Source organism: Dipodomys merriami, unplaced genomic scaffold, assembly GCF_024711535.1.
Source record: "Dipodomys merriami isolate MVZ:Mamm:240054 unplaced genomic scaffold, mDipMer1.0.p SCAF_59, whole genome shotgun sequence".
Taxonomy (NCBI): Eukaryota; Metazoa; Chordata; class Mammalia; order Rodentia; family Heteromyidae; genus Dipodomys; species Dipodomys merriami.
Genome location: NW_027206168.1, coordinates 4,068,107 through 4,130,668, shown reverse-complemented (window position 1 = coordinate 4,130,668; position 62,562 = coordinate 4,068,107). Strand labels below are relative to the sequence as shown.

Here is a 62,562-nt window from a genome sequence, read left to right as displayed (position 1 = left end):
GTTATAGAAAATGTATTAGATCTTTTCTGCTCCTCCAAAGAGTACTGTTTAATGTCCTCAATCTTCAGTTCTTCTGAGGCTATATAACTAATCAGTCTTCACAGCAGATAGGACTGTGAAGCTTGTTTGTCCCATGAAGCTGTTTTCTCCTGCAGCCTTAGTCTTTCAGTGTTTATATCTTCCACATAAGTCTCTGTTTCTACAATCTTTCTCTCCCCTGAAATGAAGGACTTTCTATTAACTTGGCCAGAGATATGAATATGGTCTGTCATAATAGCATATGCCATATTGTATTGCTTTGTCAGTATTATTGAAAATCATGCATGCATTGTTAATTTCCTCTCAGGGTTAATGTGGCATCTAGGGGAATCAGTCTCTAGGAGAGAAGGATTGTGTTTATGCACTGACATTCTCTTTTGGCATATTTGACTAACCCAGGACCCATTTCTTCTTGGTTGTGGAGTATAAGCATCCATGTTGATTAAGTGTTTGAACCTTTTTCTACCTTGCTATCATGTATAAGCACATGTGCTGATCAGTCCTTCCTAGTCTGGAAGAGTTCCAATTTGCTCAGATCTAGTTGGCTCACACAGAGTTATTTGCTTTCATCTATCTACTAATGGAAATAAGCACATATCTGTTCATTATAAACAGTTGTGTATTTTGAAGAAATAAATGCATGTGCTCATATGTAGTAACACTCATTTCCTTATAAAAACTATAAAACATCAAATGTCCTAATTATTCTAATTCTAATTTTAATTCTAATACCTTCTTCTTTCTTTTTTGTTTCTTTTTGTTGGTTGTGGGGCTTGAACTCAGGGTTATGGGGCTTGAACTCAGGGCCTGGGTGCTGTCCCTGAGCTCTTTTGCTAAAGTCTACCACTCTACCAGTCCACTTACAGTTTTCTGGTGGCTAATTGGTGATAAGAGCCTTATGGGGACTTTTATGCCTGGGCTGGCTTTAAACTGTTATCCTCAGATCCCAGCCTCCTAAGTAGCTAGGATTATAGGCATGTACCACTAGTGCCTGGCTATCACTGTTTTTCTTTTAAACATTTTTATGGGGGCTGGGAATGTGGCTTAATGGTAGAGTGTTTGTCTAGCATGCACAAAGCCCTGGATTCCATTCCTCAGCACCACATAAACAGAAAAAGCCAGAAGTGGTGCTCTGTCTCAAGTGGTAAAGAGCTAGCCTTGAGCAAAAAGAAGCTCAGGGACAGTGTTCAGGCCCTGAATTCAAGCCCCAGGACTGGCAAAAAAAACAACAAAAAAAACCCCCCAACACCCAACCATTTTTTTTTTTTTTTTTTTTTGGACATGACAACTTGTACTTCTCATTGTTGCAACAGGTCCACCTGTATCCTTAAACAACTGGTTTTTCCCCATCTCCTCCATATAAGATTCTCTCTTTGTTGCTTTGAATATTCTTTTAAAGACCAAAGATGCAAATCTTTGTTTTTTGTTTTTTTGGTTTTTGCCGGTCATGGGGCCTGGACTCTGGGTCTGGGCGCTGTCCCTCAGCTCTTCAGCTCAAGTCTAGTGCTCTACCACTGGAGCCACAGCGCCACTTACGGCTTTTTCTGTTTATGTGGTGCTGAGGAATCGAACCCAGGGCCTCATGCTTGCAAGGCAAGCGCTCTACCGCTGAGCCACCTTCCCAGCCCCCCAACCATTTTTTTTGTTTTGTCTTGTTTTTTGTTGATTGTGGGGCTTGAACTCTGGGCTTGGGCACTGTCTCTGTGCTCTTCAGCTCAAGGAGAGCGCTCTACTACTTAAGCCATAGCACCACTTCCGCTTTTCTAGTGGTTTATTGGAGATAAGAGACTCACCAACTTCCCTTCCCAGGCTGGCTTTGAACTGTGATTTAGATCTCAGCCTCCTGTGTAGCTGGGATTAAAGGCGTGAGCCACCGGCGTCAGGCCCAACCATTTTTATGAATGTCATAAATTAATTATAGCAGACATCCTTGGGTGCCCACCTCTAAACTCATTAACCCAACCTTCTTGTTTCTTGGGACAGCCTCAGATGTGTTTGGATGCCCCTCCTTGTTCAGGTCACTAAAGCCCAAATCCCAGTGAGGCTATTTCCTTTCCTATTTAATGGTTTCAATCTGGTACTCAGTTTTTGCCCAAAAAGAGATAAGAAAACTGTGAATATTGTCAGAGTCAAAATACAGTCTCTGAAATGCAAATAAAGACAACCCTGAGATACCACCTTACCCCAGTCAGAATGTCCCACATCCACAAATCAGCCAATGACAAATGCTGGAGGGGATGTGGAGAATGAGGAACGCTATTACACTGCTGGTGGGAATGTACACTTATACAACCACTTTGGAAAGCAGTCTGGAGGGTCCTTAGAAAGCTAAAGATTGACCTCCCTTACGACCCAGTCATACCACTTCTAGGCATCTACCCTGAACAACAGGAACCAATATACAAGGACACGTGCATCTCCATGTTTATTGCAGCACTGTTCACAATAACTAGGATATGGAAACAACCTAGATGCCCCACCACAGATGAATGGATCCAAAAATTGTGGTATCTATACACAATGGAATATTATGCAGCCATTAGAAATGACAAAATAATGGCATTTGCAGGGAAATGGATGGAGCTAGAAGGAATCATGTTGAGCGAGGTAAGCCAAGAACGAAGAGACAAACAGTACATGGTCTCCCTGATAAGTGGATGATAAATCCAAAATGTTAGGTGATATGACAAAACTAACAGGACTTAAGAAACAAAGAACTCCCACTCATCTGGTTGAACCACTACCAAATATCCCCATGCTGCTGATCACATATATGGTATATAACATGTGAGCACCGTTATATATTACAGACTGTGATAGACAATTTGCTCCAGGAAAGTTAGAATGAACTTGTGACTTTAAATGAGCATCATTATTCCACAATACTGTGAATTTCCAGAAATTAAGTAATCACTTAATCACTATCAAAAAAAAAAAAAAAAAAAAAGAACCTCGGGGAAGGGAGGGAGGGAGGGGATGGTAGGGGGAAAACAATGGAGGGGGTAACAATGTTCAAGAGGAAGTGTACTCATTACCTCACTCATGTAACTGTAACCCTCTGTATAGTATCTTTACAATAAAAAAATTAAAAAAAATACAGTCTCTGATGTCAAATCCTATAAAGTGGAGTCAGGAAGAAGGTGGAAGAGATTCCTCAGGCACCTTTGCCTAGTAACTGTACTGTTATGAGAGATGGTGGAACAGCAACCCTCTCACTGAAGGTTATGTGACCTAGATGTCTGCCTAGCAGCTGCCTGTCAATCTTGGACTGATTGATTCCACCTTTGTAATAAATCTTTGCAGTCAAGGGATAGTTGTTTCTGGCAACTTGTGTGACCTACCTCATGTTGTCTTTAAATGTCATAGTCTTCCTTTATTTCCCTTACTCTACCTATAGATCACCATGACTTATATCACCCTGGGTACAATCCTTTGCTATGCCTGAAGAAACTGAAGTAGTTTCTCTTTAGCTTATTTTAGGTTGACTGAGAATTACTGGTTTGTTTCTGAGAAATCTCTCCTTGCTTTCAGAAAAGGAGACACAGGAAAAAATGGCCCTTTTTCTACTGTGTGTTATCATTTTGGGGAACTAGTTCATGAAGAATGTCACAGTAGAAAATAGGAGGAAAAAAACTTACAGAGCCTCCAAAACAAAAAACAACCCTTGGTCCCATGATGGTATGGAGTCACTAACTTAAACAACCTACTACACAGGCTTCACGTGCTTCCTGAGATATTTTTTCCACTATTGTTTGAGCCATTTTGTTACTTGCAATATATATATATATATATTGTCAGTCGTGGGGCTTGAACTCTGGGCCTGGGTACTGTCCCTCAGCTCTTCAGCTCAAGGATAGTGCTCTACCACTTGAGCCACAGTGCCACTTCCGGTTTTCTGGTGGTTAATTGGAGATAAGAATCTCATGAGTTTCCTGCCTGGGCTGGCTTTGAACTGTGATCCTCAGATCTCAGCCTCCTGAGTAGCTAGGATTATAGGCATGAGCCACTGGTGTCCTGCAAAAGACAATATTCCGACTCACCTTATTCTGACTCATACCTTTATCTACTTCAAGTCACAATGCTGCCAGTAAGAGCCTCTGATTAGGCATTGTGCTTCCAGTACTGCTGGTGAGGATGCTCTTATACTGTAGTTGGAATAGAATGTTCCAGGCTTATCCCATGTTTTATCATCTTCAAGACATAGAGTCAGCTGTCTTCTTAGGGTCCAGGCTTCTTATAGTGGAGAAATAATATAAAACAAAATTAGGGGGCTGGGAAGGTGGCTCAGTGGTAGAGTGCTTGCCTTGCATGCATGAGGTCCTGGGTTTGATTCCTCAGTATCACATAAGCAGAAAAAGCTGGAAGTAGCATTGTGGCTCAAGTAGTAGAGTACTAGCCTTGAGCTGAAGAGGGATAGTGCCCAGGCCCAGAGTGCAGGCCCCACGACTGATTAAAAAAAAAAAAAACAACAACAACCCCCTCAACCCACAACAAACAAAATTAGGGTCTAGGGAGTTGATGCAGGAAAAAAGAATCATTGTAGGTTTTGGATGACTGTTAATAGCACTAGAACTAGAAAAAGACTGTTATTCCTAATATAATAGTAATTTTTACAAATTGCTACAAAAGACTAAAACTCAGTGGAAAAACTGGATAGCCAGTTCACACAAAAGTAAATGTAAAATTGTTCCTACTATATGAAAAGATACTCTAACTTATAATAAGTGTAAACTAAAATTGAAACTAGGGTACCATTTTTCACTTATCAGAATGAGAGTGTGGGGGAACAGGCTTCCTCATACATCGTCTGGTAGAGGGTACCTTGGTACAATTTCTTATAGAAGGGAATTATAATTTTTTTCCCAAAGTTACAGATGCATTGGCCCACAAATTCCATCTTGAGGATTTTGTACAAGATGTATGTATGAAAAGTAATAAACATATCATGGGTTTTATTTTTTTCTGCAAAAAATTTAGCATAGGGAAATTGAAGGAAGGGGTGACAGAAAAGAAATGTACTCACTACCCAACTTATGAAATGGTAATTACTCCTCTGTACAACACTTTAATAATAACAAAAAATGTAGCATCAAAACGTTGCTAATGATCTAAATATCTACTTGCACATTAGGTTATATTATCCTAGAGCAAATCACTAAAATCTTTCCATAACAAGGGACATCTTTGTGCTCCAATAGGAAGTGATTCCTGGTCTATATTGTGATATAGAATACACAAAGCCAGGCACTGGTGGCTCATACTTGTAATCCTAGCTACTCAGGAGATTGAGCTATGAATTAACCTGGGCAGGGAAGGCTCTGGACTCTTCTCTCCAATTAACCACCAGAAAAGCAGAAATAGTGCTGTGTCTTAAATTTGCAGCCAGGGACTAGAATGCTAGCCTTGAGCAAAAAGAGCTCAGAGATAGCACCTAGGCCCAGAGTTCAAGCCCCAGGACTGACAAAAAAAAAAAAAAAGAATAAGTAAGATATAGAACAGTGAGTGGATAAATAATGCTACCATGTATAGGAAAAGGAAAAAATGGTAGGCATGTATTTTAGAATGTGCCCAGAAGTGTCTGGTAATAGCCATTGCTGGGGGTGGAACAATTGTGGGCGAGGACAAGAGCGATTGAAGCTAGTGAATACTGCTTTGTACCTTCCGATTTTTTTTTTAATTTTAATTTTAATTTTTTGTGAACATACTGTACAGAGGGGTTACAATTACATGGGCAAGATAATGAGTACATTTTTTTTTTTTTTTTTGTCGGTTGTGGGGCTTGAACTCTGGGCCTGGGCGCTGTCCCTCAGCTCTTCAGCTCAAGGTGAGTGCTCTACCACTTGAGCTACAGCGCCACTTCCGGTTTTCTGGTGGTTTATTGGAGATAGGAGTCTCACGGTCTCTCCTGCCCGGGCTGGCTTTGAACCGCGATCCTCAGATCTCAGCCTCCTGAGTGGCTAGGATTACAGGCGTGAGCCACCAGCGCCCGGCATGAGCACATTTCTTATCAAGCATTGCAGCCTCCTCCTTTGTTTACCCTTCACATCCCTTCCCAGCCCCCTCCCCCTCCCCCCCCCCCCCCCCCGCCCTCCCACCCAATCCCCCCCCTTCCGAATTTTGAATCATCTGATTATACTTCTCTCTAAAAGATAACCAAACTGGAAAATATATGTTACAAGGACATTTCTTTTTTTTTTTTTTCTTTTTGGGTCCGGTCGTGGGGCCTGAACTCTGGGCCTGGGCGCTGTCCCTCAGCTCTTCAGCTCAAGGCTAGCGCTCTACCACTCGAGCCACAGCGCCACTTCCGGCTTTTTTCTTTTTGCTTATGTGGTGCTGAGGAATCGAACCCAGGGCCTCATGCATGCAAGGCAAGCGCTCTACCACTGAGCCACCTTCTCAGCCCTACAAGGACATTTCTATTTAATTTCTTTGTTTTACTTTGTTTATTGTAGACTCTGTGCCATGGTGGCACCAGAGTTTATTTTATTTGGATGCCCTGATACTTGTTTGCATACTCTTGGATTCCCAGAAACATTTATAGATGATGATCTTTTTTTTTAGCTCAGTGTGTTTCAGTAAAGACCTCTTGACCCCCACTGTGCTAAATCCAGGAGAATCAGATTAAAACATTGGGAGGAGAGGTGATATCAATGGAGAGGTATATATTAGATATTAATATGTAGCCACTTCACCCTCTGCTAAAACTTTAAACTTCTCCTTTGCCATTGATGAAACAATTTGGGAGTCTGGTGTGTATTTAAATGGAGGGGGTTTCCAGTCATCCCCTATATTTCAGTCAGTGTGAATCATTTTCAATGGTTCTTGCTTACAGGTGTTGACACCTTTTTGCATATTCTCTGCTCAAATACTCCCATTTTCCTTCCCATCCTGCTCCCATCAAGATAGCGGTTGGCAGTTCTTCCTTGGCCAGGGCCTCACCTTTTGTGCTGGGGCAGAATCAAGGCTGATGGAGCTGGGGCCCCTGCACTTTTTTTTTTTTTTTTTGGGTCTGGTCATGGGGCCTGAACTCTGGGCCTGGGCACTGTCCCTCAGCTCTTCAGCTCAAGGCTAGTGCTCTACCACTTGAGCCACTGCGCCACTTCCGGCTTTTTTCTTTTTGCTTATATGGTGCTGAGGAATCGAACCCAGGGTGTCTGGCATGCAAGGCATGCGCTCTACCACTGAGCCACCTTCCCAGCCCCCTCCTGCACATTTCTAGGTGGGGTTAGTTGGATGCATGCCACACACACTGGATCCCAAGCAAATCTTCAGAGAGGACAGGGACTCAACTATGCTGTTTAGCACATACACTCTCCTTCACTTTCATATGTAGAAATATCTTTGAGCAAGATGGTTGTCTACAGCATTCATGTCTCTACCTGTGTCTCCTTGTCTGCGGGCTCCAAAAACAAGGTGCATCTGTGGCTGGTTTGGTCAGCATGGTAAGGCTGCATTTGGGGCCCTACTATGACCACCCAGGGCCAAGGTAAGTTGTGCCTCTGGACCAAAAGTGTATCAAATTTGGGGGAGGTGTCCCAATTGGCAAGTGACTCCCCATGTCAGCGGAGGGCTCCTGCTTCTGGATCAAGGTGCACGTTCCAGCTGCTGGACAAAGTGCTCTAGAGGGAATGGTGACAAGCAGTAATTTGCCCACTGTTTCCGGCCTCTTGAGAATTTAGGGGAGGTCTCTGCTGCAAGTTTCACTCCCCACAGTTCTCTTGTCTCTAAAGTTATCGGCCTCTCTCTCTCTCTCTCTCCCCCTGTCTCTCCATATATATATATATATATATATATATATATATATACACACACACACACATATATATGTATATATATACATTTATATATATATATTTTTTTTTGGTCAGTCGTGGGGCTTGAACTCTGGGCTTGGCCGCTGTCCCTGCGCTCTTCAGCTCAAGGCCAGCACTCTACTGCTTGAGCCACAGCACCACTTCCAGTTTTCTAGTGGTTAATTGGAGATAAGAGTCTCATGAACTTTCCTGCCAGGGCTGGCTTTGAACTGCTATCCTCAGATCTCAGCCTTCTGAGTAGCTAGCATTACAGGTGTGAGCCACTGGCGCCTGGCTTACTTCCTATATATTTTAAGAGTGCTATTTGCAATTCTAAGGTGCAGGGGCTTGGGGGCTTTATACTTGGTGTGAAGTGAGTTGGAAGAGGAAGGAATGAGAGGAAGAAGGCAAGATCTGAAAACCCCCAAATTCAGAACATTATGCTCACACATAACTGATGTTCTAATCCATTCCCACAGACCCCAAATTCCCATCACCTGTCCATCCTTTTCTCAGATCCACAGAACTGGAGGCTTTGTGCCACTTCAGAGGAGTAATGGGAAAGGATCTTTCCCCCCACTCATCCCATGCCTCTCCTCCTGTCTCTCTCCCTTTGCCTCCTCCTTTCTCTCTGCCTTTGTCTCCCCCTGACTAAGAATGGAGTAAGTTAATTTCATCTCCTTGTCCTAATGTTCTCCCTGGTGGCCTCTGTTTCAGAGCCTTCTGAAGCCAGAACCATCTTTCCCCACTACGTTCCCACCCTTAAAACATCGTGCTACTTAAAACATTAGAATGGTTCCTACTCCAAAACCCTTGGCTTAACCATGGGGACTCTTGGTCCAGCTGTCTCTCCAGACCTGGTGCTCTGTGCTTGTGCTCTATGAGGTGGCTTCATCTTTTAGCTCCACAGGCTCTATCTGGTAGTCCTTTTTCTCTGTTTCTTTCTGTCTCTCTCTCTCTTGCTCTCTCTATCCTTCTTTCAATTCCCTCCCCCCTCCTCTCACTCTTCTTGGTCAGGCCACTGTTCACACCTAGCATTCTGCTTGAGTGGAATATCCTTCCAGAAGTCTACCACAGAGGAGAGGTCCTTGTCAGGCCTCAGGCTTGGCAGGGTCTCAGCTGTAGTTGGTCAACACTGTCTCAGACTCTGTGAGTCACTCCAAGTGCCTGGCCCAGCACTTGGCAGAGTGACTATAGGGAAGAAGATGAAGGAAGGGGTGCACCTGTCCATCTTGTTTTTTTTTTTTTTTTTGTCGGTCATGGGGCTTGAACTCTGGGCCTGAGCGCTGTTCCTCAGCTCTTCAGCTCAAGGCGAGCACTCTACCACTTGAGCTACAGCGCCACTTCCGGTTTTCTGGTGGTTTATTGGAGATAGGAGTCTCACGGTCTCTCCTGCCCGGGCTGGCTTTGAACCGCGATCCTCAGATCTCAGCCTCCTGAGTAGCTAGGATTATAGGCGTGAGCCACGAGCGCCCGGCTCCACCTGTCCATCTTGTGTCCTCAGTCTGGGCTGAGATACTTGATACTGGGACTTGGTCAGGGGGCCATATGATGCATGTGCACTTTCTGTCTCTTTCTGCCTTTCTTCTTGTCCATTTTCCTGAGGTTCAGTGGAAGCAGGATTCATCTCCAGCTCCTCATGCAGAGGGCGCTGCCTATACAGAACTAATGTCATCCACAGGAGGAAGAATTCAAGGTGGATGTGTCAGAGTACCTTGGGCCACTGCTGTTTGTGAAACTGCCTGTGATGCCTGGTTCTGCAACTGGATCTCTGTTCAGGGCCCTGGAGAAGGAGGAGCAGAGTACAGGTTTCCTTGTTACCGCTGGGTGCAAGGCAGTGGCATCCTGACCCTTCCAGAGGGCACTGGTGAGTGGGTGGAGTGTGCTTGTGAAGAGACACAGGAAGCTCATGGGTGTTTGTGTGAGGAAGCAGGTACAGAGGATACAGCTAGCATCCAGAAGGCAGGTCACTAGGGTTTGTTAAAGAATATTTAGCTGCTGTAGCTGTGTTGCAGGCAGACATCCTAGAATGAACCTTGCAGGTCAGGTGGTAGTTAGAAGGACTGGCTGAGGAGGCACATCTGGCAGGCACTGGGAGAAGCCTTCAGCAGATTTCCCATCATGCTCTCTTTTCCATTGCAGGCCACACAGTGGTTGAAGATCCCCAGCATCTGTTCACAAAACACAGGGAAGAGGAATTGCAGGAAAGAATGAAGCTATACCGGTCAGCCCTTCCCTCTGAACCCAGCTAAGTGATCCCCTTTTGGAGGAACAATGCAATGGTTTCTTTCTTGCCTAGGAGAGGTAACTGGAAGGATGGTTTAATCCTTACTGTGGCTGGGAAAAACCTACCTGATCTCCCTGGTGATGAGTGATTTCTGGAAAACAAACTAATAGAATTTGAAACTTCTCTGGCTGTGGGATAAGAGCAAGGACACTCGGTGTGAGAGGGAGGTGTCCTCTTAGTGGAGGTCAGTGGGCTTTTGGACTGCACAGGCCTGGACTGCTCCATGACAGGTGCCTGTCGCTACCGTCTTGACCAGCAAGGAAGACACGACATCGAACTCTTCTCTCTGCAGTTTATTCAGGACCTTTGAGTAATCTTCTGACCCCAACCCCGGGGAGAATTCCCCACAGCCTTAAGTACCCGCTGGGTAGCCAACCCTGATATGCCACGTGGGAACCACCAATAGGTTCAGGTGTGCGAAAGCAAGCCAGATTCTTTGCCTTAGCCATATAAGGAGTTGTTTACCACAGAGAGCACTCGCCATCGGGAAGCCGGTGCCATCTTCCAGGTGCGGCCTCTCGCAGCTCTCTACAGTTCCCCCTTTTTTGTTTAAAGAACACAGATGAGAACAGAGGTCTGATCCCTGTTGTGCAATGCAAGGACTGCATACAAGCCTTCTCCCAGAGGACGCCTTCTCTAGGGATGACTCAGCCTGTCCATTGATTCGTTTTTCACAAGGACGGGAAAAGGCGAATCGAACCCGTGTGCAATCAAACATGCTCTCCTCGAGGGCAAAACTCATGCCTCTCGACTGCAGTACTTTGGCTTTGCAATCTGTGTTCATTGTTTTAGGGTGGCAAGCCACGCTTGGGGGGACTGACCTGCTCCAATGACTGTAAAGGCTTGGATAATCATGGCTGCACTGCGACACTGAGAACCTCTAATTTGGCAAATGCACCACAGACATACCAAGGAGGCTAACACCAGGAGGCCTGTCAGGGCTCCCAAACCTGCCCATTCCTTAAGATGATTCATAGCAGCGGAGATCCATGAAGATAACCCCTCCGCCAATCCGGCATCCACTCAGGTCGAGTTCACCATGACGATGGCAACCCTGAGCTGTTCCATCAGGCTGTCGAACTCCCCAGTTCAATTACCTAAAAGATAACTAGACAACTGTTTAGACAAATTTGCAGCGGTTTTTTAAATAGGTTTTTTCCTGGGCCTGAACTCTGGGCCTGGGCGCTGTCCCTCAGCTCTTCAGCTCAAGACTAGCACTCTACCACTTGAGCTACAGCGCCACTTCCGGCTTTTTTCTTTTCTTTTTGCTTATATGGTACTGGGGAATCGAATCCAGGGCCTCATGCATGCAAAGCAAGTGCTCCACCACTGAGCCACCTTCCCAGCCCTATTCTTCTGGGTTAATTGCACCACAGCAGCAGCTAATCCAGCATTAGTTAGTGGTCCGCCCAGCTCTCTGCAAACTTTCATCTATGCTTCTAGTCCCCTATTCTTATATGGGGTTATGGTGGCTCTGCATTCCTTAGTGCACTGCTCGTAAACAAGCTGTTTAATTAATGGCATGGCTGCGTCTGGGTCACCAAAAATTCTGCCAGCGGCCTCAACCATACGGGCAACAAAGTCTGAAAATGGCTCCATAGAGCCCTGCAGGATTTTGGTGAGATTGCCACTCACCTCGCCTTTATTTGGTAAGGCCTTCCATGCCTTTATGCCAATTTTATTGATTTGTTCATAAACTTGAACCGGGTAGCCTATCTGCTGATTGGCGAATCTCCCCTGTCCAAGCAGCATATCTCTGTCCCAAGCTGGGTTTCCCGCAGCCTGATTGGCCGCAGCCTCTTCACTAGCAAATTCAATCAAAAAGGCCTTCCAATCTAAATACTGACCTGGGCTCAAACAAGCTCGTGTGAGCCCACTCCAATCACCGGGTGTCATGCAATGTCTGTTTAGGGCCTCCACCTGGGCTACAGTAAAGGAGGCCGTGATTCCGTATGTCCGCACAGACTCAGCTAAAGATTTTATCACCTTAAAATCTAAGGGTTCATGATACCACTGTCCCTGTGGATCCTGCAATATTGGACAGGCTAGATGTAACTCGGTTCTGACCGCTTTCCACACGCCTGGGCTGAAAGAACAGCCGGAGCTGCCACTTCTGGGGTCCTCCGCATAGAGCGGAGGGGCCGAAGGTGTGGGGCGGTGCACGGAGGGCGTGCATTTGTCTTTATCTGGGTCCTCTCTCTCCTTCCCTTTCCTCCTCTTTCTTATCTTTGTTTTTTCTATTTGTTCTATGAGTGATTGTAGTTCCTCTAAGTCTGTAGACTCAGAGGTCTCTAGTTCGGCAAGATCGGGGTATAACGCCCCCCTGCTCTCCTCCTTTTTGCTGTCTGCCCTTTCCGATCTTTCTTCCTGCAGCATTTCTAGGGCGGCCTGACCATTCTCTACCGCCTCACTGCAACGCTGGTCCTGGAGACAGCCTCTTATCAGTTTCCATATTGGTCTCACTCCGCTCTTAAGCGTTCCTTGTTCAGAGGCAAAATCTAGGTCCCTCCCTAGTTTCTCCCAAGAGGCCACCATGAGGCTTCCGGAGACAGCGAACCACGGGGCAACGATGTCACATTCATTCAAAAATCTCTCTAAAGTACTCTTTTTTATTTTTAACTTTTTTGAGTGCAGTAGCTCATTGAGAGCCAAAAAAATTGGTTGTGAAGAAGAAGCGCCCATGTTTTAAACATTTAAAGCTGGTAAACAAACTTTTACTTTCACTTTTGGCTACTCTACTGACTAGCCCCCGGTTCTCGCTCTTTCCCTATCTTACAGAGAAGAGCAAAAATCCCCCCCCCCCTTGTCGCGGATTCCCCTTTTACCTGGGGACTTACCCCCGCTTTTGTCGCGGATTCCCCTTTTACCTGGGAACTTACCGGTGCACCACCCTGACCGCAGAGAGTTCTGAGTCCTCGTTGGGGTTATGGCTGAGTCCCCGTAAGGGCCACCACGTGTCGCTACCGCCTCGACCAGCAAGGAAGCCTTAGCCATATAAGGAGTTGTTTACCACAGAGAGCACTCGCGATTGGGAAGGCGGAGGGCGGAAGCCGGCGCCATCTTCCAGGTGCGGCCTCTCACAGCTCTCTACAGGTGCCTGTGGATGTGATTTTTTTTTGCCAGTCCTGGGGCTAGAACTAAAGGCCTGGCAACTGTCTCTGAGCTTCTTTTAGTTCAAGGCTAGCCCTATACCACTTAACCCACAGTATCTACCCACTTTCTTTTGTTTATGTGGTACTGAGGAATCAAACCCAAGGCTTCCTGCTAGCAAGCACCACTCAGCCACATTCCCAGCCCCTGATGTTGGGTTCTAAGAATAACTGTCTAGTATACTCTATTCTTCCTGCAGGGTGGCAGGCTTCATTTTCAGAATACCTAAAAATGTTATGGCTTCCTGGAATGACCTTGATAACTTCAACTGTGTCTTCAAGAGGAGCTACAGCGCCGGGTGCTGGTGGCTCACGCCTGTAATCCTAGCTACTCAGGAGGCTGAGATCTGAGGATCACAGTTCAAAGCCAGCCCGGACAGGAGAGACTGTGAGACTCCTATCTCCAATAAACCACCAGAAAACCGGAAGTGGCGCTGTAGCTAAGTGGTAGAGCACTCGCCTTGAGCTGAAGAGCTGAGGGACAGTGCCCAGGCCCAGAGTTCAAGCCCCATGGCCGACCAAAAAAAAAAAAAAAAAAAAGAGAAAAAAGAGGAGCTACAGCAAACTGGCTTATAAGTTGCTCCACCCCAATACTTCCCATATTCCCCTAATTATCTTTTTTTTCTTTTTGGTCGGTTGTGGGGCCTGAACTCTGGGCCCAGGTGCTGTCCCTCAGCTCTTCAACTCAAGGCTAACACTCTATCATTTGAGCCACAGCGCCACTTTTGGCTTTTTCTGCTTATGTGGTGCTGAGGAATCGAACCCAGGGCCTCATGCATGCAAGGCAAGCACTTTATCACTGAGCCACCTTCCTAATCCCCCCTAATCCATCTTTAACCAGAGAACTTGAATGAGCAGGGTATGCCAAGCAGAAGCTTGGGTGCCTCTGTCAGGATGGGCTCATGTGGGGATGATTTGGTGGGGCTTGGAAGGACCAGAAGCTTGGATGCCTTAGCACAGTCAACTGCCATCCTCAGGATAGGTTCGAGACTCCTGGAAGGAGGATGCATTCTTTGGGTACCAGTTTCTCAATGGCGCCAACCCTATGCTGCTGAGGTGCTGTGTCAGATTTCCTGCTCGCCTAGTGTTCCCTCCTGGGATGGAGGAACTGCAGGCCCAGCTAGAGAAGGAGCTCCAGGTATGAATATGGGGGTTCTGGGAAAAATCTAGAGCACTGTAGGGTTGAGCAGATGGGTTTGTATGCTGCCTCTGCTGTTATAAGTTCTGTGATCGTAGGCAAGATAGCTAAGCTCTCTGATCATCTATTTCCTCTTCTCTGAAATGAAGCCTAATTCAGATGGATATGGCTTCAGGATGAGGTGACACTAATCTCACAATCCACAGCACCATGTAAGGAGGTGGTGGAGACAAGCCAGCCATTTTCTCTCTTGTAATCATTTGGGGAGTCAGGGTGGGAAGGAGATGCCTGATGCTGACAGTAGCCCTTGCCCTCTCTCTCATCCAGGGAGGGACACTGTTTGAAGCTGACTTCTCCCTGCTGGATGGGATCAAGGCCAATGTCATCCAGTTTAAGCAGCAGTTCCTGGCTGCCCCTCTGGTCCTGCTGAAACTGCAGCCTGATGGGCAACTCTTACCCATGGCCATCCAGGTGAGAGGCCCCTGGAGTTCTGTTCTACCATGGTGGTCTTCCCAGTCAGCCTGCCCCAGCCAAGTTCAGTGAGCACTCTCACTCCAGCACAGGAGGGGTGCTAAGGCACTGCAGGAGGCATATACAGGGGATAAGGGGATTCTCAGGCTTTGCAGCTTCCATAGAGGGAAAGGCTAAGTCTGTACAAGTGATTGAGATATATACATGCACACATACACCCACATGCATACATACACATACATAGCGTATTTTTACACACATATTTGGTGTACACACATATGGTATACTTTATTCTGAGGACAAACAGCATGGGAAGGGTCCTTTGATGAGCATCAAACCTAAGATAAACAGGGAGACTCAGGATCTAACCTGAAGGACAAGATGGGTTGGGCAAAGAGGCTGAGGTGTAAAAGTCAGATTGTCAGTGAACAGCTGGACAGGTTTGAAGGAATAATATGAGGTGAGGTAGCTGGCATTAACCAAGCTAAGCTGGGTAGAAACATGGGGACGTGGGGAAGCTCTCATGGAAGATGTTGTGGGCACTGTAGGTGTGAGTTGTATTTAGAATGAATTGAAGGAGTCTTTCCTTTGGGGATTTGGGTCTCATGCTAAGGTTATTGGAGGTTCTGGGATCACCTGAGATAGTACCTTCAGGAATGGGGGTAGTCTGTGCACATTTGAGCTGTAGGATGCTTAAAATCGGAGCCCAGTGCTCTGTACAGAGTCAGATTGAAGCTCAGGGAAGACCTGAGATTTCTTCACAGGAATGTAGGATGAAGGAAGCAGAGGGTTATTTTGCCATACTGAGGGTACTGAAAGGGGAAGCCGAGGCTGGTGGAGGTGGTAGAGGCACACTTCCTGCAGAGGCTGAAGGCACTCAGGTCTGCACTGTGCAGCACACCACAGTGAATGGCAGGAGACCATGGGGAGAAATGGCAGTTGGCCTGGGCAGCTGTAGTGAAAAGGAGCCAGGCAACTTTGGAGGAGGAAGAGAGGGAGGGGACAGGTGCAGGAGAGGGCAATGGCTGGGCCTCTGGCACTCAGCCCTCCTCCAGCTTCTTCCTTTCCACTCTTATCCTTGCTCCAGCTTGACTGCCAGAAATTGGATCCACCCCACCCCCAATTTTCCTGCCCACGGATCCTCCAGTCGTGTGGCTCCTGGCCAAATGCTGGGTGCGCAGCTGTGACTTTCAGCTTCATGAGCTGCAGTCCTGTCTTCTGAGGGGTCACTTGATGGCCGAGGTCTTTGCTGTGGCCACCATGAGGTGTCTTCCGATGATCCTTTCCATTTACCCGGTACCAGCTATTCCCAGTCTTCTGTCAGCCTGTTTCCTCACACCCTCACACCGCCTGCTTGGTGTTCTCTCAGGAGAGCTTGTTTAGGGACAGTCCATCGATGAAAGGCAAGATTGTAGGGCAGTGTGAGGTGACCTGACCTGTAGTTTCAGTGGGTGACATGACTTCCCATAGCGGTGAAAATGATTCCAATGGAAAGGGAGTAAAAACTCTTAATTCCTTTCATTTATTAAACACAGATATTCATACAGCATATTCATACAGAAAATAATGCAGATCCACCAGTCTCATAAGTAACACAGGAGTTTCTTTTCAGCAGTCTTTGAAGATGTCCAGAATAGTTACACATTCTAGTTAGAGGGGCTCAGGCCAAGAAGAGCCTCTTGAGTAGATTATAATCTATCAGCTCAAAGCTTATGCCTAGTAAAAATCTGTATCAGAGCCAAGTGCCAGTAGCCAGTGCCTGTAATTTAGTTCCTCTGGAGGCTGAGATTAGGATGATGGTTGCTGAAGAGCAACAAGACCCATTTCAGTCAACAGTTGAATGCAGTGTCATCCTAACAATGGAGAGGCTGGGACTGGGAGGTTTGTGATTCTAAGCCAGCCTGGGCAGAAAACTCTTTGAGGTTCTTCCTAAAAGAACAGGCTCAGTGTCTCACACCTGTTCTTCCAGGTACAGTGGGAAATGGTAAATAGAAAGATTATATTCCAGGCTTCTGCCTGGGACAAGGTGAGACTCTATCTCAGAAATAACTAGTATATTAGCAGCTGGTAGCTCATGCCTATAATCTTAGCTACTTAGGAGATTAAGATCTGACGATTGAAGTTTGAATCCAGCCTAAGCAGGAAAGTCCCTGAGATTGTTATCTCTAATTAACCACCAAAAAGCCAATGGATTGAGCTGTGGCTCATGTAGTAGAGTGTAAGTCTTGAGTGGATAAATCTGAGGGACAGTGCTGAAGTCCTGATTTCCAGCCCCAGTATTGGCACACATAAAAACATACATACATGACAAGTGCAAAAAAGGGCTGGAGTGGCTGTGTGCCACTGGTTCACTCTTGTAATCCTAGCTCCTCAGGAGGATGAGATCTGAGGATTGAGGTTCAAAGCCAGCCCTGGCAGGAAAGTCCATGAGACTCTTATCTCCAATAAACCACTAGAAAACCAGAAGTGGTGCTGTGGTAGAGCACTTGCCTTGAGCTGAAGAGCAGAGGGAGAGCGCCCAGGCCAGAGTTCAAGCCCCATGACTGACAAAAAAGAGTTGGAGTGGTGGCTGGGGATAGAAACACCTCCTAGCAAGTTCATTCTTCCTTCTGGCTTTGCTTTCAGGGAAGTCAATTTGCCTGACTCTGCTCCTCCTTGCTCCTTAGGTATTGAGCACAGGTGTGAGTGGCCACCTAGATGTACTCAGGTGAGCTGGAGACCTGGTGACAGCTCCTTCTGCCCCCCGACGACATGAAAGAGTGAGGCCTCCTGGATGTCGTCATCCTACTATGCTCAAGATGCTCTGAGGAGCTAGGCGCTGGTGGCTCATGCCTGTAATCTTTGCTACTCAGGAGGCTGAGATCTGAGGATCGCAATTCAAAGCCAGCCAGGGTAGGAAAGGTCGTGAGACTCTTACCTCCAATAAACCAGTAGAAAACCACAAGTAACACTGTGGCTCAAGTGGTAGAGCACTTGCCTTGAGCTGAAGAACTCAGGAACAGTGCCCAGGCCCAGAGTTCAAGCCCCATGACCGACCAAAAAACAAAGCAAAACAAAACAAAAGATTCACTGAGGCTGTGGGAAATCATCCACCGGTGAGGGGAGAGGGAACACAGGGCAGGTGGGGGTGGGGAGAAGGAGAAGAAGGCTTAGGAGAACAAGGGCTCTGTGTCTGGGTTGGGAGTTGGACTTGCAGAACTGGCCAGTGGGCAAGAGCAGAGGGCTTCAGCTCTCGTGCTCTGGGCCTTGCCTGGCAGCTATGTGGAGGGCATTCTGGATCTCTATTATAAGATGGATGCGGCTGTAAGAGAGGACCATGAGCTGCAGCACTGGTGTCGAGAGATCACTGAAACTGGCCTGCAAGGTGCCCAGGACCGAGGTAGTAGATGCCCTTGTCCTGGGTTCTAATATTCCTTCCTGGGATCCACTCTACTACTAGGGTTCTTTCCAGAAGCTTTTCCAGCCTGTAGGTGAACCCTCAAAGGCTTTACTAACTACAGTGATAGCATTGTTTCTAAGTGCTTCCCATCAGGCTCTCCAGAAGAAGTCCTAACTTGTAGCATTTGCCCATTGCCATGGTGTCAGTATTTCCTCTGTGGCTACCAAGGAGATGTAACTAAACACCTGAGCAATTCGCATCCTTGAGTGTGTGAGCCAGCAGCAGCACCCCACTGATGGGGAGCCCAGCTGCAGGCCTCTTCCTGTTTCCTGCCCCACCTATTCTCATGTGGAATTCCACAATGGCTGAGAGTTAGTGCTGTCTTTTGCCAGCCCTATTCTCCTGCCTGTACCTGCTCTCTGGGCCTGGGGGCTGGGTGGGCATCATAACTGGAGCCCCCTCTTGTAGGGTTTCCCACATCTCTGGAGACTCGGGCCCAGGCTTCCCAGTTTGTCACCATGTGCATCTTCACCTGCACTGGCCAGCACTCTTCTGTCCACCTGGGCCAGGTATGTCCCAGCAGAGACATCTGGGAATTTGGGTTGGAGTCAGGAAAGGGCTGTGAGCAGGTGGGCTAAGGGTTCTCATGCTCAGCAGCTCTTGACTCTATATCCCCACCCTCCTAGCTGGATTGGTTCTCTTGGGTCCCTAATGCCCCCTGCACCATGCGGCTGCCCCCGCCAACCACCAAGGATGCAACCATGGAGACCCTGATGGATACACTGCCCAATCCCTGTCAGGCTAGTCTCCAGATGACCCTTGTTTGGCACCTGGGCAGACCCCAGTGTGTTGTGAGGATCAGATGTCAGTGTGTCCCTCAAACTGGCTAGCAGGTAGGTCATGACCTGTCTTGCTCTCTCCACCCCAGGTTCCTCTGGGCCAGCACCCTGAAGAGTACTTTTCAAGCCTGGAGGCGTAGGCTGTGCTGAGGAAGTTCAGGGAGGAGCTGGCTGAGCTGGATAAGGAAATTGAGGCACAAAATGAGAGCCTGGACATACCTTACGAATACCTGAGGCCCAGCCTGGTGGAAAACAGTGTGGCCATCTGAGTGCCCCAGCTTGTGCTTGTGTCCACACCCTTCCCCTCCCCCATTCGCACCCCTTCATGGTTCCAGTCCTCCCTGCCAAGCCCTGCTGGCTTCTCCTGGCTCACCCTCCCCAAAGAGTGACACTGTCTGTGCTCCGAGTTCAGGTGTGTCATTTATTTAATTTTATGGTTTGTTTTTCTTTGACAGGGTGTTGCATGTACCTCAGTGTTTTCTATAACTCACTATTTACCTCAGGGCGACCTCGATGCAGTGATCCTCTTCTATCATCCATGGAAGTGGTGGGATTACAAGTGTGTATCACTAGGCTATATCACATTTTACTTTTGCAGCATCACCTAACCTGCCTGCTTCTATCTTTTCCTTTTTTTCTTTCTTTTCTTTTTTTTTTTTTTTTTTTTTTTTTTGGGTCCCGTCGTGGGGTCTGAACTCTGGGCCTGGGTGCTGTCCCTCAGCTCTTCAGCTCAAGACTAGTGCTCTACCACTTGAGCCACAGCACCACTTCTGGCTTTTTTCTTTTTGCTTATGTGGTGCTGAGGAATGGAACCCAGGGCCTCAGGCGTGCAAGGCAAGTGCTCTACCACTGAGTCACCTTCCCAGCCCCTCTTTTCCTTTTTTTCCCTCCCTTCTCCTCTTCATCATCATTTCTGGGAAAAATAGTAGCAACTCTCAAAGTTTATAATGAGCTTATATATATATATATATGTATATACATTTTTATGAATCAAACTGCATTTTGAGTTTAAGTTGAGCTCAACAACCACAAAATATATTTTGAAGTAATGAAGGAAAAGAATTTAGACTAAATTATTCATCATTTATTATGTGGGTACCAGCCTTTTAGTTTAATGCCCTGTGCATTTGCTCTGCTTTCTTGCTCATGGCTGATGCTCTACCATTGAGCCATGCCTTCAGTCTCACACTTCCTTGAAGGTGGAGTCCCTCAAACTTTTCTGCTCTGCATAAAAAGTTAGAATCACTGTAACTTTCTAAGTAGCTAGAATTACAAGTGTGAACCACAGGGATCCAGGGAGCTAAACTGTTTATATTGCATTGTTGGCAAAAGAATATTAAGCATTAGTGGATTTTCTTTTCTCATTCTAACTGTGTAGGATTAGCACCTGTCAGCTGAAGCCAGAAACATCACACAGTGAATCACTAACCCCAGAATTCCCCAGAAGATTTCAATTCCATGTTTTTCATTTACTGGTTCATGTTGAAAATGCTAAATATAGCTAAACTGGCCAGATTTAAGAACCTGATCCTGCCTGGAGATACTTATATCAAGTCTGACTTGAGGTTCACCTGCTGAAAAACTTTTAATTAATATGATTGATAGGCAGAGTGGCAAAAACAGAATCTCACAATTATCATAGGCAGTACAACAAGGATTAAAAAAAAGCCAACTTATGTGTCTGGTTAAAATTTAGGAAAAATATGAACTTGGGAGTTTTCTTTCATCATTATAATAATTGGTAGCTATTTTAAAACAATTAACTAAACCAAAAATGTTTCATTTATAATGTAAACAAAATTGCTTCTTGGGTGTGAGTGTACTTAATTCCACAGAAGACATCTGGGCAATATCTGGTCTGACTCTTGAAGGAGGAAGTAGAAAGGAGTTGAGAAGTGAGGTAGCATGGAGTGCTGGCATCTGGGAAAACTGGAATCAGGAGAGCAGTCTTCACCATAGAAATAAAACAGGAACTCAGCCTGCTTAGTGGATAATGGGGACATATGGAGGGCTGGGAGAGGAGCTGTGGGAAGAGGTGGGGGAAAGCTACAATCAGAAGTTAGGTAATCTTTAGGGAACAGCCACTGAGCCATTTTAAGTAAGGGTATGACAAGGTCTTGGAAGTTGTTTTTTACAGGCACTGCCTCTTTGGAGGCCCCTTCCCTCTCACTGGTAGCCTTTCCTTGAAAACTCCACCCTTTCTGTGAAGACCCTTATCTCTTTGGAGGCTATACCCACGTCCTTAGGAGCTACCTTAATCCTTAGAGACTAAGCTCCTCTCTCTCTCTCTCTCACTCTCTCTCTCTTTCTCTTTTGGAGGTGGGAGGAGTGGATGTCTCCACATTGCGGGGGTTTTTTGTTTTTGTTTTGTTTTTCTGGCTACAGTTATCCTGACAAGTTTTCTCTCTTCACTACTGGACACCAAATCTCATTGCTTCCTGGGAATGAAACTTTCAGTTTCTTGGGCCTTTAAGAAGAAATTTGCAGTATGTTCATGTTCCTGATTGAACAGATATTCCTCATGAGAATTCATGAAGAAGCAGAGCATGAATAGTTTTATGATTTCAGGTGGCAGAATATAAGAAATGAAACCAAACTTCTCTTGGGATGGCTCAATGGAAATTCTCACAAGCAAGGTTTTAGTACACAATTTTGAGACATGAAGCCATAGAATACTATGCCACAAAGAAGGAGACTTCATCCCAATCCAGTTATCCTTTAGATTCGTAGGCAACACTCTGACAAATATTCTGTATATTTTCATCTCTGTGCAGCATAACTTTATTGCTAGCTCCCTGCACAGTTCTCCCAGAGGCCCTTCCCCTGAGCCTTTGCATTCTTTTCAAGGTCCTTTGTTCGACTCACACCAGAAGCCTCTTGTCTGGGGCATAATTTCCAGCGGATACTGAGACAAATAGAATAGGGATTTGCCCCTTGCGTTTCCATGCATCCAAACTGGGGGCCTCTGCTCCCAGTGGCCCAGCAGTGGAAATGGGAATGGAGTTGGGTCCAGGTGGAGCAGAGCATTGGAAATTGTGATGAAAGTCATGTGGTGCCTGCAGAGTGCCTCCAGGGGAACAAATATAAGGTCCTGAGCCAAAGGGAGTGGTGCCCTGAGAGGTCATGGCTGGAGCAGGGTTGGGGATGGCTTCTTAGGCCAGAGCAGGCCTGACGTCTGGGAGTGTTTTCAGCCCAGCCACTCTGCCACAGAGCTCTCTTAATCCTTGTGACTGTTGCTCCTGTCCATGCCAGACTGTGACTCAGGGCTTATTGATAATGTGACCTCATGGCAAGATGTCCTGGAAAGAAATGGGGTAGAAGGAAGGAACATTGCAAAGATCCTGAGATCCCAAGAGAAGGGGAGAAAAAGAAAAGATAAGCCTGAGAATGTGGGGTGCTTGTGGTTGAATGAAATTTTAGCTGAAATATTTCTGTCAGGCTTGCCAAAAGGAGACCACCATGTAGTTCAGGCCAAAAGAGTTCATGTGCGGGAAAACAAACTGCTGGCTCACACAAGATGGAAGCACGCAGAGAATGAGAACTAATGATGAAGAGATTATATAGGGAAAGGCAGAAGGATATGTGACCACAGTGGAAGTAGAAATGATCTCGGAGCCTGGGGAACCTTTCACTGTCTGAAGGAGGCATGACCATGGCAGTTCAGGAACTTACCTCAGAGGATGTGGGAGTGACGTCAGAGCCTGGAGTTCTTTGCTGAATGCTGACTTTGATGTCTGGATTATAGATGTCTGGAGTATGCAGTATGGATGGATGACCCACAGTAAACAGAAATAGCAGGTAATAGATATAAGTTCCTGTTCAGTTAGGTGAAAGACAGGTATGAACTTTAGATAGGCATTATTATTATTTTTTCTTTTTTCATCAGTTGTGGGGCTTGAACTCTGGGCCTGGGCATTGTCCTTGAGCGCTTCAGCTCAAGGCGATCATTCTACCACTTGAAGCACAACACCACTGATCATTATTATTATTTTTTCTTTTTTTTTGGTCGGTCATGGGGCTTAAACTCTGGGCTTGAGCACTGTCCCTGCACTCTTCAGCTCAAGGCAAGTGCTCTACCGCTTGAGCCACAGCACCACTTCCAGTTTTCTAGTGGTTTATTGGAGATAAGAGTCTCATGGACTTTCCTGCCCAGGCTGGCTTTGAACTGTGATCCTCAGATGTCAGCCTCCTGAGTAGCTAGTATTATAGGCATGAGCCACCGGTTCCCGGCATTATTATTTTGTTTTATCCTCCAGCTCTGGTTAATTTTGAAAGCACGAGCAGATCTGACACTACCCCCTCTTTTCGGTACAGTTCTTCCAGTTACGTCTGGATGGACTCTTGTCACAGGACAAGCTTGTCCTGGTGCACGTTGTGGGGATGATTTCTCATTTGTTCATTGCTGGGATGGCTTGTCTCAGTTGGTATTTTTGCTCATTGCTGGGAAGGCATGTCTCATTTGACTGATGGTCTGTTCCACATTGGAGGGGTGGATGATTGACAGATCAAGTGAGAGTCTATGCCAGAGACTCTTTGAATTTCCAACTGGAGCAATAAGGAGGTCAGTAGAAATAGTTTTTAAGCAGGGCTGACCTGGGACTTATTAACAATAGAAGTTAAGTTTGACCAATAAATACTTGTAAGAATTATTTATCCCTCTGTGGGGCTGACCAAATGCTGCAGATTTTAAAATCTGTAATGACTAAACTCCAACAGTGGACATGATGAGAGTTTTGAAACAGCAACTGATTAACTGAATATACCAGCTTAGGATACTACTTAAAATTGAAATCATTGCCGTGCACTGGTGGCTCACGCCTGTAATCCTAGCTCCTCAGGAGAATGAGATCTGAGGATTGATGTTCAAAGCCAGCCCAGGCAGGAAAGTTCATTATCTCTAATAAACCACCAGAAAAATGGAAGTGGCTCTGTAGCTGAAGTGGTAGAGCACTTGCCTTGAGCTGAAGAGCTGAGGGACAGCACTCAGGTTTAGAGTTCAAGCCTCACAACCGCCAAAAAAAAAAAAAAAAAAAAAAAAAAAATATATATATATATATATATATATATATATATATATATTGTCAGCTCTGCGTCTGAAGCTTCCTACATACTTGAGAAACAGACACTAGACACATTTGTTCACACTTAAATCTGGTGAGCTTCTTTGTGGTTAGACTGTACAACTGCCCATGTTTTTCCCTTTTGTCCTGTGGAGCCAGTTAAGTCTTGGTTATCAGAAACCTTTAAAACAATTTTGGTAAGGGGGCACATTAGCATACAAATTGACCTGTGAACACTTTGTAGAAGATGGAGGTTGCATGGAAACTCACCATGTGGCTAATACAATTTCTGGACAAATCACAATGGTAAAAAGAAAAACTTGGTGGAGGGGTTGGGAAGATGGCTCAGTGGTTGAGTGCTTGCCTTGCATGCATGAGGCCCTAGGTTCAATTCTTCAGCACCACATAAACAAAAAAAGCTGGAAGTGGTGCTGTGACTCAAGTGGTAGAGCACTAGCCTTGAGCTGAAGGGCTGAGGGACAGTGCCTAGGCCCAGAGTTCAGTCCCTACATCCAACAACAACAACAAAAAATAATAACTTGGTGGAGGTTTCTTTCCTTCTTTCTTTCTTTCTTTCTTTCTTTCTTTCTTTCTTTCTTTCTTTCTTTCTTTCTTTCTTTCTTTCTTTCTTTCTTTCTTTCTTTCTTTCTTTCTTTCTTTCTTTCTTTTTGTCGGTCATGGGGTTTGAACTCTGAGCCTGAGCACTGTCCTTCAGCTCTTCAGCTCAAGGTGAGCGCTTTACCACTTGAGCTATAGCACCACTTCCGGTTTTCTGGTGGTTTATTGGAGGTAAGAGTTTAATGGACTTTCATGCCTGGGCTGGCTTTGAACTGAGATCCTCAGATCTCAGCCTCCTGAGTAGCTAGGATTATAGGCATGAGCCACCAGCGCCCAGCATTGGTGGAGCTTAATTAATTAAGGAAGCAGGCAAACAGACAAACAGCAGACAAACAGAAAGGAAGGGTCACAATCTTAAGAGAATGTGGTTCCTCTCAGGGGGAGACACAGAGAGAAAGATAGACAGTTTTAGTTGACAGAATTTGAACTTCAGAGAGGAAGAATGTAGTGATAGGAACAAAGAAGGAAAAACACTTGGGCTTTGGGAATCTCTGACCCAGGATGGCTAGTCTTCAAGAGGGAACCTAGAGGTTCTGCATCTCACTGTGAAGGCCACCAGCCAAAGGGCTAGAGGCAATTCAGCGGCAAATGATCTCTTGTTTGGGAGGTCATCAGAGAGGGGGTGGGGGAGGGAGAGGGAGAGAAATAGATTGAACTGCTACAGGACAAAGAAAGTTATGGCTGGAAGGCACAGAGGTGAAGGTCAACAGATTGATTTTACTTAGAGATACAGAAGGATGAGCAAGGAGAGCAAAGAAAGCCTGAATGTTTCCTCTGACCATTTACCATGTATTGGCATAAATTGTTGCAATAAAAATGAGATGTTCTGACTTTTTGGAATCATCTGGTGTGGATGTAGGAGGCTGATAAGAATGTAGAAGGGGGTCTACAAGGATGTACAGAGGGTCCTTAAGAAGGTAGAAAGGATCTGTACGGATGTAGAGAGGGTCCATAAGGACATAAAGTCAAATTCTTCATTCAGGCATACTGAAGATGAGAAGAGACTAGCCAAAAGGCATAGGAGAATCCCTCTGGCATGGTACCATGTGGAAAGTCAGACAGATGAACAGAAAGCCCATAGATGGAAGTCATTCACCATATGTAGAGAGGAGAGAATGTGGTGCACGCATTGCCAGCATTGGTAAAGATGAGAAATCTGGGATGTAGTTCCTTCAGCTTTTGTCAGTTTGGGTCTGAGGAGGGTTGGCCAGGAAGCAATTGAACCTCAGAGAGAGAAGGAGATCCAGTGACTCCTGACACTAAGATGGGTCAGATGAGTTCTATCCTGACTCCTACCCAGCCACTTCTATCCAATGAGAAGACCCAGATGCTTTTCACTCAGAGTTGAAAAACAATATTGTAACTGAGATTTACTAGAGATTCAATGATAAAATGAATATATTCACCTACTTGAACAAATGTAATGGACATTGCTTTTGTCTTTTTTACTTTGATACAAGTATCTATCACAAGAATTCATTCTGAGTATTTCTCAGAAAAATATATCACTAAAAAATATCCAGGGGCTGGAAGGTGGCTTAGTGGTAGAGCACTTGCCTTGCATACATGGGGCCCTGGGTTTGATTCTCAGCACCACATAAGCAGAAAAAAAAAAGCCAGAAGTGGCACTATGGCTCAAGTGGTAGAGTGCTAGCCTTGAGCTGAAGAGCTGAAGGACAGCGCCCAGGCCCAGAGTTCAGACTCCATGACCGGACCTCACCCAAAAAAATTTATATCCAAGGGGCTGGGAAGGTGGTTCAGTGGCAGAGTGTTTGCCTTGTATGCATGAGGCCCTGGTTTCCATTCCTCAGCACTACATAAACAGAAAAGGCTGGAAGTGGCGCTAGATCTAGTTCAAGTGGTAGAGCACTAGCCTTGAGGTGAAGAGCTGAGGGACAGCGCCCAGGCACAGAGTTCAGTCCCCACAACCGACCAAAAAAAAAAAAATTCAATCCAAGTAGTCATGTCTATAATCTTAGCTACTCAGGAGACAGATCTGAGGATCATGGCTCAAAGCCAGTCCAGGCAGAAAAGTCTAAAAGACTCTTATCTCTACTTAACCACCAAGAAATCTAGAAAGAGATGTGGTTCAAGTAGTAGAGCACTAGCTTTGTGTGTATAAGCCAAGTGAGAATGTGAGTCTCTGAGTTCAAGCCTCAAGACCAAAAAAAAAAAAAAAAAGAAAAGAAAAGATAGAAAAAGAAGGAAAAGAAGGAAGGAAAGAAAGAAGGAAGGAAGGAAGGAAAGAGGGGAGGGAATGAGGGAGAGAATAAAAGAGAGAAAGAAAAAAGGAAAGTAGAAAGTGAAAGAATAAGAGAAAGACAACCAGGCACAGGGGTTCACATTTATAATCCTAGCCACTCAAGAGGCTGAGATCTAAGGATTGTGGTTCAAAACCAGCTGGGCAGGAAAGACCATGGGACTCTTATTTCCAAGTAACCACCACCAAAAAAAAAACAAAACAAAACAAAAACAAAAACAAAATAGAAATAGAGCTGTGACTTAAAGTGGTAGAGTGTTAGCCTTGAGCAAAAAAGGTCAGGTACAATGCCCCAGTTCTGAGTTCAAGCCCCATGATTGACATTAAAAAAAAGGAAAGGAAGAAAGAGAGAGAAAATGTATTTGCTACAATATATCTCTTGTAATAAATTAAGTTTATTGGCCTAAAAGAAATGTGACCTTTTATTTGATAACTTCAGTAGTACTTAAGAGGCTGGAGTAAGTATGTTAGCCAATAGAATCACCATGAAAGCTTCTTTGTAATCAACTTAGGGAAACAAAGGATTCATTTCCAGAAAGCAAGATTTGTGGTTTTCTCTAGCAGGAGCTGGATAGAAAACTGGTCAGAATAAAAGACCCACATAGGGGGGCTGGGAAGATGGCTCAGTGGTAGAGTGCTTGCTTGCCTTGCATGCCTGAGGCCCTGGGTTCGATTCCTCAGCGCCACATAAGCAAAAAGAAAAAAGCCAGAGGTGGCGCTGTGGCTCAAGTGGTAGAGCGCTAGCCTTGAGCTGAAGAGCTGAGGGACAGCGCCCAGGCCCAGAGTTCAGGCCCCACGACTGGACCCAAAAAAAAAAAAAAAAAAAAAAAGACCCACATAGGACAAGGACGATTTGGCTCTCAAAGAAAAGGGTGAGCTCCTCTAATGACCACTAATGAAAAGGGTGTGTTTTTCAGAGAAAGGGGTGTGGATTCCCAGGAAAGGTACCAATAACAGAGGTGTGCCTCTGAGGATTAGGTCGTAACTTTATGAAAGCATCTTCCTAGACCTCACCACTCCCGTCTGTATAAAATCTCCCAGTGGCTGCTTCCTAAAGATCACTTTGGCTGCTCCCAAAAGATCACCTAAGAGTTTGTCTCCCAGTCTTGCTTCTCACCTCTACTGCCCACTGCCTAAGCTGAGATCCTGTTCTGGTTCTGCTGTGAATACAGCTCTAGAAGGCTATATTGACTTGTTTACCCAGCTACCAGCATTCAAAGCTACCTTACCACTCAACAATTTCTTTCCAGTTCCTCCAACAAAAATTAGATGAGTTATCATCGCCCAGAGGTTTTATGTGGAATTAAATACATTCAGAACCAAGAAGGAATTTTGCTCATTTTATAAGCGAAACTCAAATGTATTTTCCCTAAATTTTAAGAAAACACACAAGTTGGATTTTAGTGAATCCTTATCCCCATTAAAATAATTGTGTGTGTGTGTGTGTGTGTGTGTGTGTGTGTGTTTCATGTGCCAGCCCTGGGACTTGAACTCAAGGCCTGGGTGCGGTCCTTGAGCTTATTTTGCTCAAGGCTAACACTCTACCATTTGAGCCAGAGCTCCACTTCTGGATTTTTTTTTTTTTTTGGTAGTTAAATGGAGATCAGAGTCGCATGGACTTTCATGCCTGGGCTAGCTTCTAACTGTGATGCTCAGATCTGACTCCTGAGTAGCTAGGTTTATAGAATGATATCTTCCCCTGTTGGTTATATTAATTAGGAACTTCTCAATTGGTAGATTGTAAAAAGGCTACAGATATGGGTCCCTCAAAACAAAGATTTGACATCAAATATCTCCAGCCAGAATCACCTTCTCAAATTTGACTGTTTAACCTTGACCTGTCATTTTCTATCTGTCATTTTCATTTCAGGAAATGAAAATCATGAGCTGAGAATTCTTGGGAATTTTGGGGTCAATGGTCATGTGTCTTCAAGACACATGCTAAATTGTATCCAGTTAGGAGAAAATAAAACACATAAATGCATGATTATTTTTTTCAATTCAATTTAAATTCAAATTTAACTTGACGTTGTATAATGCATAAGCAGTATGCATTATCACTTGATTATATTTTTGAAAAAGTATGCTAAATATGGCTACTATTTGCTCTAAAGGAAAGGACTGAGCAATGAAAGAAAGAGAAGAAAGATTGGAAGAAGGGAATCTGGAGAAGCAGATACTAGGAAATGTGGCTGAAAGATCACATGTCCACCAAGGGCCCATACATGGTCACAGTCACTCTTTAGGGGAGGGTGAGCCAGGAGAAGCCAGCAGGGCTTGGCAGGGAGGACTGGAACCATGAAGGGGTGCAAATGGGGGAGGGGAAGGGTGTGGACACAAGCATAAGCTGGGGCACTCAGATGGCCACACTGTTTTCCACCAGGCTGGGCCTCAGGTATTCGTAAGGTATGTCCAGGCTCTCATTTCGTGCCTCAATTTCCTTATCCAGCTCAGCCAGCTCCTCCCTGAACTTCTTCAGCACAGCCTTTGCCTCCAGGCTTGAAAAGTACTCCTGAGTGTGCTGGCCCAGAGGAACCTGGGGTGGAGACACAAAAGCAGCATAGGCCTACCATCCTGGCCAGTTTGGGGGGGGGCACACCTCCCTTTGTCTCCATCCTCAAAATCCAGACATCTGATCCTCACCACAACACACTGGGGTCTGCCCAAGTGCCAAATGATGTTGATCTGGAGACTAGCCTGATAGGGATTGGGCAGTGTATCCATCAGGGTCTCCATGGTCACATCCTTGGTGGTTGGCGGGGGCAGCCGCATGGTGCAGGGGGCATTAGGGACCCAAGAGAACCAATCCAGCTAGAAGAGTGGGGATATAGAGTCAAGAGCTGCTGAGCATGAGAACCCTTAGCCCACCTGCTCACAGCCCTTTCCTGACTCCAACCCAAATTCCCAGATGTCTCTGCTGGGACATACCTGGCCCAGGTGGACAGAAGAGTGCTGGCCAGTGCAGGTGAAGATGCACATGGTGACAAACTGGCAAGCCTGGGCCCGAGTCTCCAGAGATGTGGGAAACCCTACAAGAGGGGGCTCCAGTTATGATGCCCACCCAGCCCCCAGGCCCAGCCAAGGAGCAGAGCAGAGAGAGCAGACACAGGCAGGACAGTGATGACAAAAGACAGCACTAACTCTCAGCCATTGTGGAATTCCACATGAGAATAGGTGGGGCAGGAAGCAGGAAGAGGCCTGCTGCTGGGCTCCCCATCAGTGGGGTGCTGCTGCTGGCTTACACACTCAAGGATGCGAATTGCTCAGGTGTTTAGTTACATCTCCTTGGTAGCCACAGAGGAAATACTGACACCATGGCAATGGGCAAATGCTACAAGTTAGGACTTCTTCTGGAGAGCCTGATGGGAAGCACTTAGTAGTTAGTTAGTAAGGTTTTGAGGGTTTTCCCAGGGGTTGAAAAGGCTTCTGGAAAGTTCCCTAGAAGTAAAATGGGTCCAAGGAGGAGTATTAGAACCCAGGACAAGGGCATCTACTACCTCGGTCCTGGGCACCTTGCAGGCCAGTTTCAGTGATCTCTCGACACCAGTGCTGCAGCTCATGGTCCTCTCTCACAGCCGCATCCGTCTTATAATAGAGATCCAGAATGCCCTCCACATAGCTGCCAGGCAAGGCCCAGAGCACAAGAGCTGAAGCCCTCTGCTCTTGCCCACGGCCAGTTCTGCAAGTCCAGCCTCACAACCCAGACACAGAGCCCTTGTTCTCCTAAGCCTTCTTCTCCTTCTCCCCACCCCCACCTGCCCTGTGTTCCCTCTCCCCTCACCGGTGGATGACTTCCCACAGCCGCAGTGCATCTTGAGCATAGTAGGATGACTTGACATCCAGGAGGCCTCGCTCTTTCAGGTCATCAGGGGGGCAGAAGGAGCTGTAGGTCACCAGGTTTCCAGCTCGTTTGACTACATCTACGTGGCCGCCCCCACCTGTGCTCATGATCTAAGAAGCAAGGAGGGGCAGAGTCAGGCAAATTGGCTTTCCTGAGAGCAGAGCCAGAAGGAAGGGTGATCTTGGAATCCCCATTTCTGTCCCTTACCTGGTCAAATACTCCACAGTCGGAGACTAAGCCATTTCTGGCCCGGAGGTTGATTTCCATGGTGTATCGCAGGTGAGGATGCAGAAGCTAGAGAGAAAGGGCAAAGTGTGGAAGAGGCAGGAGGCAGGACACTGGTAAACAGGATTTTTTTTTTTTGGCCTGTCATGGGTTTGAACTCTGGGCCTGGGCACTGTCCCTCACCTCTTCAGCTCAAGGCTAGTGCTCTACCACTAGAGCCATAGTGCCACTTCTGGCTTTTTCTGCTTATGTGGTGCTGAGGAATCGAACCCAGGGCCTCATGCATGCAAGGCATCACTCTACCACTGAGCCACCTTCCCAGCCCTGGTAAACAGGATTGAGAGGAGGAAAAGCACAGATCTGAGAGTCAGGGGACATGAGCACCAAGTTTAGCAGTGATGTACATTGTGGTGCTTGTCACAGCTCTTTCTAAGGACCTTCTTGGGACAGTTTTCTTCTCTTTACTCCTCCTAGGATGCCAGTGTCACTAGCTCTTCTCACCAATAGGTGTATATCTATTTATGTATCATACTTGGTGGGGGTGGGCTAGACATTTTTGCACATGCCTAGTAATTCCAGAATTTGAGAGACGGAGGGCAGGAAGGTCAGCTTAGGCCACGTAGTTAGACATTGGCTCAAAAAAAAGTAAAAAATAATGAATAATTTTGTTTACATCCTCAATGATTTTCACCCATTAGGAGGACTTAACAGCCTCATCAAGAATGTGTCACATAATGTGATTCCAAGTTTTGTGTTTTCCTGCTGTCCCAGTACATTACGTGGATCTCCTTTCTGTGTTTCTCATATACCAACTGTATTCTGGGCCCAAGGCTTGTGCACTAATTGTTCTGCCAGCCTGAATCATTCTGGCCCTAGATCATCTCATTGGCTGGCTCCTTCTTGTCTTGTTCTATTGGTCATCACTCAAAGGAGACTTTTCCAACTAAATTCACCATCACATCACCCCGTTCTACTTCTCTGCATGTGGCTTTTTATCATGGTCAATATTTTGCAACACTCTATTTTCTGTCTTAACCTTACTGGAGGTAAAATTCCAAGAGATCTAGGTCTTGCCTGATGCAATTGTAGCACTAGCATCTAGTATTTGTTTTCTGTGGGAGGGCACCCAACATTTTGTTTTGTAATGGTCCTGAGCTTGAACTAAAGGCCTGGGCTTTGTCTGTGAGGTTTTCTGCTCAGGCACATCTCCATTTATGTTGGTTTTTTGGTGGTTAATGGGAGATGAGAGACTCCCAGACTTATGGGTAGAGATGGGGGAGGGATGGGAAAGAGAGAAGGAAGAGGTGACACTGTCCAAAAAGAAATGTACTCATTACCTGACATATAACTATAAGCTATCTGTAGATCACCTTTATCATATAAATAAATAAGAACATAAATAAATATATACATAAAAAGAGTCTTTGGGGGGCTGGGAAGGTGGCTCAGTGGTAGAGCGCATGCCTTGCATGCATGAGGCCCTGGGTTGGATTCCTCAGCACCACATAAGCAAAAAGAAAAAAGCCAGAAGTGGCGCTGTGGCTCAAGTGGTAGAGCACTAGCCTTGAGCTGAAGAGCTGAGGGAAAGCGCCCAGGCCCAGAGTTCAGGCCCCATGACTGGACCCCCCCCCCCAAAAAAAAAAAAAAAAAAAAAGAAAAGAGTGTCTGGGCCTCTCAAAGCCAAGCTGGCTTTGAACTTCATTCCTCAGGTCTCAGCCTTCTGAGTAGCTATGATTACAGATGTGGCCACTATAGACTACTATCAACCCAGATGCTCTTCTTAGCCTGAGTTCTTTTAACAGATACTATTAATTTTTCTGAAACTTTTCAAAGGCTGTAGGAAAGAATCTTCTATGTTATTTTCATGAGTCAGGTAGATATTTGTCATTTTTCTGTATCTTTATGTGTTATATGAACATCTGTATTTTATAAACAAAAGAAATTAGAGTTTTTACTCATTTCCTTGGAATCATTTTCACCCCTATGTGAAGTCATGTCACCCATTGAAACTGCAGGTCGGGCCACCTCACACTGCCCTACATTCTTGCCTTCCACTGATGAACTATCCCTATACTAGCTCTCCTGAGAGGATTTCGAGCTGGCTGTGTGAAGGTGGGAGAAGACAGGCTGACAGAATATAAATGGTACCTTGTAGACGGGATGTATCGTGGGAAGACACCTCATAGTGGCCACAGCAAAGACCTCGGCCATCAAGTGACCCCTCAGAAGATGGGACTGCAGCTCATGAAGCTGAAAGTCACAGCTGCGCACCCAGCATTTGGCCAGGAGCCACACGACTGGAGGATCCGTGGGCAGGAAAATTGGGGGTGGGGTGGATCCGATTTTTGGCAGTTCAAGCTGGAGCAAGGATAAGAGTGCAAAGGAAGAAGCTGGAGGAGGGCTGAGTGCCAGAGGCCCAGCCATTGCCCTCTCCTGCAACTGTCCCCTCCCTCTCTTCCTCCTCCAAAGTTACTGGCTGGCTCCTTTTCACTGCAGCCGCCCAGGCCAGCTGCCATTTCTCCCCATGGTCTCCTGCCATTCACTGTGGTGTGCTGCACAGTGCAGACCTGAGTGCCTTCAGCCTCTGCAGGAAGTGAGCCTCTACCACCTCCACCAGCCTCAGCTTCCCCTTTCAGTCCCCTCAGTATGGCAAAATAACCCCTTGCTTACTTCATCCTACATTCCTGTGAAGAAATCTCAGGCTTTCCCTGAGCTTGACTTTTGCATGAAGAACTGGTGATCCCTAGTGATCCTTAGCCTATGAAAAGACTTGAATGTTCCCCCTCCTCCCTACCTCCGTTACCTGAAAATTGGCAGTCATATCTTGGCATTCATATCCTGTCTGTTCAATTTGTTAAGTATTGTCTTCAAACTTGCCTTTTCTTGTCTTTGAATCTAGGCCACTTAAATTTCCCCCAGCTCTCTCGTCTATCTTCTCCATACTCAAGGTCAGTCACTAATGGGGATTTATCTCCTTCCATAGCCATAGCACAAGACCCTGGTTTTTACAGATAGAGCTTTAATCCATCCTAAGTACAATTGCTGTCCACAACAGCTTTTACAACAACCCTCCCCAGCTCCCCATGCTTCTACCCCTTATCTTGGCTATGGCTGGCCCAATTCACCTCACATTATTTTTCCACACCCTGTCTAATTATTCATTGACATTCTCATAACTTCACCTAAGTTGTTTTGCCAGGCCCATCTTGACCCTGAGTATACTGACTGTTTCCCTTCTCTTTGATTTGGTACCAGTGCTCTTCCAAGGAACCCCCTATGTCAGAACAACAGGGAGCAGGTAAATAGATAGAGACAGATCGATAGATAGATAGATAGTTGATAGATCAATGGATAGATAGATAGTAGATGTGTGGCACTCACACAGATTAGATCACATCATTTTTCTCTCAATGGAGGCTGCAAACCAATGAGAATCTCACTTTGCACCTTTTCCCCAATATATGCCTCCTGCAGTGCCTTAGCACCCCACCTGTGCTGGAGTGAGAGTGCTCACTGAACTTGGCTGGGGCAGGCTGACTGGGAAGACCACCATGGTAGAACAGAACTCCGGGGGCCTCTCACCTGGATGGCCATGGGTAAGAGTTGCCCATCAGGCTGCAGTTTCAGCAGGACCAGAGGAGCAGCCAGGAACTGCTGCCTAAACTGAATGACATTGGCCTTGATCCCATCCAGCAGGGAGAAATCAGCTTCAAACAGTGTCCCTCCCTGGAGAAAGAGAGAGAGCAAGGGCTACTGTCAGCATCAGGCGTCTCCTTCCCACCCTGACTCCCCATACGAGTAGGGAGAGAAAGTGCCTGGCTTGTCTCCACCACCTCCTTACATGGTGCTGTGGACTGTGAGTTACCTAGTGTGTTACCTCATTCCTAAGGCATCCATCGGAATTAGGCCCAGTTTCACAGAAGAAGAAATAGATGATCAGAGAGCTTGGCTACCTTGTCTAAGATCACAGAGCTTACAATAGCAGAGGCAGGATTCCAATCCAAGTCTGCTCAATCCTACATGGATCTAGATTTGTCCCAGAAGAACCATGCTCATACCTGGAGCTCCTTCACCAGCTGGGCCTGCAGTTCCTCCATCCCAGGAGGGAACACTAGGCGAGCTGGAAGGCGGACACAGCACCTGAGCAGCATGGGGTTGGCGCCATTAAGAAACTGGTACCCAAAGAATGCATCGTCCTTCCAGGAGTCTCGAACCCGTCCTGGGGATGGCAATTGACTGTGCTGTGGTCTTTGTCACCCCCACCAAATCATCCCCACATGAGCCTGTCCTGACAGAGGCGCCAAAGCCTCTGCTCTCCATACCCAGCTCTTTCACGTCCCCTGATTCAAGTTGCATTAGGGGGATATGGGAAGTTCTGGGATGGAGGAACTGACCAGCCAGCTTTCCGTAGCTACTCCTGAAGATACAGTCAAAGTCACCAGGATCATTCCAGTGTGTCACAACATTTATGGGTAGTTTCACAACAAAGTCTGTCAGCCTGCAGGGAGAATGTTACTCTTAGAACACAACATCACAGCCACAAGAACCAGTTATGGAACGGTCCACCCAGTAAGGAAATTGAGTCATGAAGTTATCAGAATAAATCAACACCAAAAAGCCAACTCAGCAGACTTGATTCAGGGCTGAAGTCTGGGAAGGGCCATGAATTAAGGGGATATGGAGCCCTCTCTCCACCTCTTTACAACCAGGGCTTTCTAAACTATTAGCCAGAAAGAGTGTCATTGAGGGAGGGACAGATGGTAGCAGGGTGAGATGGAGGTTGTGTGTGTGAGCAATGTTGTTTTGACGGGGGAGTTTCAAGGTTTCAGCGGCCTCTGGGTTCACCAGGGATGTCAGCAGCAGACCAGGCCCTAGTCTTAGGCTCTCTTCAAATGCCGGTGCATTTGTTCAGGGGGAAGAGGAAGAGAGATGGTTCAGGGGTCTGCAGCATAGACAGTTGTAAGATATGGCTGTCAGAGGGGAGGTGAATGTGTTAAGTCATTTTCCATCACATCCCTGTGCAGCCCATGAGCCCACTGACCTCTACCAGCAAGGCACCTTCCTCTCATAGAGGCTGCCCTTCCTCTCACCCCACAGCCAGGGAAGTTTCAAAATCCATTAGCTTGTCCTCCAGAAATCGCTCATCAGCAGGGAGGTCAGATAAGCGTTTTCCAGCCAAGTTCAGGATTAAGCCATCCTTCCAGTTCCCCCACCTGGGCAAGAAACAAACCGATGCATGGGTCCTGCAGAAGGTTTAGCAGTTCAGTGTGGGGTAACCTAGAGTCAGGGGAGGAGGACTAACCTGTACATCTTCTCTCTCTCTTTCAGCTCTTCTTCTCTGTGTTTCTTGAACAGGCCCTGAGTGTCCTCAACCACAGTGCAGGCTGGGTGGGAGGAGGCGGAGGGCATTGTGGGAATCCACCCAAGGCCTCTGCCTCCTGCCTTTAGGCTCTTGCCCCTCCCCTGACCTCCATGGCTCCAGTGCCATGTTTGGTAATGCCCTGGTTGACTTTTTGGTTTGTTCTGTTGGTTATTTATTTTGTTGTTGTTAGTGGTTGATTCCTTGTGGTGACTGATGGCATTGAGACTAGTTTACATTTTCCTTTTCAGTAATAATCAAGGACAGAACAACCATAATCCAAATCAACTACCTTTAGAATCTTGTAGAGTTCCTGCTCTGTCCAGGGCAGAAATACAATCTGTTTGATCTAAACTTTCCTGGAAGGAATTTCATACTGACAAGCATTTCATACCAAAAGGGGAAAAAGGAGAAAGGCTTACTAATCAATATCTCTAGAGAGATAGCCAAGGCAGAGTCACAGGGGCAGTCTCTAAAGATGCTTCTGCAAATTACACAATGCAGCTTTTTCCACTGATAGTGGTTGCATTTCTGAATCTTACTGGAACAATCTTCCCCTTTGGCCCCTGCCCTCCACATCCAGCCACAAATGTGGCAACCTTCTGGGTGTGGAAGGGCTTTCCTGTGTCCTGAGCCCACCCACTTCTACTCACCAGTGCCCTCTGGAAGGGTCAGGGTACCTCTGCCTTCCAGCCAGCGGTAACAAGGAAACCTGTACTCTGCTCCTCCATCCCCAGGGCCCTTCACAGAGATCCAGTTGCAGAACCAGGCATCATCCTGGATAAGATGCCATTTTTGCAGTTTCACAAACAGCAGTGGCCCAAGGTACTCTGACACATCCACCTTGAATTCATCCTCCTATGGGCGACAGTGAAGCACAGTAAGGGTGGTGCGCTCCAGGTGAGCTACAGCAACAGTGGCAAGAAGGACAGGAGTGTACATGGAGCCTGAGGCCAAGTGAACAGGTCTGAGTCACCAAGTCCCTCATCCAAGACTTAAGGGGGTAGAAATAAGATGGACAGACAAGTGCATCCTATTCTTCATCTTCCTTCCTATAGTCACCCTGCCAAGTGCTGGGCAAGGCACTGGGCATCCGGCACAGAGTCCCAGCCAACACACACTTGTGCTGGGAGACAATGCTGACCAGTTACTGCTGAGACCCTGCCAAGGCTGAGGGCCAACAAGGACCCCTCTCATCTGTGGTAGGCTTCTAGAAAGATATTCTCTCCCAGCAGAGACATGAAGGTAAAGAAAAACCTGGGCAGGGTTGGTGACAGCAAGGAGAAAATGAGAAAGACTGCCAGGTGGAGCTGTGGAGAGGGCAGAGGAACTGCTTCAGGACTTTGGCACAGGTCGCAACCTCATGGGTTCAGGGAGGGGGGCAGCCTCAGGAGTGTAGGCAGGGAACATCCAGAACATCCTTATAGAGCATTAGGTCTGGGGAGACAGCAGGACCAAGAATCCCTAAGGTTAAGCCAAGGGCTTTGGAGCAGGAGCCATTCAAATTTTTGTGTTGTTGGGGGTGGGAGGTGGGGGGCTTGAATTAGGGCTTGGGCTCTATCTCTGAGCTTTTTTCACTCAAAGATAGTGCTCTACTACTTTTAGTCACAGGGCCACTTCTGGTTTTCTGGTGGTTTCTAAGGGTCTCATGGACTTTCCTGCTTGGTCTGGTTTTGAACTTCAATCCTCAGCCTCCTGAGTAGCTGGGATGGCAGGCATGAACTCCTGGTGCTGGGCCTTTCAAATATTTTAAGTATCACAATGTTTGAAGGGTGGGAATGTACTGAGGAAAGATGGTTCTGACTTTAGGAGGCTCTGGAACAGAGGCCACTGGGCCAGTTAGGAGATTCAAGGCACCCTGGAGGCCAGGAAGAATAGTAGGACAAGGGTTCCAATTGTGCAGGAGATAAAACTGACTGGGCTTACTTACTTAGCAAGGAGGAGGTAAAGGGATGGAGACAGGAGGAGAGGCCTGGGAAGAATGAGGGAAAAGCTCCTTTCTCAGTGCTCCACTGAAGGGTTCACGGCACAAGCATCGGGATCTGTGGATCTGGGAAAAGGCTGGACAGGTGATGGGAATTTGGGGTTTTGTGGGAGGGAAAAAGAAAGAGTCCAGGACTGGATTAGAACAGCAGGTAGATGTGAGCGGAGACGAGGGTCCAGAAACTGCAAATTCTCAGGTCTTTCCTTCTTCCTCCTTCTTTTACCCCCCTCCCATCCCACCACCCACTCCACCGCAGGAGCCTCTCCGACAGAATTGGAAACAACAGTCTTAAAAACAACACCACCACCACCAAACCGAGAGAGCGAGGAAGCAGGACAGGTGGCCTCTGCAGAGACTGTCACCTCTGGAGACACAAGAAGTGTGAGGAATGAGAGGTGCAGCAGAGTATCCCCCCCAAATTCCCGCGATGCCAGGAGGCAGAAACAACGAGTGTTTCCTGCCCTCCGCAGCACCATCTCAGACGCAGCGTTTGCGCTCCCCGCGCGCGGTGTGTGCGCCCTCTGCTGAGACCCGGAGCCACAGTCGGCTCCGGGGTCCCTCATCCCAGCCAGAGCACACCCCACCGAGCTCCAGCTGCTCACCTTGGCCCGGGAGGGTCGGAGCAGCACCCCGAGCGCAGACTCGCCGTGCTGCCCGACCAGCCACATCTGCACCGGGTTGTTGGAGCCCGCGTACAGGGAGCCGCCGGTGGAGACGCGGATGCGGTAGACAACCATCGTCCTCACAGATGCTTCGAGGTGAAGATGCTGACGGGGAAGGAAAGTGGATGTGCTAAATATCCTAGCCCAATCCCCGCCCTCCTGGAAATCTTGCTTGGCGTGGTAGGTGTTCAATCAACCCCACCCCTTAGTGCACAGAAGGCCCCAACTCCCCCAGCCTGGACTCTGGCCAGCCCCAAAGGCGGGGCACTGGCTGAGTTAGGGACCCGCTGGTGGCTCACGCCTGTAATCCTAGCTGCTCAGGAGGCTGAGATCTGAGCATTTTGGCTCAAAGACAGCCCAGACAGGTAAAGTCGGTGAGACTCTTATCTTAATTAACCATTAAAACACTGGAAGTGGAGCTTTGGTTTAAAGTGGTAGAGCGCTAAACTTGATCAATACAACTCAGGCCTTGAGTTCAAGCCCCGCTACCAGCCCCCCTCCCCCCCAAAAGAAAATCAGAAAAAGAAAGACAAGCGAAAAGAAGGCATGCTTGGGAACAGGCATGTCTCTGGGATGATAGTGATGGCTGGGAGCCCCTTTTGACTCAAAGTGCAAATCATAAATCATTTCTTCCACCAAGTTCCACAGTGCACAGAGCGAGGAGGAAATGGGCAGAGCAGATAATAATTCCTGTGGAAAAGAGTGTTAATTTGGGCCACCACATTAACTCGACCATCTTTGCACATGTTACCTTCTCTGTGTGGTGTATGGGCTCATTCCTTAGGGATCTAAAGGTCTCAGCTGCGTACCCGTTGGTCACGCCTGTAATCCTAGCTATTCAGGAGGCTGAGATCTGGGGATGGCAGGTTGAAGTCAACCCCAGGCAGGAAAGTTTCAGAAACTTTTTATCTCCAATGAAGCATCAAAAAGGTAGAAGTAGAACTGTGGCTTGAGTGTTAGGTGCTAGCCTTGAGCACAAAAAGCTCAAGGAGAGCACTCAGGTCCTTAGTTCAAGCCCTAGTGTTGGCATGAACACATGCACACGTGCACACACATGCACACACACACCCTCACACATACACTTGTCTGTGGCTCCCTATGGCCTCCAGTATTAAAAAAATCTTTCCTATCAAAACCCTTGTTAACCTAATTTTCCTTTTAGGGTTGGAGCTGTTTGTTTCCCCAAACCCACCATGTTGTTCACTGGAAGAAAGAATCTTTTTCTGGAAAATTCTAATCATCCTTCTAATCTCTGATTACACATATTAATATCAATAGTAGTAGAATTCTAGAGAATTCTCCTCTCACCATATCAAAGATACAGCTCCCTCTCTAGTACTTTCTTTTGTGCATATTTCTACTACTCCACAGAATGAAATATGGATACTGAATCTAAGTACTGCCAGATAGGGACTTTTCACACAATTTGAGTTGTTAAGCTCCCGGAAAAGTCTTGCTCCAAAGAATACTTGCCCTTGGTTGTCCTTGATTGTTGCCCCTAGATAACTGTCCCTTTATTGCCCCTGATTACTTCCCCTAGATAGTTTTCTTTGCTTATGTATAACACGATTTAGTTTAGTTTGTCACATCAATCGTGGTTTTTGCCTTCATAAGCTTTGTAATAACTGCATTCAGGGCTGCAGGTTCTTTGGGACATGAGTCTGCTTGCAGTCACCAGCTTTCTAATAGAGTCCCAATTCAACCTCTCAAAATGTGGACTTATATCTGAAATATTGTCTATACAGTATGCTTAAAATCAAGAATCACACTGGGCACCAGTGGCTCACACCTGTAATCCTAGCTACTCAGGAGGCTGAGATCTGAGGATTACAGTTCAAAGCCAGCCCAGGCAGAAAAATCCATGAGACTCTTATCTCCAATTAACCACCAGAAAACCGGAATCTGTATCTCACTGATAGAATAACCTCAAGTGTTTCCTGGATTCACAGAAGAGGGGGACAGGACATGGATTTTCTCTGAAAATAGAACAAAACAACAGTTGGTCCTAGAGGAACTGCTTCAGCTTTCAGAACTAAAATCGAAATGAATCTGGATCAGCTTCTGAGGGCAAATCTAGATCAAGGAGTAGAGATGAGTAAAAAGCAAAGCAAGAGCACAAGGCCTGAGTTTAAGCCCCAATATACACATCTGGAATTAAGTTCTCAACGAACTAAAGGGAGGCTTTTGACATGGAGAAGATAAGCAATTAATTGAGGAAGTATTTGGGGCCTTGTACGTTTTGTTCTAAGTGGAAGCAAGGTCAAGAGTTAGGAAATCTGGCAGTTATTGATTAGTACTGATAATTTGAAGCCCACTATGGGGGTAGAGGGAGGGTTGAGGAGAGATCTGGTTTGCTCATCTGATTTCTGAGAAGTTAGTTGGACTTGCATGGCTTGTTGCTACACAGCTGGCAAGGCAGAGTTCTTTTCAAGGGTGTGTGTGTGTGTGTGTGTGTGTGTGTGTGTGTGTGTGTGTGTTTGTGTGTGTGTGTGTGTGTGTGTGTGTGTGTGTGACCTGGGGTATGAATCCAGGCCTAGGCACTGGATTTTTTGCTCAAGGCTAGTTCTCTACTACTTGAGCTCTAACTCTACTTCTGGCTTTCTTGGTAGTTAATTGGAGATAAGAGTCTCATGGACTTTTCAGCCTGAACTGAGATCCTCAGATCTCAGCCTCCTGAGAAGCTAGGATTACAGGCAGGAGCCACTGTGCCTGGCTAGAGTTCTGGCTTTTGTTTGATTCAGGCCAGTGTCCTTTTGTACTTGTGTATGTCACTAGCACTGCATGAATTCCAGTTCCTCTGTATCCCTAACAGTACTTGACCTTGTTAGCTTGTGGGAGAGGGAGGTGGTTTGTGTGCAGAAGGCTGAGGATCTGTGATCAGTTATTCAAGTGAGTACATAGTGGTAAGCCATTGCGGTTTAATTTACAATTTGCTAATGACTAATTATAGTGAGGATTTTTGTATATTTGGTATTTCTTAATCTATTTCCTTGTGATACCTATTCTGACTTTTTTTTCCTGTGGGGTGTGTGTGTGTGTGTGTGTGTGTGTGTGTGTGTGTGTGTGCACACTCCCTTAATGGGACTTGAACTCAGGGCCTTCACTCTTGCTAGGCTTTTTCACTCAAAGTTGACAGTCTTCCACTTAAAGCATACCTCTACTTCTGGGCTTTCACTTCTCAATTGGGTATTAGAGTCTCACAGTTTTATCTGCCTGAGCTGGCTCAGAACCACAATGTTCAGAATTCAAGTCTCCTGATAGCTAGAATTACAGGTGTGTACCACTAATACCTGGAGGTTTGCTTCCCCCCCCATTCTTTGTGTGTGTGTGGGTGGGTGGGTGGTCATGGGGCTTGAACTCTGGGTCTGGGTGCTGACCCTGAGCTCTTCAGTCAAGGCAAGTACTCTACCACTTGAGCCACAACACTACTTCCGGGTTTCTGGTGGTTAATTGGAGATAAGAGTCTCATGGATTTTCCTGCCTGGGCTGGCTTTGAACTGTAATCCTCAGATCTCAGCCTCCTTAGTAGCTAGGATTACAGGTGTGAGCCACTGGTGCCTAGTGTGATTCTTGATTTTAAGCATACTGTATAGACAATATTTCAGATATAAGTCCTCTGTAGATATATGATTTGCAAATATTGTCTCCCACAAAACAAGGTCTCAGTAAGAATCTCTTTTTATCTCTTAGCAGAGATCTCTTAAGCAGAGCAATTTTTTTTGTCATTACTATTTTGTTTTGTTTGAGACAGGCCCTCAGTATTTATCTGGGGCTAGCCTCAAAGTCATGATCCTCCTACTTTCATCCCCACCAATAGGGAATTATAGGTGTGGGCCAACATCTCTGACAGATGTAGCTGTCAGTCATGATAAAGTACAATTCACCAAATGTCTTGTTTTCTTCCCCACTGTGGGTTTTGTCTGTGTTTAAGAGGTTCACTTCACCTTGTGCCTCTCTGTGCTGAGGGCTAATACTACCACTTGAGCCAAAGTGCCACTTCTGGCTCTTTCTGAGTAGTATATTGGAGGTAAGAGTCTCATGAACTTTCCTGACTGGGCTGGCTTTGAACCACAATCCTCAGATCTCAGCTTCCTGAGCAGCTAGGATTATGGGTGTGAGCCACCAGCACTCGCTGGTCTATCCTTATTTGCATATAAAGTACAATGATGAGTTATATTCATGTTTTGCATGTAAGGTATATTAAATAGGTTTCATTAGGCAGCCGATGAAGACACCACCACACAGTATTCAGGCAGGAGAAGTTTACCGAACTGCTGCCCCTGCTGTGCACGGTGGAGACATGGCTGAAAAGGAAAGGGGCGACCCACCCCAGGCCAGGGACAGGAAGAGGTGTGGCCACGTGGGGGTAAGGGGTGGCTGTAATAACCGGTGGGGCCCCGATAATCAGCAGGCTCCAATAATCTGCGTGGCCCGGTGGTCTGGCCTGCTGGGGAGGGTGGGGCATCAAGAGGGGAGCTTCATGGCTCCAGCCACCAGGCCACCAGATAGAGCAGGGCTTTGAGAGGCTGATGTCATGGCCCCACAGACACCTGCTGGAGGGGCGCTCCATGCCGCCGAAAGGGGGCGGGGCATGCCGCTGAAAGGGGCGGGGCATTCCACTGGAGGGGTGGAGCCCCACATGTTGAGCTGTTAGGAAGTGATTGGACAGTGGGCAGCTTGGGGGAGGAGCATGAATGGCTGTTGGAAAACCGTTAGAAGGACCGTTAGTGAGTTAAGAAGTTAGAAGGAGGGAGGGGAGGAGTAGGAGTGGGGGAGAGGTGGCAGGAGGGGAATGTTTGCTGGATCAGGGAAGCCTCGGGAGGCCGTTTGGGACCTTTCTCTAGAGAGAGGCCTGTGGAGAAGCACCCCTGAAGCAGAGCAGGGCAGGCCTGTGGAGAGTGGAGAGAAGGAGGAAGGGAAGGGAAGAAGAAAAGTCTTTTCCTTTGGAGGTTTGCAGACTGGCTAATAAAGGTCAGGGGGTCAGGACTGCCTATTGGAGGCTTGGAGGTTTGGTGGTTGAGGCTGCTCTTGGTTCTGGGTATCTAGCCCAGGAAAAGATAGGCTCAGGACCCCTTTCTGGTGAAAATAAACTTTTGTCCACCTTTCACTGTCTGTGCCTTGATGGATTGTCTTGCTCTCTGGAGGTCTTAAGTTTGAAGGCTCCAGCGAGATCATCCATCGGGATGGCATCAGGCCTTGGCCCCTGGGAGAACCCCCTCATAAGTGAGTATCTCAGCCCTCAGGGGTGAGAGCCTCACTCAGGTGTTTTCCGAGGACCAACGTGGACACGAGTCATTTGGAAACCTTCTAGGGGTGAGTCTGGGTAAGCCTGTCAGCCTGTTTTTAGGACCTCATTGAGAGGTCATCTGGGACCTCCTCAAGAGGTCACCTGGGAGATGTGGGACATGTGAGTTAAGAATCAGTGGCTGGCTGTGTGTGTTTGCTGATAGAATTCTGTGTCTTGTATACACCTCTGCTTACTCCTTTTTTCTAGGATAGGAAAACAATGTCCTAAAGTTCTCATAAGTGAAACTGGAGTGGAAAAATCTTCTCCCCAGTGTTACAGGATCCCTCAGAAGAAGACCCACTGATGTACTCTCCTTCCTATTCTGTGCCATCAGCACCTCCTATGTTAAGTTCCCCCATACTAGAATTGGTTCCTTGTACCAGCCTGAGGTGGTACAAGGTGGTACTGTCCCCTTATTCCCCTTGAGACAGGCCCATGGCAGAGATGGTAGGCAAGTCCCCTTTCTAGTGTATGTTCCATTTACAACCAGTGACCTGTATACCTGGAAACAGCAAAATCTGCCCTTTTCTGAAAAACCCCAGGGGCTCATCTCCTTATTAGAGATGGTATTTTTCACACATCAGCCCACCTGGGATGATTGTCAGCAACTTTTACAGGTGCTTTTCACCTCAGTGGAAAGGGAGTGAATCTGACTCAGTGCCTTGAAGGCGGTCCTTGGATCAGATGGTTTCCCCACTGATGACCCAGTCCATTTGGAGCGAGTCTTTCCCCTGACTCACCCAAGCTGGGATTACAACAGCGATCGAGGTAAGGAGGCGCTTACCAATTATCACCAGACTCTGTTAGCTGGGATACATAGTCAGCAGCTAGGAAGCCAACTAATCTATCTAAGGCGACTATACAGCTCCCCAGTGAGTCCCCCATTGCTTTTCTAGAACGTCTCTTGGAGGCCTATAGGACCCACACACCTATAGATCCTGAGGCCCCAGAGAATTGAAGAGCTCTAAATGTGGCCTTCGTTACCCAGCTGGCCCCAGATATTAGAAGAAAGCTTCAAAAGGTAGAAGGTTTTGAGGGAAAGGTGTTATCTGAGTTGGTAGCGGTTGCCCAATGGGTGTTTGATAACAGAGATACCCTGGAAGAAAAACAGTCAAAGAAGGAAGTTCGAGTTTTGGTAGCAGCACCAGGACAGGGATCAAGAAACCTTTTGCGAAGACAGTATAATTCATTTACAAATGGCAGTAGGGAACCTCTAGGACTAGATCAGTGTGCTTATGGCAAGCAAAATGGACATTGGAAAAATTAATGTCCAAGGAGGAGAAAGATGGAAAGTGACAGGTTAAGTAAGCATGTTAGCGAGCTAGAAACTGTGTTCAACAAAAAATGTGGTGACACTGGCTTGAAAAAGACTCGGAATCTCCAGCATGTGCCAGTCAAAACCCACAAAGAGGTTAAAAGTGCATTGAACAGCACACTGGAGAAAACTAAGAGAGAATTATCAGACGTGAAGAAAATATTTGAAGATATAAACCAGGAACTTGTAAGAGTTAAAGATGAGAACAAAATCCTCAAAATGAATCTGGAATCCAAGACCATCAGCCTGGGTGAGCACGTGGCAAAGCTGGGGGCCACAGGTCAGAGGCTGAAGGAGGCACAAGATGCCAGTGATGCCATTCTTGCTGACTACAAGCAAGGCCAGGAGGAGATCTTGATGCTGCACACAGAAATCAAGGCCCAGAAAGAGCAGTTAGTGGAACAGAGACAGAAGTCCTGTATCGGAGAAGCAGCCAAGAAAAGTGAACAGGAAAACATCATTCTCAAGAAAGAGTTTGTTACATACATGCTCTAATAGGAAATGCTAGGGAAATGGAAAGAGCATTAGGCAGAAAAACAGAAGAGCTAAACAAAAAGTTAACACAAAAATACACTGAAGTGAAAAATGAGAAACAGAAGCTATTGGGGAAAAGGCCAAACAGACTGCCGAGAGCCTCACCATAACTCCAATGCAGCATGTCCCAATGGAACAGGAGGAGGTGTGAAAAAACTCTCAATAGCACCACTGAGAACGTAAAGGAGCTGAAGATCCAGCAAAGGTGGTTTGAGAAGGAGCTGCAGTTGGACAGTCAAAGGAACTCTCCTGTGACCCTAATAGAACACTTGCACGTTAAGAAGGACTTTGAGGAGATTGGGATCATGAAATTGAGCTTGAGAGAAAAGGAGTAGGATACAATGGAAGAAGTCTCCAAACTGATGACTGAGGTTTAGAGTACTAAACAGGAGTTAAAGAAACTAGAGACCCGTGAGGTTCAGGGAAACAACCGAGCTGATCAGGTAGCTTGGGAGATCACCCTAAAACCAGTGGGGCCTCTAGAGCTACTAGTCATTAAGATTAAAGGAAGAAGCAAGTGTGTAAATGTGGAGACTGCACTGGTGAAAAATGGATACAGGCTCAAGTCTTCTGTTTAGGTCTGGTTATTTGTTACCCTGGTAAGTTGCCCCAGGCCACACCTAAAACTGTCATGAAAACCAGTGGGCCCTCAGCCTGACAAGACTATCCAATGTAGGTAGAAAGTTGCCAGCAGGTAAATCCTGGAAAAAATGGAACATGTGGAGAGGGTGTGTGGAGAGGAACTTCACCTGGAGAATTTTGGGAAGTGGACTTCATGGAGGTAAAGCCTGGAAAGTATGGGTATCGTTATCTGTTAGTAAAGGCTGGGCACAGGCATTCCTGAAAAAAAAAAAAAAAAGAAACCACTCAGGTAACAGTTAAGGAATTACTCCATGAAGTAATTCCTCGATTTGGCTTCCCTTAGCAGTGGGTCTGACAATGTCCCAGCCTTCACAGCCCAAGTCACTTAATTGTTAGCTAAGGCCCTAAGAATAAATTGGAAGTTACATTGTATTTATAGACCTCAGAGTTCAGGGAAGGTGGCAAGAATGAATAGGACCTTAAAGGAAACTTTAGCTAAATTAATTACAGAGACTCACCATGATTGGGTAAGCCTCCTCCCCTTTGCTCTCCTTTGAGCAAGATGCACCCCTTATATTAGACGATTCACTCCCTTTGAAATAATTTATGGTAGACTACCTCCTTTGGCTGCTAAACTTGGAGAAGCTATCCTAACAGAAATGTCTAACCACAATCTTGTACAGTCCCCACAGACTTTGCAACATGTTCTTTTGTGTGCCTGTCCTTTGGTAGCTGAGGCCTACTGGCCTCCTGAGAAAAACTGCATCCATTCTTTCCTGCCTGGACAGCTGGTGTGGGTAAAATGGCATCAACTCTTGAATTGGAACCCAAGTGGCCAGGACCTTACTCAGTAGTGCTAACTACACCGTCGGCTATGAAAGTTGCAGGAAAACAGCATTGGATCCATCACTGTCAAGTGAAACAGGCAGTGGAACAATATCCAGAGAAGGCTGCAAGATGGACTGTTCAGAGACACTCAGAGGATCCCTTAAGGGTAGACTCACCAAGTGTTAATTATTGATAATTAGTGTGTTTATATGGTTTGCTCTTTGTTATCTGTTAATTTTGCATTATAAGCCTGGTCAATGGGGGGAGAGAAGGGAAAGTTCAGAATTTGGTTTGGAAGGAATGATTTGATTGGACATTAAAGCCAGTGGGGAATGTAATAACCTGTGGAGCTCTGATAATCAATGGGGTCCAATAATCAGCATAGCCCGGTGGCCTGGCCTGCTGGAGGGGGAAGGGCATCAAGAGGTGAGCCTCACTGCTCCACTGACCAGGCCACCGGATGGAGCAGAGCTTTGAGAGGCTGACATCACAGCCCCACAGGGCACCTTGGAAAGGGGGGCGGGACATGCCACCGAAAAGGACGTGGCATGCTACTGGAGTGGTGGGGCGTTGAGCCCCACATGTTGAGCTGTTAGGAAGTGATTGGACAGTGGGCAGCTTGGGGGAGGAGCATGAATGGCTGTTGGAAAACCGTTAGAAGGACCTTAAGGAGAAAACCGTTAGTGAGTTAAGAAGTTAGGTGGAGGGAGGGGAGGAGTAGGAGTGGAGGAGAGATGGCAGGAGGGGAAAGTTTGCTGGGTCAGGGCAGGCCTATGGAGGACAGGGCAAGCCTCGGGAGGCCATTTGGGACCTCCTCTAGAGGCCATTTGGGATCTTCCTCTAGAGAGGCCTGTGGAGAATCACCTCTTGAAGCAGAGCAGGGCAGGCCTGTGGAGAGTGGAGAGGCCTGGAGAGGAGGAGGAAGGGAAGGGAAAAGAAAAGTCTTTTCCTTTGGAGGTTTGGAGCTTTGGAGGTGTGAGGTTTGGAGGTTTGCAGACTGACTAATAAAGGTCAGGGGGTCAGGACTGCCTTTTGGAGGCTTGGAGGTTTGGTGGTTGAGGCTGCTCTTGGTTCTGGGTATCTAGCCCAGGACAAGATAGTCTCAAGACCCCTTTCTGGTGTAAATAGTGTAAATAAACTTCTTTTGTCCACCTTTCACTGTCTGTGCCTTGATGGACTGTCTTGCTTTCCAGAGGTCACGAGTTGGCCACACTGGATCTGGACATGACCTCAGGGTCTGGGACCCTCCTAAGGTCAGATGGGAGGCATGGGATCAGAGGTGGCCCAGGATGTGACCTAGCAGGAGAGGAAGGTGACTGCTTCCAGGTCTGCTAGTTACCTAGGTAACAGATACTCGGTGGAAAGTTAGCCAAGAGGTAGGGAGGTGTCCCTGTGCAGACCTTACATTCCAGTCTTTTGATAATTATGAAATAGAGTGAAGATTCTCTCTGGCTACTTCTTGCTGGCAAGGGGCAGCAACAGTAGGGGTAAAAGGCTGAGATGTGGTCCCCTCTGGGAGAAGGCAGCAGGCAGCAGCTGTCACTTGGTGGCGAGGGTCCTTAGATGAAGTCTGAAGGAGGCAAATCTCTTGAAATCTGAAGGAAGTCTCATGAGGCAGAGAGGGGCTGAGCAAAAACAAAAAATACTAGAGAACAAACAAATAGCAAGAGGAAGTGTTTGGGGCAGAAAATTATCTCCTGCATGGGCTGGGAAGGTGGCTCAGTGGTAGAGTGCTTGCCTTGCATGCATGAGGCCCTGGGTTCAATTCCTCAACAACACATAAGCAGAAAAAAAAAGCCAGAAGTGGTGCTGTGGCTCAAGAGGTAAAGTGCTAGCCTTGAGCTGAAGAGCTGAGGGACAGTGCCCAGGTCCAGAGTTCAAGCCCCATGACCGGACCCCCCCAAAAAATTATCTCCTGCATTTCAGGCTGTACTGGAGTTGGTGGAAATGTCCCCAGCTACTTCTGACATCTGGTGACTAGGTAGGGAGAACATCAGGTAACAAAGGCAATAATGTAAATTCTTGTCCAGTTAAAATAAAAGACTGGTAGGGACATTAGAGAGACAAGGCTTCTCACTTCTATTGACCTCCCAGCTCTGGTTAATTTTGAAAGGGCAGGCACAAAGTGGCTGATGTGACATCATCTCCTCTTACTCCTCTCCATGTTCCCTAGTTCCCCGGACTGGCTGAGTCTAGGTGCTTGTTGCTGGGATGGCTTGTCCCAGTTAGTATTCATGGAGGTTTGAACTCAAGGCCTGGGCACTGTCCCTGAGTACTTCTGCTCAAAGCTAGCACTCTACCATGTTGCGTTACAGTCCCACTTCCAGTATTTGCTGGTTAATTAGAGATAAATAAGAGTCTTGAGCCATACTTTCAGCCTGGCTCTTTGCAGGTTAGTTGGGAGATGGAGTCTTAGGGATTTTTCAGCCCGGGCTGGCTTTGAACTGCAATCTTTGCCACAAAAGCCCTTTATTATTTCCAATTAAAGCAACAAGGAGATCAAGTAGAATAAGTAGAGCTTACCTGGTCCTTATCAAGAGTTGACCAACAAATATTCTGCAATGACAAAACTCATTAGGTGTGATGAGAATTTTACACAGATATAGTATTGATTTCTTTCTGGTAATTAACAGTGCTTAAGTTAACCAAGGTTACAGAAAGAGGCTTAGCAAAAGCAAATCCAAAGCAATCTTTCTCCAGGAAATCAGCAGCATGTGATGGAGCCAAGCGAGACTCCAGTCTACTTTTATCATGGGGGAGGTAGTCAGGATGGTCTAGACAGGAGTGAGGCCTGTCCTCCAGGTTGGAAGAGACGGACTGGATCTGGACTGCATGTAGACTGGCTGGTACTGAACTACAACCCCAAACTGAACAATCTCAGACAATTTAAGCCAAATAACTTGATTACAATGCCAGATGTCAAATTTACACAGACACACACATACACACATAGGCATGCACACACACACACACACACACACACACACACACACACACCTACACACTGTACACATTAAGTTTTACAGTGTCCCAAAATGAATAATGGTCATAGACTTGGAATTCCAGCAGTAAGATGACATTATTTTGCCCAATATCTAGAACCATGTGGTCAGTAGTAGAATATACAACACCAAACAAGGCAAAACTCAAAACCTAAAATTTTTGACAACAATGTTTAGACATCTTTGCTAACAAAGCACTTCAGGTGGTTGGGCCTCAGTTTCTAGGGCCTGTGAAGAGGTAGCAAAAAATGGGAGGAAGAGTAGTAAGCTTGATGGAAGGTTAAGGGTCAGATGAGCCCAAACCCTTAACCCACCCTCTGGCCAAGATGGTGAACTCAAGATGGTGGATTTCTGAAAAAGTGCAAAGAAAACCTGAACAAAGGGAAACTCTGACAATGTTCAATCCTAGAGTGGCTAGCCTCTGAGAGGGAACCTAGAGGGGGTCCCTGGGACCCAGCCTGAGTCACACTCTTCAGGGCCCAAGCCAAAATGTTGTAGAAAAGAGAAAGGGAGAGAGATAGGGAAAGTTGAACATGATTGGCAGAGAGAGAACAAAGAGCCTGAAAGTAAACAGACTTCTGACCATTTACCATTGCAGTGGCAAAAACTGTCCACATCTGAGAATGGCATAAAAATGAGGTGCTCTGGCTTTCCAGGGAGCGCAGGAGGCATTTCAAAGGGGTTTCACGGCTTGGGCATGACTCGCAGCACCCCATTAAATATGTAGGAGAGTCAGTCTGGTGAGTGAAGGAGAGCTGACCAGGCAGAAATGGCATCCAACCTCCCCCCCCCAGCCCTCTAGAGAGAAATGGCCAAGCCCCCCCAAACAAGCATCCTCTGCTCAGGAGGTGACTGGCCTTTCGGCTAAAAGTCATAGGAGCTCTCTGCTGTGGCGCCACATCTGGACAGAGACTGAGCAACAGAGAACCGGAGAGAGTAGTTTCACTCACCAGAGTAGAGAAGTGGTGTGGAGGTGGATGTGAAGGTCAGCAATGGTACTGGTGAAAAGTCTCACATGGAGTCTCAAGGCAGTTCGGTTAGGAGTGGTTAGGAAATTCTAACATTTCCAACTCAAAAACCCCATCTGATTATGACAGACCAATAGCCAATATTATACTTAATGGGGAAAAGCTACAACCAATTCTCCTAAAATCAGGAACAAGGCAAGGATGCCCACTGTCTCCACTCCTCTTCAATATAGTCCTAGAACCCTTAGCCAGGGCAATAAGGCAAGAAAAAGACATTAAAGGGATCCGCATAGGGAAAGAAGAAGTTAAACTATCCCTTTTTGCAGACGACATGATACTATACCTCCACGATCCCAAAAACTCCATCCCCAAACTCTTAGAAATCATAAATCACTTCGGCAAAATAGCAGGATACAAAATAAACCCACAAAAATCAGTTGCCTTCCTATACACTGATAATGTACAGGAAGAGAGGGAAATAAAGGGAGCAACCCCATTCACAATAACCTCCCGAAAAATAAAATATTTAGGAATTAACCTAACCAAAGATGTAAAAGAACTATTTAATGAGAACTATAAAAAGTTAAAGAAAGAAATTGCAGAAGACACTAGGAAATGGAAAGACCTCCCATGCTCCTGGATAGGCCGACTTAATATAGTAAAGATGGTAATACTTCCAAAACTAATATACAAATTCAACGCAATTCCTATTAAAATCCCAATGACGTACATCACTGAAATACAGAAAACAGTCCAAAAATTCATATGGAACAACAAAAGACCTAGAATAGCCAAAACAATTCTAGGGGATAAAGACAATATGGGAGGGCTATCCATGCCGAACTTCAAACTCTACTACAGAGCTATAATAACAAAGACAGCATGGTACTGGCACAAAAACAGACCCGAAGACCAATGGAACAGAATAGAAGATCCAGAAATAAATCCACAGGCCTACAGCCAGCTGATATTTGACAAAGGAGCCAAAGACATACAATGGAAGAAACACAGCCTCTTCAACCGCTGGTGCTGGGAAAACTGGGCAGCCACATGCAGAAAACTAAAAGTGGACCCCAGCCTATCACCATGCACCAACATCAACTCAAAATGGATTAAAGACCTTAACATTAAACCTGAATCTCTGAAACTACTGCAGGACAGAGTAGGAGAGACACTTGAACTAATAGGCACAGGAAGGAACTTCCTGAACAGAGTCCCAGGGTCACAGCAAGTTGGAGAGAGACTCGACAAATGGGACTACCTTAAAATAAAAAGCTTCTGCACAGATAAAGCTATCGCAACCAAGCTAGAAAGACAACCAACTAATTGGGAAAAAATATTTACCAGCAATATATCAGACAAGGGGTTAACATCCTGTATATACAGGGAACTCAAGAAACTAATCCCTCCCAAACCTAACAAACCAATTATTAAATGGGCAAGAGAACTAAAGAGGGACTTCTCAAATGAAGAAATAAAAATGGCAAAGAAACACATGAGGAAATGTTCATCATCCCTGGTGGTGAAGGAAATGCAAATAAAGACAACCCTGAGATACCACCTTACCCCAGTCAGAATGTCCCACATCCACAAATCAGCCAACGACAAATGCTGGAGGGGATGTGGAGAATGAGGAACGCTATTACACTGCTGGTGGGAATGTACACTTAATACAACCACTTTGGAAAGCAGTCTGGAGGGTCCTTAGAAAGCTAAAGATTGACCTCCCTTACGACCCAGTCATACCACTTCTAGGCATCTACCCTGAACAACAGGAACCAATATACAAGGACACGTGCACCTCCATGTTTATCGCAGCACTGTTCGCAATAGCTAGGATATGGAAACAACCTAGATGCCCCACCACAGATGAATGGATCCAAAAATTGTGGTATCTATACACAATGGAATATTATGCAGCCATTAGAAATGACAAAATAATGGCATTTGCAGGGAAATGGATGGAGCTAGAAGGAATCATGTTGAGCGAGGTAAGCCAAGAACGAAGAGACAAAACAGTACATGGTCTCTCTGATAAGTGGATGCTAAATCCAAAATGTTAGGTGATATGACAAAACTAACAGGACTTAAGAAACAAAGAACTCCCACTCATCTGGTTGAACCACTACCAAATATCCCCATGCTGCTGATCACATATATGGTATATAACATGTGAGCACCGTTATATATTACAGACTGTGATAGACAATTTGCTCCAGGAAAGTTAGAATGAACTTGTGACTTTAAATGAGCATCATTATTCCACAATACTGTGAATTTCCGGAAATTATGTAATCACTTAATCACAATCAAAAAAAAAAAAAAAAAAAGAACCTCGGGGATGGGAGGGAGGGAGGGGATGGGAGGGGGAAAACAATGGAGGGGGTAACAATGTTCAAGAGGAAGTGTACTCATTACCTCACTCATGTAACTGTAACCCTCTGTATAGTATCTTTACAATAAAAAATAAATAAAACAAAAACAAAAAAAACCCCATCTGAGTCACAGCACCACACGTAAGGGATATTAAATAGGTAGGTTTCATTAGGTAGCCAAGGACGAGAACACCACGCACTGTTCAGTCAGGAGAAGAAGTTTATTTATCAAACTGCTGCCCCCGCTGTGCATGGTGGAGAGGCATGGCTGAAAAGGATAGGGGTGACCTACCCCTGGGCCAGGACTTATGTAGGCCAGGGACAGGAAGAGGTGTGGCCAGGTGGGGGAAAGGTGTGGCCACACTGGGACCTGGATATGACGTTAGGGTCTGGGACCCTCCTCAGGTCAGATGGGAGGCATGTGACCAAAAGTGGCCCAGGATGTGACATAGGAGGAGGGGAAGGTGACTGCTTCCAGGTCTGCCAGTTACCTAGGTAACAGATACTGGGTGGAAACTTAGCATAGAGGCAGGGAGGTGACCCTGTGCAGACCTTATATTACATATTGAATATTCATGCACAAATAGTGCTATTTTTTTCAATTGAATTGTCTTTGCAGCTTTGCCAGAAGTCAATATCTACTTCTGGACTACCCATTGTGTTTCATGATCTATGAGGTTTTTGTTGTTGTTTTACTTTCTTTAACTATTAATTTTTTGTTATTATCTTTAAGGAGTAAAATCAGGATACTAGGTCTAAATAACATGACCTTATTCTCACAACCATTTTGGTGCCTTGCTGGTTGGAGGGGAGTTTTAGTCAGCTCAGAAAAGCCTAGAGGTAGATAGACCATTCTTTGAATTGCAGATTTTATACTGTTTAGCCCCAGGTAAGCTCTGCCACAGAGAAGGCTCACCCTTGATTTTCTTCCTGTGTAGCTTTTGTTAGGGCTTGGTCTCCACCCCAAACATGTAGTTTTTGTCTTTAAAAGCTTTGTGCAAGCAATCTGAAGTTTCAATGTAATGTGCCTTGTTCCAAGTCTGTTTATATTCATTTTATTGTCAGTAAATGGGTTGAATCAATCTGAAACCAATGCTCCCTGTTTTTAAAAAATTATTATTAGTTTTCTTCACCTGTTTGCCTCTTATTTAAGAAAACGAGTTCGCATTTGAATTTTGAATATAGTCTCTAATTTACCTTAATATCTCTCTTTTGTTTTCTATTTCTTTATCTTTTCTTCTGTGAAGTGTTATTACCATTTCCTGTTTTTTGTTTTTTTCTTCCTTTGCCAGTCCTGGGGCTTGAACTCAGGGCCAGGGTGCCATCTCCTGAGCTTCTTTTGCTCAAGGCTAGCACTCTATCACTTGAGCCATAGTGCCACTTCCAGATTTTTCTGTTTATGTGGTACAGAGGAATTGAACCTAAGGCTTCACGCATGCTAGCCAAGCACTCTACTACTAAGCCACTTTCCCAGCCCTACTATTTCTTTTTGTAATCTCAGTTTCTGCTACCAAATTTTTATTTCCAAGGGCTCCTTATTTCACTAATCTTTAAATAAATAAATTCATATTCTGATTTTATAACCACAATACCTTTCTTATTCCTCTATGTTAGTGTTAGGATTTTAAAGAAAAGGGGTTGCCGAGTAAGAATCATACCATGCACGTGGTATTCAGGTAAGGGGTTTATTCAGTAGACCTGCTGGGACCAGGCCAGGTTGGCACTCCAAAGAGCTGGCAAAGAGCTGGGAAAGAGAGCTGGGAAAGAGAGCGTCTGGGCTTGGGCTAGACCTTATCTAGGGTAAGAGCGGAGAAAGGTGAATTTGATATGGCCTCAGCAGATGCAGATGCGACCTCTTCCAGGTGTGCCAGTTGCCTAGGTAATGCAGGTACTGGGTGGAGACCTTGCTGCAAGGAGGGTGGAGTCTGCTCCCATCCAGGAGTGGACCTTACAGTTAGTAAGGTTTTTTTTTTTTTTTTTTTTTTTGGTGTATGTGCTGGTCCCAAGGTTTGAACTTTGGGGCTGAGCACTGTCCCTGAGTTTTTGTGCTCAAGGCTAGTAATCTACTATTTCAGCCACAGTTCGACTTCCAACTTTTTTTTTTTTTTTTTTGGGTCCAGTTGTGGGGCCTGAACTCTGGGCCTGGGCGCTGTCCTTCAGCTCTTCAGCTCAAGGCTAGCACTCTACCACTTGAGCCACAGCACCACTTTCAGCTTTTTTCTTTTTGCTTATGGGGTGCTGAGGAATTGAACCCAGGGCCTCATGCATGCAAGGCAAGCGTTCTACCACTGAGCCACCTTCCCAGCCCATCGACTTCCAATTTTTTGTGGTAGTTAATTGGAGATAGGAGTCTCACAGGTTTTAGAACTGCAGTCCTCAAATCTAAACCTCCTGGGTAGCTAGGATTATAGGCATGAGCCACAGCTCCACTTCTGGCTTTCGGGTAGTTAATTGGAGATAAGAGTCTCAGGGACTTACCTGCCCAGGCTGGGTTTTAACCTCAGTGCTTGGCTTGTTAATGATACTTTTAAAATGTTTTTAGGAGCTGTTAGGCTTCTTTTGCTGACTGGTGTCCTAATAAGCATTTGTTTTTCCTAAGTGGGGAAAAAGTTTTCATCTGTTTCTTCTGACCTTTCTTTTCTCCAAATTCCCTTTCTGTTTGGTTTCGGTATTTTGCACTTTCCTAAAATATCTGGTAAAGCTTGCCTCTCATATTTAGTTTGGAGCCCTTCACTCTACCCATTCCCCCAAAAGAAGGCACTATGAGATGCTCTTTGGAAACATTGTGTCAGTAGGACTTTTCTGCTGGAAGACTTCACTGAGGCAGAGGTACATGTGCATGTGTGTGTGTGTGCAGTTCAATATTTCACAGGAGGACCCTAGATGATAGTTAAGCTCATTTCCCCAAACATGAATATTTTTAGCTCTTACCTAGAGGGTATGAGCCTGGCTGCTGGTGTTCAGGAATCTTGGGCTGGCTGAGGGTTGGGCCTCCCCTTGTCTGTGTTGTTTTGAACAATACAGTTGCATCCTGGTTCTTGGGATACCAAGAATGGAACACCAAGTAAACTTTAAAATTTTTCCCAAGACTAGTGACTATAGCTGCCTGGTTGTGCAGTTGAAAATAGAGATCTGAGGTTATATGTGTAGCCTTTAAAGCGTTTTGGCTAATTCTAGTGTCAGTCCTTCTCTATACCCAGGTATCCTTCAGAGGTATTGGGTTGCCTTTAATTTCAGAGCCCTTTTAGGACTCTGTGTTAGGAATCGTTTTGTGTGTGTGTGTGTGTGTGTGTGTGTGTGTGTGTGTGTGTGTGTGTGTGTGTGTGTGTGTGACTCTGTGTTAGGAATCAGTTGTGTGTGTGTGTGTGTGTGTGTAGTATAACCCCAGAACTGTTCCCTCTAAGCATCTTTTATCTTTTCTAGTATAAAGAAGTTATTATCTGACTGCTTCCAAGTGCCAAAAAGTTGTTGACTCTCTCATCTGTATTTGTCACTTCTCCTGCTTTATTACTTCCTTCCCTTCCCTTCCCTTCCCTTCCCTTCCCTTCCCTTCCCTTCCCTTCCCTTCCCTTCCCTTCCCTTCCCTTCCCTTCCCTTCCCTTCCCTTCCCTTCCCTTCCTTTCCTTTCCTTTCCTTTCCTTTCCTTTCCTTTCCTTTCCTTTCCTTTCCTTTCCTTTCCTTTCCTTTCCTTTCCTTTCCTTTCCTTTTCCCTTCCTTTCCTTTTTCCCTTCCTTTCCCTTCCTTTCCTCTTCTCTCCTCTCCTTTCCTCTTCTCTCCTCTCCTCTTCTTTTCCTTTCTGTTTTTGGTTATTGTTGTTGGTTGTGGGGCTTGAAATCAGGGCCTGGGCATCGTCCATGTGCTCTTCAGCTCAAGGTGAGTGCTCTACCTCTTGAGTCACAGCACCACTTCTGGTTTTCTTGTGGTTTATTGGAGATAAGAGTCTCACGGACTTTCTTGCCTGGGCTGGCTTTTGACCTCAATCCTCAGATCTCAGCCTCCTGAGTAGCTAGGATTACAAGTGTGAGCCACCAGCACCTGGCTTGCCTGCTTGCCTTCCTTCCTGCCTTCCTCCTTCCTTCCTACTTTCTTTCCTTCCTTCTTTCTTCCCTCCCTCCTTCCTTTCCTCTGTCTCTGTCTCTGTCTCTCTGTCTCTCCATCTCTCTCTTTCTCTCATTTCATTTGTTGTGTTGGACACCTCAGCCAATTCCCTCATTTTGCTGATGAATCATGCCGCAATAAACAGCAAGTGTCTTTCTAGTATATCTCCTTTGAATATATATCTGATAGAAGTATTGTAGAGTCAGAGGGAAGGTGTATTTTTAGTCTTTTGAGGAATTATACTAGTTTCCATAGTGGTTTCATTAGTTTGCATTCCCAATAACTGTATGAGGTTTCTTTCCCTTCATATCCTCACCAGCATTTGTTGTTTGTTTCTTCATGGTTATCATTCTGATGGGAGAAAGATGGAATCTTGGTGTTTTGCATTTCCTTTGTGGCTAAGGATGTTGAACATTTCTTCATGTACCTGTCAGCCATTTGCATTTCTTCTTGTGTCTTTCAGTTTGCTTTCCCATTTAATTAGATTATTACTCCCATTAATTGGACTATTATTATTTTCTTATATTTACAATTTTAAATTGTGTGTTCTGCATATTAATTCTTTATCTACTGAATAGCTGGTAAGATTTTCCCCCATTCTCTGGGTTGTCTCTTGCTTCTAGTGAATGATTTCTTTCATTGTACAGAAATCTTTTTTTTTTTTTTTTTTTTGTCGGTCATGGGGCTTGAACTCTGGACCTGGGCATTGTCCCTCAGCTCTTCAGCTCAAGGCAAGCGCTCTACCACTTGAGCTACAGCGCCACTTCTGGTTTTCTGGTGGTTTATTGGAGATAGGAGTCTCACGGTCTTTCTTGCCCGGGCTGGCTTTGAACCGCGATCCTCAGATCTCAGCCTCCTGAGTAGCTAGGATTACAGGCGTGAGCCACCAGCGCCCGGCTCTTTTCCAATATTTTTGACTGTTGAAGGCAAAAATTAGTACATTGGTAAAATTCCTGGTGCATTTAGATTTAATACATGTGACAACTAACACATAAAAGGGACAAAGGCAGTAGATGGTTTTTACATTTTACTTTATATGATTAAAAATAGTAACTCCAAGTAGACTTTAGCTGTATTTTTTATCTTTTCTTTTTTGGTATTGGATATTGAACTGATGACATTGAACTCGCTAGGCAAGTGCTTTGCCACTGAGAAACATCCTAGCCCCCAAGTAGACTTTAAATAGCTAGATATGTATACAATAATTCCAGAGAACCCCTTACAAAACAAAACAAAGAAATCTATTCCCAAAGCTAACAGAGATTAAAATGTAACACTCAAATGTTTAATAATGTAAAAGAATGATTGTTTCTAACATATTTATGAGATGATTTTTTTGTTGCTTTGTATGTCCCTCCCTCCCGGTATAACCCCTGCTTTCACTGTATTTGATGTTGGTATAATTTGTGGAGGGGAAGGGAAAAAACAAATTGTTTAAATAGGGATACAGGTGGACCCATTGCAACAATAAGTTGTACAAGTTGTTGTGTCGAAAAATGAACTTTACAACTTTGGCCGACGGTAGGGGGTTCAGGGGGTGTAGAGTGGGAGATGGGAAGGGATGGGAAAGGGAAACAAAGGGGGAGGCAACAATGCTTGATAAGAAATGTACTCATTACCTGGCCCATGTAATTGTAACCTCTCTGTTTGGTATTTTCACAATAATAATAATAATAAAGTAATGTAAAAGAAGGCAGTAAAAGGAAAAACATAGCATAAAACTGAGGGAACATACTGAAAACAGTAAAGTAGTAGTCCAGATTCCAAGCTGGATTAATAGCTTGGGGCTGGGCTGAGAGTGGTGGGACACACTATAATCCCAGTTTTGTGGGAGACAGAGATTAGGAGGATCATGTTTCAGGGCCATTCCAGGAAAAAGTTAGCAATACCTCATCTTAACCACAACCTGAGTGTGTTAGATGAGATGGAGTCTTACTAACTTCAAGTTATTTTGGATTTTGAATTTTCTAGTTGGAGTTATTTCATAAATTACTATTTTTCTGTAGCTGATGCTAGCTTTCCAAATGACATTTCATAGTTTATGCTAAGGCATATGATAGAGTGATTTTTGTTCTCCTATTTGTGGTTTTTATGCTTAGTTCAACTCTGATATCCAACTCTTGTTGGATTATTGAATGCCATGTTGAGAATTGTTGGGCATTTGCAGAGTCAGCAGCATTGCCAGTTTGGAAGTTAATCATGCTTTCTGACAGTGGCATTTGTAAAATTTCACTCATTTATTTTCTTCTTTCAACTTAGGTCTCAATTTTAGTGAAATATTCTGACTACAGTTCTAATCCTCACATTGAATTCTGGACAATAGTTAAAACAGTATGGATATTAGAAGCCACAGAGAAAAATAGGCTCATTTTTCAGGGTTCTCTCTGATCTATTTGACTATTTCTTGTCAGTACCCAAGAAACATGGAGAGGAAGGAAATCAGAAGTGACTAATGGACATCATCAGACATGGAAAAGCTTGCTGCTTGTTCAAGCCTGTCTGTATACTGTTTATAGCTAGTATATCATTGTGCTGTATCTGTCTGAAAATGTTCTCAGACATTCTGAATTAATGGTCAGTATTCTTTCAACATCAAAGCTGTCAGTAATGTTGATTTGCTGGTTGATCACTTTCTTTCTCCCCCCTCCCTCCCTCTCCCTCCCTCCCTCTCCCTCCCTCCCTCTCCCTCCCTCCCTTCCTTTCTTCCTTCCTTCCTTCCTTCCTTCCTTTCTTCCTTCCTTCCTTCCTTCCTTCCTTCCTTCCTTCCTTCCTTCCTTCCTTCCTTCCTTCCTTCCTTCCTTCCTTCCTTCCTTCCTTCCTTCCCTCCTTCCTTCCTTCCTTCCTTCCTGTTTTGCTCATCCTGGGGCTTTAACTCAGGGACTGGGCTCTGTCCCTGAGCTTCTTTTGTTCAAGGCTTGCACTCTACCATTTAGCCACAGTATTATTTCTAGCTTTTTTTTTTTTTTTAAGTTTATTGGAGTAAGAGTCTCATGGACTTTCTTGCCTGGACTGGCTTTGAGCCATGATTCAGTTCTCACCCTCCTGGGTAGCTAGGATGACAGGTATGAGCCATCAGCACCCAGCTCATCACTTTCTTAATAGCACTGCCGTGTGTGCTTCTTGCTTTTTTTTTTTCTGTTTCTGATGCTAGGGATGGAGCCCTATGCATGTATTCTAACACTGAGGTACATCCACTCAAGGTTTTACTCTACAACCAATCCAACAAGCAATTGGTAGTAGAAAAGAATGTGTGAACAAGGACCAACTTTGTAAATGATTAGTTTTTCATGAATATTTTTGTGTACTTATGAATTTTGAGACTCAAAAAATCAAAACCTGGATCATATTACTAATCTGTGGTTATACTACCATTACCAAACTCAGTGTTGTAAAACAAGAAGTATTCTATCACACAATTTTGAGGGCCAAGTGATTGTATTTCAGGTCTCTTATGAAGTTTCAGTGAAGATGTTGGCTGAGACTACCGTCATTTCAGGCCCAAATAGGGCTGGTGATCTGCTTCCAAGGTAGCACCCTCACAAGGCTGTTGGCTGGAGCCTTAGTTCCTTACTGGCTCATGGAAGGATGGCTTAGTCCCTAGCTATGAAGAGTTTTTTGAGAAATCTCATGTGGTTGAACTCAGGACTTCTTACTTGCTAGGTAGGTACTCTACCACTTGAGCCATGCCTCTAGGTTTTTAATACTTATTTTTGTCCATGAAGAGACCATTCATATTCATATTTTAACACTCCATTTATTAAACGTGTGTAAATAAAACTTGGAGGCATAAATTTTCTTTAATATTTGAACAATGAGTAAATTGTATTAAACAATTATATCTGGAATTAGTATTTTTCTTCATTCCTCCTCCTCTTCTTCCTCCTCCTCCTTCTACATCTACTCTTCATCTTCCTCCTCCTCCTCCTTTTTCTTTTCTTCCTTCTTTCTACTGTCTTCTTCACCAGTAGTACTAGTACTGAAGCTTAAACTCAGGGTCTGGGAGCTGTCAGTGATCTTCTTTTTGCTTAAAGCTAGCACTCTTCCACTTAAACCACAGCTCCACTGCCATCTTTTTGATAGTTTTCTTGCCCTTGCTGGCTTCACATTTTGATCCTCATATCTCAGTCTTCTGAGTAGCTAGGATTGCAGATGTCTGGCCTTCTTTTGGGCCTTATACTGATTAGACAGGCACTTGTCCACTTGAGTCATGCTTTTGACCCTACAATTAAAAATTTATTTTGGGGGCTGGGAAGGTGGCTCAGTGGTAGAGTGCTTGTCTCCCATGCATGAGGCCCTGGGTTCGATTCCTCAGCACCACATAAACAGAACAAGCCAGAAGTGGGTGCTGTGGCTCAAGTGGTAGAGTGCTAGCCATGAGCTGAAGAGCTGAGGGTTCAGCACCCAAGCCCAGAGTTCAAGCCCCACGACGGACAAAAAAAAATTATTTTGATGATTCTTTTATTTCTTTT

At 45.7% G+C, this 62,562-nt stretch overlaps 1 protein-coding gene and 1 pseudogene across 1 annotated transcript; one reads left to right on the top strand and one right to left on the bottom strand.

Moving 5' to 3' along the window:
* The first annotated feature begins 7,389 nt into the window (after window positions 1–7,389).
* LOC138813135 (polyunsaturated fatty acid lipoxygenase ALOX15-like) lies at window positions 7,390–19,462 on the top strand (annotated as a pseudogene).
* A 9,614-nt stretch (window positions 19,463–29,076) lies between these two features.
* LOC138813172 (polyunsaturated fatty acid lipoxygenase ALOX15-like) lies at window positions 29,077–39,195 on the bottom strand. Its single transcript, XM_070001386.1, has 14 exons — window positions 39,045–39,195; window positions 37,112–37,316; window positions 36,402–36,483; window positions 36,190–36,312; window positions 35,494–35,597; window positions 35,158–35,318; window positions 34,682–34,825; window positions 33,248–33,457; window positions 31,082–31,168; window positions 30,815–30,984; window positions 30,531–30,652; window positions 29,962–30,062; window positions 29,677–29,844; window positions 29,077–29,569 (listed from the first exon to the last, which is right to left on the bottom strand). Exons 1-14 carry the CDS (start codon window positions 39,177–39,179, stop codon window positions 29,390–29,392), a joined length of 1,992 nt encoding a protein of 663 aa, XP_069857487.1. The 5' UTR covers window positions 39,180–39,195; the 3' UTR covers window positions 29,077–29,389.
* Between the last annotated feature and the right edge of the window lie 23,367 nt (window positions 39,196–62,562).

Excerpts from the sequence above, each read along its gene's own strand:
- LOC138813172 (XM_070001386.1), bottom strand. The coding sequence starts at position 39,179 with ATGGTTGTCTACCGCATCCGCGTCTCCACCGGCGGCTCCCTGTACGCG. Across the intron at positions 34,826-35,157 it reads AGCTGGTGAAGGAGCTCCAG|GGAGGGACACTGTTTGAAGC; the intron begins GTATGAGCATGG and ends CTCTTTCTCCAG. Across the intron at positions 30,653-30,814 it reads CTGTGGGAAGTCATCCACCG|CTATGTGGAGGGCATTCTGG; the intron begins GTGAGGGGAGAG and ends CTTGCCTGGCAG.